The sequence below is a fragment of the Eulemur rufifrons genome, chromosome 29 (genome assembly GCF_041146395.1).
Source record: "Eulemur rufifrons isolate Redbay chromosome 29, OSU_ERuf_1, whole genome shotgun sequence".
In the NCBI taxonomy this organism is placed as follows: Eukaryota; Metazoa; Chordata; class Mammalia; order Primates; family Lemuridae; genus Eulemur; species Eulemur rufifrons.
This window is the reverse complement of record NC_091011.1, coordinates 79,368,107-79,438,433: the sequence shown is the minus strand read 5'-3', so window position 1 is coordinate 79,438,433 and position 70,327 is coordinate 79,368,107. Positions and strand designations below refer to the sequence as shown.

Below are 70,327 nucleotides of genomic sequence, written 5' to 3'. Positions count from 1 at the left end.
TGCGTCCAGATGGGGGCACTCCATATGAGAGGGGCTGAGGGGAGACAGGGCTGCCATGGGCAGAGGGCCTCGCTTACTTCCAGGGGTTCCCCAGGTCACTCTGACCCCATTCCCACCTGACTTCTTGTGCCCTTCCCCTGGTGATTTATCTCTTAAAAAGACAAGAGCCCATCTTCCCCTGCCTGACCTGTCATCTGGTGACTGTTACCTCCACGTCTTCAGGCTCAGCAGGCTCGTCCCCAGTGCTGCTACTGACATAACTCTTGTGACTAATGTCAGAGTCACTGGTGTTGCCATAACTCTTCTTATAGGTAATGCTGCTGCAGCTGCTGCGGTAACTCTTTTCATAGGCCTCGCTGGCACTGGTGCTGCTGTCATAGCTCTTGAGAAAGCTCTCGTTGCTGGCCTGCGTGCTGGCGTAACTCTTGTGATAGCTCTCGTCGTTGCTGCTGGGGGTAATGCTACCATAGCTCTTCTTGTAGGACTCAAGGCTCATTTTTATAGGTGGGGACTGGAGCTGGAGTAGTTGCATTTCTTCCAGGCAGAGCTGCAAGTCTGCCTGCAGCCTCTTCCGCTCCTCTAGGAGCCTCCCCTGCTCCTTCTGCAATAGCTCCTGCTCTGCCTGACTGCTGTCGTATAGTGCCTGCAGCGCCTGCATCTGCTCCATGAGCAACTTGGACTGCGGAGGGTAGGGGCGGGGAGACATTATCATTATTCTAAGACATTTCAGTCCTTCTAGCAGCACCTCTCCTGGTGCAGATGTCTGAGAGCACATCTTAGAGAACCACACACCTACACTTCAGCCTCACCACAGCCTGTGTCTTTGACTTAGCCTACAGGTAAGTGGAATGTGTCAGTTTCTTGCTCATTTGGGAAAATCTCCCCAGGGCATATGATTTCCATGCTCCCATTTCATCTGATTTCTGCACTCTGGTATATCCCTCTCCTTGGAGCAGTGCTGAGTGGGTTTTAAGAACACCCTAGCTCCCTATCCCACCTCCTTCTCAGTCAGGTGTACCCATTATCCTGACCATTAGGCTCGATCCCCTTCCCCACTCCCAGTTCTAAAATCAGCCCCACCCCTGAATGTGGGCATATGAAGAATTCTTTCCTTGGAAGACGAGGACTTGGAATTAAGGTCTTACTACCAGTCCCTGAATCTCCTGTCCCAATTCTGAATCTGGCTTCTGGGCCTGGCTTCTTGGCTGCTGATGCCCAGGATGAGATCTGATCAGTTGAGGAAATATTTTATACCTGGTTCCCAGTCTCTGTCACCCAGGCTTTCAGCCTGGATATCTGATGCCCCTGCAATATGATCAAGTCTCACAGTTTGGACTTCTGCTATTCTCTGGTTCTCCTTGTTCAGGCTATGATCTGAACGAATAGGTTCAGCATAAACTGAAACTGTCCATCTGCTCTTCCTTTCCCACACTAAGACCTCAGACCAAATTTATCCCCCAGCCATAAACAGACTGGAAATCTCTACCTCTGACACCTCATCTGCATAAGCTCTTGCTGGTGTTTAAGAGGCTGTCGATTTTCTGATCTAACCGCCCCCGACCTGCCCCTGTTATTGCTGCCGAAGTTCCAATGGAAACAGTGTGGTCAGTACCAAGAACCCCATATGCTAGGAATTTTTCCCTTAGACATGGACAGGCTCATTTGCCTCGTATAAAAAACCGAAAGATTACAGATTTTGATAATTGAGAAGTATACTTTTCCACTCATAAGAAAAGGATGACATGTTTAGAGTCAGTCTAAAGGAATCCAAACAAACACTAAATTATACATCCTGAAAATGGTATGTTCAAGAGAGCGAGTCCAATGATGAGGTTATAGACTTCTGGGTCATCCCAGCTCTAAGTGTTCACTGTGCTTCACTTGGGCATGCATTTGGGTGAGGTCCTCAAGCTGTATCTGAAGCACATCTTAATGAAGCCTGTGTGTGGTCATGGCTAGTTAAGGACAGGGTTTTAGCCTTATCCTTACTCCTGGCCAAACAGGCCTTCCTTACTCTGACCCTCCTATGAGCCCCCTTTCCCGGTGATGCTGCTGTGCTCAGGAGAACTGTCTCCCTACTTCTTGCTATGGTTACCTTGTTCTGATCAGATTTTGAGGGCTTAGATCCTTTGGAATTCTTGGGATTCTCCAACACTTCCTGGAAATGAGACTCTTTAAAACGTCGCAGCTCTTCGTGTGCCTCTGATTGTTCTTTTAATACACATTCTTGGTTCTGTACCAGTTTCTTCTGCTCATCCTGCATGCCTTGGTAGAGCAGCTGCAGTTCACACAGGTCTTGTAACTTTGTAAGGAGCTCCTGACTCTGTGAGGTGGCGGAGGAAGGAGGCAAAGGATTGTGGTGGTTAAACGGAAGACCCTGCCTCCTGCCGTGCCTCACCCCTGCTGGGAACAAGTCCCTAAAGAACCTCTGTGTTGGCTTCACACAGTCCATCTGGGGATGAGAGGGAGGGGAGAAGAGGGGAGGGGGAGAGGTCTTTCTCTGGTGACCTACTACTTAAGTAGTAACGATCTCTTATATTTGGAGGTATTTTCTAGTTTAAAAGTGCTAACAGGTGCATTTTCTCTAGATGGACTAAATATCTAAATATAAAATGCTGCACAGATTCCAGAGTATAAAATGTATTTGAAGATTTTTTAAAGCCCTTATAAGAAAAACCCTAACTGGCTCTATAGAGCTTTTAGGTTTGGGGAGTTGGTGAGAAAGTAAGGAGTGGTTGGCTAGGAAAAGACAAAGGTCAATCCCCACCCTTTTATTTGTCCCCAGTATAGTCACAGTGGGATGCTCCTCAGAGCAGCTTCCCCACAGTTAGAAGCCACTCCTGGCTGGGGTTACCTTATGGAAGACACCACATTTGGGCATCGGGAACGTGAGCTTGTGCAGCTCTTCTTGCAGCTGGCCCTGCTCCTCCTGCAACCTTCTCTGATCCTCCAGGAGCTCGCACTGCTCCATCTGCAGCTGCCCCATCTCCTTCTGGCTGGCCTGGTACTTCTCCTGCAATTCTGTCAGTCTGGACAGCAGTGTATCACACTGTGGGTGGGGGCGGGGTGTGGAGGGGGTGGTTACTCTGTAAGGGAAGCTTCCTGGGTGGCTAGCAGAGCACTTCGGCGCTCTCCCGCCTCTGATTCACCAAGGTCTCTCTCGCTGTAAATTCGCCTTGGACTGATCACCCCGAGCCAAACTGCCCAGGCAGACCAGCGCTAGGTGCTGAAAGGCGAAGCCTGGCGGGCTGCTCTTTCAGAGCAGTTGCTCTGGACTATTGTTGGCCATGCTCTAAATTTCCACTCCCATTCCCTTCTGAGGGCAGTTCGAGAGGGAATGCTGTCAATGCCCCTCCCTTCGCACTTCCCACCTTCCTTTCCTCTGGGCCTTTCCTTTGGCACACCATTTTCCTATCCTCCTGGGAACTCTAGCTCCTGTTACTTTCATTAACCTTGGTTGTTTTTGGACCTAATTGTGCTCCTTACCAATAACAACTTAATTTCACCCTAATTTTTCCCATTTTTGTTACCCTCTTAAAATCTTTAGAAAAGTATGAGCTATTGCTGAATTTGGGTTGAGAAGACTAAATCATCCCATGATCCCCAAAACCCAAATCTTCCAATATCAGATGAATCTGAACGCTGCTTTATGACTAGAGAGAAAGCTGGCTCTGTACACCAGCTTGCTTCTCCTTTCCCAGAGCTGCTTCCACTGGGAGAAGGGGTGACGAGCAAGTCATGGACACCCAAGACCCCCAAATTTAGTGGGAGTGGAGGAAGGGGGAAATGTGAGCCTGGGTATAGAAAGGCAAGTAGACTGTTGAGGTGACCCAAATAAGCTTCCCAATCCTCTATCTCCTGAAGGCCTTTCCCTAGAGACACAAGGCTGCTGGCCATGGCAGGAACTACTGAGTATTCCAGCAGAAGGTGACCAGCTCCACCATCTTTTCAGACTCTTATGCCTTTTCTCCAACATGCTTCAACACCTTTCCACTTCCTATCAGTAATCAGGAGCTGAAAGTGCTCAACAGGGTATATGGCAATAGCTTGTGTTTTACATACTATGTAAAAAGAAAAATGAATAAGGCCTTATTTATCACTACCAGGATTTATTACTAAAAGGAAATGAGATAAGAGTAGTATCTGTTCAATTTAAAGATGGCACAATTCAGGCTTTGAGGATTTAACTACTCCAAAGTCACAGAATCCTGGAAAAGCTGATGTCCTTCTACTACCCAATCAGCACGCTGGGCAATGAGACCCTATCCCCTTATAAGAGCATTTGCTATCTGCCACAGAAAACTGGCCCCTCTCTCCCAGCCAAGTACTAACCAGACCCGACCCTGCTAAGCTTCCAAGATCAGATGAGATCAGGTGCATTCAGGGTGGTATGGCCGTAGACCCCTCTCTCAAGTTCTAACAATAATAGTTGTGTATATGGGCCTATGTGTATGTTCTTCTCCATGAATGACTAGTTCTAATACCAACATATAAACGTCCACACATACCGAATCATGTGTAAAACCTTCAGGCGTTCAGACTGGGATCCAGATGTACTGATCCTACTAAGCTGTGGCTCTGGCTCAAACTCAAGGTCAGGGCAAACTGTTTTAAAGTTAACAGCATGTGGCCTGCCTCTACTTCCTGCCTAGGAAGCCCATCAAGCCCCTCGGTTAGGTGACTTCATCTTTTGCCTCCGTACCTCCTCCCTGTGGATCAAGTGCCCAGGAGCTCTCACCTCTCTGAGTTACAATTACCTTATCAGCACATTTCCCCTTGTCCTCTGGAAGGGACTGGGTGGTCTTGAGCTGTTTCAGCTCCATCTGGCTCAGCAGGAAGTCCTGCTCGAGCTGGTCATACATGTGCTTCTGCCGCTCCAGCTCCTCCTTGCTGGTCTGGCACTGCCGCTTCATCTCCTGAAGCTGGGCATGCATCTCTGCATTCTGGGCAGGGGAGGCAGGTCCGGCTGTCACCCCAGGCACCCCTGCTGCTGCATTCTCTCCTCTCAGGCAGGGACTAAGGGGATCCATTTTCCCCTGTCCTTCCCAGCCCCAATTTCATCCCAGACAGATTTACTCAACATAGACCCATCCCCAACAGGCTCGGAACACAGATCTTCTGGGGCTTCCTTTATTGGGAGGTGGGTAGGGGAAAGAGCTTCCCTTTTATAGGCTGCTTTTCTGATTTAAAATAAAAGGAAGCTGAGAGCATCGTGTCTCCCTGAGATCACCTTTCTCCTAAGCACCTCTTTGGCCCCTTACCCCAAGCCCTTCCACAGAACTCCTACCACTCCCACTCCTCCTCTATGCACTCAGCCCCACAGAATATTCTGCCTGGCTACATTCTCCCTCATCTGGGGCTCCTTTTACCTTTTGTCTGCTCTCTTGGAAGCAGGCCACCATGTCCCTAAGGTGCTGCAGCTCTGCCTCATGGCACCGCAGCTTGTCCTGCAGCTGCCGCTGCACTTCCAGCAGCTTTTCCTTCTCGCACATGATGTTCTGGTACTGAAGCTGCATCTTCTGCAGCCGGCACAGTAATTCCTGTGGTGGAGGGGGCTTTGGGCAGTGCCTCTGGGTTCCTTAACCCACTCACTCTTCTGCCTGAGTCACTGTCAGACACCAACAGTCTAAGAATTTACTTCTCCCTGCCCTTCACTTACTGATTGTCCTCCCATCTAATGTAGTACTTGAGGGGAGCTGGAGTTCTCAATCTGTGGTGCTGCCTATGTGGTAGCTGGAGTTACCTAACTTGCTACTCTTATTCATCTTCCCCAAAACCTCAGACAGATGCTCTTAGCGCCTAAGTTGTCCCCTCACCTCTGGTTGCTGTTACCTTCTCACTTTGACTTTCTATGACTGTGGGTTTCATGACTTTGAGCTGCCGGAGCTCAGTCTGAAGTTGTAGCTGCACCTTCAAGAGCTCATTCTGCTCATCCTGGCTAGCATCATACTTTTTCTGCAGGGTACAGAGTTTGGTCTTCAGCTCCTCGTTCTGTGGTGGGGAGGACGTGAGTAGAACAGTTACTTTCAAGAAACAGCATATCCCTCCACAGATCACCTTGGTTCCTTTTCAGAAGCAGACATCTTGAGCTTTACGGTCTATGGTTTGGTTTCTTCTGTGAGACGCACACTCAGTAATGGCTACTGTTTCTAGAATGCAATGCTATGTGACTTCTAAATTGGTTTCCAGTAGACTGTGGCCCTGGTTGCAGGGTAAGAGTCAGCAGAGCATCCCCCAGGGAGCAGCGCCTCCAAGAGGCCTTCTGCCCTCCCCACGTGCCTCCCCCAGCAGGATTTACCTGGATGACACTGTGTGAGGTCTGAAAGCGAAGCACCTCATTCTGGGCGCACTTGAGCTCCCTCTGCAGCCGCCTCTGCTCCTCCTCACTGACCTGGCGATGGTGCTGTAGCTCTTGCAACTCACAGCACAGTTTCTTACACTGTGTGGGAAATGGAACAGGAAGGCCGACTTACTACAGGTATCACATGCATGCCAAGAGCAGGCTTGGGGAAAGTATGGCATTCCTTTGTTCGGAATATTACATCAGGTAAACAAGCACGGCCCACGAGTACTATCTCCTGTCACAGGGCAGGCCTCCTCTGTCAGCCCTGTGCCTAAGGAGATGTTTCTACCACAGGCCAGGAGAAGGTGAGGAGAAACAGTGAAAGGTGCCCACCTCCCTTCCCCTCCATACCCCACCTTGCTCTGCATGTCATGCATCTGCTCTTCGGCTCCCAGGAGCTGCTGTCGCAACAACTGCATTTCAGGATCAGGCTCCAGGAAATCCATTTCTGAAGTCTGAGACTCTGCTGACATCATACTCCTTTGTATTTGGGACTCCAGCCACTTCTCTGTTGCTCTTCGTGTCCTGTAATCCAGAACACCAGAGCCACGCTGAGAAGGAGCTCTGCCTGGTATTACCAACCAAGTGTGCTCAGTCCTAATGCCTTCATTTTGGGCCAAAGATCGTAAGGGGCCTTTTATTGTGATTCACTTCTCAAATAAACATGTTTAGAAGATCACAGAAAGAGTCTCCAGCACCTCAGTCTGCAAAGGCGTGTTTGGCTCTGAGAGACCCTAAGAGTGCCAGTCCAGTTGGTTTTCAGTCTGGGCCTGGCATCAAACCATCTCCAGTCTGGAAGCACTGTGCCATTAGACTGAATCAAATCTGTGCAGACAACAAAGGAATCTCTTCTGAACTACTCTAAGGCAGAGCAAACCAAATCCCAATGCCTAGGACGGGAGAAAATTAAACTTTAGAACTCACTCACTGTAGTTCTAAGACAACTAAATCAGATCCCCATGTCTGCTTCTAGGCGGTATCTGTATCCTCTGGATACCATGAAAAGGACTGGGTCTCCAGGAGCAGAGGAACACGCTTCGCCCTGGCATCTGCCTTCAGGAGAAAGCCCAAGGCAAGGAAGAGTCCTACAGAGCCCCACTAGCATCCTGGCTGTACCTGTCGCTCTCCAGATCTGCAAGCTGCCCTGTGAGGCTACTGTTGCTCTCCTGCAGGGCCCGGTACTCCTCATTCAGGAATTGGTAGCGTTCTCGCAGTTCCTGCAATTCTTCTGCGGAAGACAACCAGAGAGAGATGAGACCCTCAGAAAGAAAGCAATGATGACAAGCCCCCAGTTTTTGTCTAGAAACCTGAGAACAGAAGGCTGAATAGCTTCTCTTTTTCTGAAGACAGAAAAGAGATACCACATGCAGAGGCTTAGAAGACAGGGCCCAGAAAATTCCACAGTGCAATGAATCTTTGTCCTCTTTCAGATTGCAGTCCTTCTTCTCATCGCCCAGATTTGCCCTGTGTGCTCATCTTCAAAGCCTCAACCAAAGCAGGGTCTTGAGCTTTTGGGGGCTTAATTAACTTTTTGGTTTATTGCATTTAAAGTTTTTATTTAACTGTTTATGATTACCTTCCTATTATGCTTTTAGTACAAAAAGCTGAGAGGTGTGAACTTTCTGATGTCATACTGCCAGTTCCTACCTTTTAGGAACAACCCAGGCATTTTGAGTTTCCTTTTACTTCCTTTATCACCACATCGAAAACATTGGCCTGGATGTGGTCAAGAATTCTAATGGTATTTTATCTGCTGATAGAAAAGTCTGTTCTAACCAGATCCACATATTATCCTCAAGCATTAGAGGAGATCTGGCTGAAATGCCCCAGCACGTGTCCCTAAGCACTAGTCACCAATACTTTTTGATGCTCTGATGATACAAACACCCATATCTGTTTTGTTTCTTTATGAGTAAGAATTATATCTCTTAGAATACTAGTTCTGCTGATATTTGAGGAACATTAACTTGCTCTAATTAGAACACAAGACCTATCTTACCTGCTGGAAGATTCAACACCCTGAAAGTGACTTCTAATGTTTCCTCTTAATTCTAATCAGAACTCCTTAGAATACTGCAGATTACCATAGAAGGAAGGAAGGAAACTAAACTAATCTTTAATGAAAACTAACCATGCGCTACATTAGACTTCATAGTTTCAGCCTCAGATTTGGTTAGTGTGCAAGTATGCTTCACATTTCATTTAATCCCCAAAATAGCCCTGTAAGTTTTTTTTCTTTAAATAAACTCTTAATTTTAGAATAGTTTTAGATTTAATAAAAGTTACAAAGATAGTAGAGAGTTCCCTGGGAGAGTTCTCACTCAGTTTCCCCAATTGGTTTTTTTTTTTTTTTGAGACAGAGTCTCACTCTGTTCCCTGGGCTAAAATGCCGTGGAGTCAACCTAGCTCACAGCATCCTCAAACTCCTGGGCTCAAGCGATCCTCCTGCCTCAGCCTCCCGGGTAGCTGGGACTACAGGCATGTGCCACCATGCCCGGATAATTTTTTCTATTTTTAGTTGTTTGGCTAATTTCTTTCTATTTTTAGTAGAGACGGGGTCTCACTCTTGCTCAGGCTGGTCTTGAACTCCTGAGCTCAAGCAATCCTCCCGCCTCGGCCTCCCAGAGTGCGAGGGTTACAGGCGTGAGCTACCACGCTAGGCCCAGTTTCCCCAGTTGTTAACATCTTATATTACAATGGTGCACTTATCACCACCAAGAAATCAACATTGATACATTATTATTAAATAAACTCCACAGTGTATTTGGATTTCTCTACATTTTGCCAAAGATCCTTTTCCTGTACTAGGATCCCATTTATCTGTAAGATTTTATTGACTAATTTTGATTCAATACTCCAGATATGGAAAGTGAGACTAAGTTTATCCTGCCAATTAGTAGAGCTGAGATCCTGAACTCAGGTCTGTTTTGCTCCAGGCAAGCCTTCCCACTGTGCTAGCCTCCTCCTTCTAGCACCACCAGTTCAAAGGCTCTTCTGCGAGGCATGACACAGCTGGCAACACTTGCAGTTCTTTGATTCCTTGTTGATTGCCTCTGCTTGACCTGGCCAAATATAGGGCTTCCATTATGCTCAGATCATAAATCTAGCCTCAGAATAAAGGCAAATTCTCTGATGTCATGAATCCTAGCAACTAGCTGGGAGACTCACTGTCTGAAAGCAGGGCTCTAAGCTTTTGAGTACCTCATGTATTACCAGGAATAACCTCTCTTCTTCTCCAGCTGTCTTGTGTTCTGATTTGTTGTCCCCTAAAGCTTCTACTTTGGGGAGGGCTAAAGGACACTAAGAATTAGCATCTGGGACCTGGGAAGCAGGACCAGAGGCTCCCCATAAAGTGGTCCAGGCAAAGAGCCATGATACCAGAGAAGCAGGAAGAGTTTCCCAAGGTGACAGGTCCCTCTACACCGATCCCAGCACTGGAAACTTTCCCAGGAAGGGTTTTCTCATAGTCAAATCGACAAAGACCCAGTGGCTTTCTGAAGAATTCCCAGGGTACATCTCCATGGTGCTATTTCTTATGCTACCATGAACTGGTTATATAACATCTGGGTAAGTTTTTCTCCCTTACAGTCTAGAATTCAACATGCAGGTTTTTTCTAGAGGTTCCCAATTCATGGTCTAATATCACCTTTTACCATTTTCCTATATATTTACTCCTCTCCTCTGCTTGCCTTAGCACTGACAGACAAGGAGGAGGGCTTGTTCTCATACCTTGCAACCCAGAGAAATCTGAGAGACTTAAACTATTGGATTGTTCAGACATCTTCATTTCCATTTCTGCACGGAGGGAGGTGATCTCCATCTCGTAATCTCCCCGAATGCGATCCATGTCATCGAGCTCCTTCTGCATCCGGCAGAGATCCTCCTGCAGGGATGCTATGTCACTCTCATGTTCAGTTGCGGAATCCTCTGCTGCTTGTCGCAGAGTCAGGATCTCAGTCTGGGCCAAATGCAATTCCCGTTCTATTTCCTTAAGTTCACTTTCTTTCTCTCGCTCTAACAGGGAAATTTCCTCCCGTAGAGACCGCAGCTCACCTGCAAAGCCCAAAGGTTCAGATGGTCAAGAGAAGTGAAATAATCTACTGTGTTCTGGAGTAGGCTTATTGTCTGGAAACTCCTGACAACCTAGTCTCTACTTCATCAGAGAAGTAGAGCATGATGTAGTATGAAATAAATGGAGGACCTAAGAAGGGAACAGAGAGTGACCACATGTAGTAAGGTGCAGTAGAAAAGTAGATTTTGAGGCAAAAACTTAGTCTATTACAAACGAAAAGTATTAAGTGCTTCTAAGGAATCTAAAGACCAAACCTAATTTACTGTATTGATGTCCCGAATCTTTCTAAAAATTCCCTGAATAAAAAAATGTATACAGACTATTTTCACCTATTCAGTCTGGGAACTCAGAAATTACAGAGCTCATAGTTCTCATGAAATCCTGTGGTACTTGACCCAAAACAATGTGCATTTAGAGTTCACAGCTGAAATGCAAATGTAAGTTCACTGCATGATAACCAAACGTGGGATAATAACCTAACTAGTGATCACTAAGGGATTGATTAAATTGACAATAGTTAAATAGAATATCATGTAGCCATTTAAAAGAAAGTAGGGGACCTACAGTGAAAACATAAAAAAAGTTGCCCTATTAACTAGAAGAAAAAATAAGCTGTAAAATATACAGTATTATCTAACTTCTGCAAAAAATATTTTTATGTATAGTATATCATACACAAATGTACAAAGACAGGAAAAGGCCTGGAAAGACCTATGCCCCAAACCATAAAGAGTAGTTGCTTCTGAGGAGTGGGATAGCATGTGATAAGGTCTTTTAATTTCCACAGTATATATATCTGTGCTGTTTGAATCCTAACAAGCCTATATTTTATAATATACATATGTATATTTTTAATTTACAAAACAATGTATCTGAACTTTCTGTATCTGTGGAGCATCTCAGGATTTCTGGACACAGGTACCCATCTGGGATGAGAACCTAAAAGTGGAGAGAGAACAAAAGGCACAGACACTAACAGTGAATGCAGGATTTGGGGGCCAGGATTAGGGAACTAAGCATTGGGTTGCTAGGGTCAGGACTTCCCATAAACCCTTTGCAAGACACATTCTCCCATCCCTTGCCCCCAACCTCTGCTCATTCTACTCACCATTCAGATTTCAACTCTTCCTAGCCTCTCCTCCCACCTCCTCAAAAAAACAAGAGAAGGCCTGTATTAAATGCTCCCATAGCACCCTGTACTTTGCAGCGTATGTGTGTATTTGGCATCTCCTTCCTTTGGTTATAAGCTTCACGAAGGCAGGGAGCATGTCTGTTTTGCTCCCCATTACAGCTCTAGGATCTGGTAGTGTGCCTGCACAAGGCAGCTCAATAAATATTTTCTGTAATCATGCATAAATGAGGCAGGGGTTCATCCATTCAACAAACTTTTACTTAGTATCTCCTATGTATACAGAATTGCATGTTTGGTATTTTTTAAAAAATTAGAAGAGAACCTAGACGTTTAAAGAAAAATCTGGACATGTTTCAGATACAAATGCTGAATGGTCAGGGCATCTCAGGGGAAGGTCTCCTGCTCTACTCTCCTGAGGTCACATGTGCAGCTCCAGGCACATCTTTTGCCAATCCTTCCTGCTCTAGAATGATCCCAGCTGCCCCCTCTCCTTGGTCTATTTAACTAATATTAACTGATCAAAGCTGTGCCAAACCCAAGTCTCTCCACTTACATTCTCTGACTTCCTATTTGAAAGGAAGAAACTCCTTGCTCTGTCCCCACTGCTGAACAGCACAGGAGGCCCTGTCTTGGAGCTCACAGTCTAGTGAGGGAGACACACTAGGAAACTGGCCATTAGGATAAAGGCCCAAGTGTCTGTGGCAGGATTTCTGGAAGTCCAGACCAACCTCCACTTCCCTAATATGCCCTGGACGTTAGGGTTCAAATCTCCCTTAGGCGCGCCTCTAGGGTCTGGCCCTAAAAAACAGCATTCTGAGACTCTGGGTAATGGAAGAAGGTGCAGGAGCTCCGGAGGCAGGGTGCCCGGCCTGCGGGGAGTTGAATAGGCCCAACCCGGGTTTCGAAGAGCGGGCGCCCGTTGACTGTGGGGCTGGGACCATCGGGGCCAGGCCAAAGGGCCCGGCCAAGGGCCCTGGAGTCGGGCTGCTGGGCAGAGATGGCGATTCTCACTCACTGGTTATGGCCTCCATCTCGCCGGTCCCCCGCTAGCGGTCTGTCTCCCTGGGGGGCCTCCCCGCCGCCCGGCCGCTCCCGGCCCCCGAGGGGCTGTGGCGGCCGGAACGGCCTCAGAACACGAGCTACCTCCGAGGCCGCGCGCGCCCCCTCTTGGCGGAAACGGGCAACGGGCGTGCGCAGGAGGCCCCAGTCGCCTACCACGGGCCGGGCCGCTGAAGAGGGAAGCGCTCCAGGTCTCACCTGCATCTCACTTGGAATCTGACTTCCCGCCCATTTGAAAGGAAGAATGTCCCTTCTCCAAGCAGAGGCCATTGCCTTTTTCTGCCCTGCTGGATCTTTCCCTTCACCGAACAAACGTGATCTAGCATTTTCTACATTAAACAAACTCTCCCTTGACCCCATATCCTTTCCCCTTCTTACCCTGCTTCTCTTCAAAACAACTACTGGAGTTATCTGCACTCACCTTTTCCATTCCACTTCCCATTTCCCCTTCAATCCCAATCCATTCAGGGATCTATCTACACTGAAATGGTTCAGGGTCCTCCATCCTGCCAAATCCAACTGCCATCTCACGTGACTCAGCAACTTTTGACAGGGTTGATCGTTACCTCCTTGAAGCACTGTCTGTTCTTGGCTTCCAGGGCCCAACATGCCTCAGGAGTTCCTCCTACTTCAGCCCCTCTTGTTCATTTCTCCTTCTGGACTGGAACTCTAAATACGGGAGTGTCTCTAGACTGGACCCTTTTCTCCTCTCTTCCAGTATCTCCCATGTGACTGCACAATGATCCCATGGATTCTCATGCCTATGTCAATGACTCCCAGATTTGTATCTCCAGCCCTGACTTCTCCCCTCGTTCTGGATGCATATGTCCAGCTGCCTTAACATATTCATGTGGACGGCCACAGCCACTTCAAACTCAACGTGTAGAAAACATGTTTTAACTGGCTTCCTTAGTCCCCAAACTTGTTCCTTGCCAAGTCTTCCTCATCCCAATAAGTGACACCATCATCTACCCATTTTCTCAGGGTAAAGTCGTATTTCATGTCCGGGTTTTCTCCCCATCTAATTCATCAGCAAGTCCTGCGGGCTCCACCTTCCAAATATATTCTGAACCATCTCCATTTCTACTGCCCTAATCCGAGTGACCATTAGCTCTTGACTGGACTGTTGCAATAACTTGGTGACAGTGGCCAAAGTAATCTTTTAAAATGTGAGGCAGATCAGATCCCTCCCACCACCCCCCGGCCCTGGTTAAGACTTTCCCGTGGCACTCTACTACATTGAAAATGAAAGCTCAACCTCGAAGCTGGCCTACAAGACCCATGGTAATCTGGCCTCTGCCTGCCTGGCCACATTCTCTTACTAGGGTCCTACATATGCTCTTTGCTCCAGCCACAATGGCCTTTGTTCTGTCCCACAAACACATGCTCATTTTCACCTCTGGGCCTTTGCAGCTGTTGTTCCTTCTGCCTGGTGTGTTCTTCCCTCAGCTCTTGAATGTCTGGATCCTTCTCATTATTCCAGTCTTAGCTCAAATGCCATCTTCTAAAAGAGGACTTCTCTAACTGCCCTATCTAAAATAAACTCCCATCCCATTCCCTCTCTATAGATCACATTATTATATTCATAGCATTTACTGCCACCTGAACATATGTTGTTTGTTTATTTTCTGCCTCTCCCCATTAGAATGTATTCTTCATTAGGGCAAGGATCTAGTCTGTCTCGTTCATAATTGGTCCTCCATGTTTAAAGGCACTCAATAAATACGTGCTAAACAAAAGAATTAGTCCTATTTTATAGACAATAAAGATATCAGAGAGATAGAAGTGACTTGCCCAAGATAACAAAGTTTGATCTGAGACCAAGTGGTAGAGCTGGGTCCAAGAATCTAGGTGATTTGAGACAAACACCCACACTCTTCCCTGTGCAACCCATTTCCTGTCATCTTCCTCCTCTGTGTGCCCCCTTCACTGTCCATGCTTCCCGCATTTACCTTTGATACATCTCTGTCCCTTTCTCTTCTCTCACTTACACCTCTGCTTGCTCCTCTCCAGGCCTGTTTCCCGGCCATCCTTTTTTCTCCATTTATACTTTTCTTTTGGCTTGATCTCAGTTCTCCCTAGAGAGTCCCTGCTGTTTTCTAGGGCAGCTCCCCTAAACCTTCTGGAAGCCCACAGAAGTAACAAAAGCTGCCTCTTTATTTGGTGGTGCAGTGGAATGTGGGACACCTAAGACTTGCTTCCCAAGACAAAGGGACGTGGGTGTTGGAAGAAAGGGATTTGGGGGCCACAAGCTCAGGTCCTAGGGAGCAAGAAAAGTGCTCTCATTTGCCTCCTTTAAAAGATACAGAGGCGGGGCAGGCGTGGTGGCTCATGCCTGTAATTCTAGCACTCTGGGAGGCCAAAGTGGGAGGATTGCTTGAGGCCAGGAGTTGGAGACCAGCCTGAGCAAGAGCAAGACCCCGTCTCTATAAAAAATAGAAAAATTAGCAGGGCCTAGTGGCATGCGCCTGTAGTCCCAGCTACTCGGAAGGCTGAGGCAGGAGGATTGCTTAAGCCCAGGAGTCCGAGGTTGCAGTGAGCTATGATGATGCCACTGCTCTCTAGCCTAGGGACACAGCGGGATTGTCTCAAAAAAAAAAAAAAAAGATGCAGAGGCCCCTCAGTCACTTCTCATTGGCTCTCTGCTCTTTCCACGGTGTCCTTGGGGGGACAGGAAAAAGAAATCTGGCTTGGACTTCAACTCTGTTCACCCACCCCTGGCATTGACCAGGAGAACAAAGGAAAAGGGGTGCCGTGTGAGAGAGGAGGCTGAAGGAGAGCAAGAGGAAAGAGCCAACTAGAGAGAGGAGGTGAGATGGTAGGGAAAGCGGGGGAGGGGAGAGCAGAGAGCCAGGTGGAGATGCAAGGACAGGAAACTGGGCAAAGAGGAGGGTGAGGGACAAGAAGAAGAGAGAAGAGTGAGAATAGTAGAGAAAAATGAGATAAAAGTACTGAATTCGGTTATTTTTGTCTGCCATGCTTCAGTTAAACTCTCAGGACAAAAGTATTTGGGTGACAACTTGGATGGCCACCTTGCTCCAGGCTGAGTCCTGGGAATTACCTTGGAGCTGCTGGATCTGCTTGGTGAACACCTCTGCCTGCTGCGCGCTGGCCAGCCGTTCATCCTCCAGAAGTCCTGCAGGGAGTGGGGGCCAGCGTCAGGCCTGGATCCAAGGGAGCACAGAGCCCTTGGGCCCAGGCCCCCTGGCCCCGTCCCAAGCACTCACCCTGCAGCTCCAAGGAGTCGTCCTCATGCTGCCCTGCCAGTTCCCGAGTCTCCTCCAGCTCTGCCACCAGCTGGAGCACCTGAGCCCTTAGCTCCTCTAGCTCTGTCTCGGTGAGGCTCAGGCCCCGGTGCTTGCCGACTGACAGGGAGCCCACACTGCCACCTTTCTGCACTTGTTCTTCTTCTTCTTCCACCTCTTCTTCCTCCTCTTCCTCTTCCTCTTCCTCCTCATAGAGAGCTGGGAGTAATACCTCTCCTAGGAGAGACCCCATCCCACCTGGGAGTCAGCACCAACTTCCTTTCCGGAGCCCTCAAACGCACCATCCCCAGGCAGAGATGGTATTGTAGTGCCACCTGGTGTCCCCCAAGGTGCCCCTGGGCAGGACCTGTACTCAGATGACTTCTCAGGTGTGAGGGTCACCTTTGGAGGCAGCCCCTCCCCCCCCAGGCCCTTCCTAGACCAGTGTTGCATGGGGTAGCCTCCTCCTGCTACTGCCCGGGGGCAAGCGGGGCAGTGGGTGCCGGCTCAGCCATGTGTGGGACAAGCAGTCAAGAAAGGGTTCAGACACTGGGCGGGTCTTTAGGCCAAATGGGGCAAGAGTTACAGTGTAGGGGTTTGTAGAAAGTCAAAAAATTATCCAGGTGGCTTGCGAGAAATTAGCCTTTCCATAATAAGAAAGCATCGCTTGTGAGTAGGTAAAAAAAAAAAAAAATCTGAAGGAAATGATTCTAGAGGTTTTACTGGACAAACACTGAGGCCCTTTCAAATGTATATTAATTATCAAACACCTTTCTGAAATTTTCCAGGAGGTCCACCTTGCTTTTCCCAGCTGGGTGTCATGAGGTCTCTTCCCCCACCTGAGCACTGTGAGGCCCCTCCTCCCTGCTGATCACAAGGCTTTCAGGGGAAGTCTTAGGTTGTACTTGTGTGTAAAAAGGAAGCCTGCCATTTTAATGCGTTAAAAAACTGGGGTTTGGTGCTGGTCCCCAGCCTCTGCTTGGTGAGCACCCCCTCCTTTACTGCAATGCAGTTCCTGTAAACAGCAAAATCTTGTCTGGATGGTGATTGTTTTACTTTGTTTTTTAAAATTCTGAATCTCTGGTCTTACTTTGTCTAATATCAGCAGCCTAAGGTTCATCCGGGACCGCTTTCTGACCCCCTGAGGGGGAGCAGGGTTGCGCACACTGAATGTGCAATGTGCAACACTTCGCAGGAAGTCCTAGAAACTGGACCAGCATCTTCCAGGGGCCTGGTGCTGGCAGCAACTGCTAAGTCACATGGGTGTGGTGGGGATACATGTGTGTTGAGAGGCTGGCCTTCTTACCAGCCCCCCCCCAGGCTCTTTCTTTCAGGCAGTAAGATATCCTAGAGAACCAAAGCTGTAAGGCTTCCATTGGAAGTTAATAGTGGTGGCCCCAGAAAGACAATCTGTATGTCCCCTTCCTTGCTTTTTAAAACAAGAGACAGCTTGGGATCTGGGTCGGCAGGCAGTGAGAACAAACCCCCTGCTGAAAGGCGGCTTCAAAGCTCTGTCCAATGAGGCCTCTTTCTCCGTCTGGCAGCTCCCCCGGGACACGCAACCTGGTTAGCTGGGTGATCAGGGCCCCAAAGGGATACACCCTGAACTTCTGTCAAAGCCTGAGCCCTGGGGAGGGCTGGAGCCCTGACTTGAAGGAGGAGGGGCTGAGGTGACCTGAGGGAAGGGCCATGTCCTGGCTCCGAGCTCTGGGGGTCAGAGGGGGGAGGGAAGGGAATTGAGGGAGGAGGGAGAGGGGAAGAAAGCCTTTTGGGAGAACTCACCCTCCATAGCTTGCATGCCCCGCCGTTCCAGGGACCCCCAGCGTTGGCCCTTCTTCCTCTCACAACCCTCAGATGCCTCATAGGAGCCTAGAGTGGTCACTGTGGGTCCTGTAAGCAGAGAGAGAGAGGAGGGGCTGTGGGATGCCAGGGGTGGCTGGGGTGCCGGGGAAGAGAAGAGGACATGCCTTCTAGCCCCGTGGAGCCCTGGGGTTTGTAATCCCAGTGCAAGTGCCTGACTCACTCTGCTCGGCTCTGTGACTCCCCTCCCTCGGCCACCTCTTGCCTCGCCTGCCTGCGGGGACCCCGGCCCTGTGGCCCAGCCTCCTCAGCACCCCCTGTTCCAGGCTCCTCTCCCTTACACAGAAAGAGAGTGTGTGTATATTTAGCCCAGGGGGGCAGGAGGAGAGGGGCAAGAATGGAAGGAAGAGGGCAGGAGCCAGTGAGAGGCTGGAAGCGTGAGGTGGCCTGTGGAGGGGAGAGGAGGAATGAGGGGCGTGCGGGAAAGGGTTCTGGCTGCGGCTGCCCACCCCCCTTCTCTCGCTGGACCTGCCCACCCCACCCTCGCCCGGGGCTCAGGGGCCTTCACAGCTGGAGGGGTTGCAAGGTCTGGAGCCCTAAGGGCTGGAGAGACGAGATGGGAGGGACCGCCAGGGAGGATGCGGCCGGTGTGGACAAGTCCCAGGCCGGAAAGATGGAGACCGCGCGGGGCGGAGGCCGGGGTGGAGGGAGGAAGACTTCGAACGGAGAAGGGGGCGCAGCGGAGGCAGGGAGCACCTGGGGGTCCGGAGGAGGAGAGATGGAGAAGAGGAAGGAGTGGCGGTGGAAAGGTGAGGGAGGGGCGGCTCTGACCTGGGCCGGGGCAGCTCCAGCCCGCGGCTCCCGCGCCGGCCCCGGCGCCCGCCTCCATGGCCGCTCCCGCCGCCGCCGCCGCCTCCCGGAGCAGAAGCCGCAGCCGCGAGCCCGGGGACCCGGAGCCGGGTGCGCAGGGAGGAGGGAGGGCGGGCCAAGGGGGCGGGGCCTAGCCGCCACCTGACACCTCCCCCCGCCGCCGCCGCCCGGAAGCCCTCCCTGCTCGCGGCTCCGGTACGCCCCTGGCTCGCCCCGGGGGCGCGCAGCCGCCCGGCCCACGTGAGCGACTCGGGGCTTAAGGCTGCCCCGGGAGGGGCGACAAGACCCACTGGTTCTGGCGGTGGGCCCCGCCCGGGGTGGGCTGTGCGCGGGGACCCCGCGGCACCAGGTGTCGGAGCCCGGTCCTCTCAGCGGTGGGGGCGGCAAAGGTCGAGAATGGGCTGTTTCCCCAGACGCGCAGGCACGCGCCCCCGCCCGCTCCGCTGTCTGCCCGCCCGGCCCCACGCGGCCCGGATGTGCGAACTGTGGGGCTCTGGTCTCTGCTTTCCCCTCGCCCCCAGCAAGCCAGAGCCAGGGGCCTCTTAGGAGCGGCCCTGCTGTGGCCTCACCCGGCCTCCAGTGCCCGAAGACCTCCCCTACCGCCCTGCCTTCCTTCCGGGTCCCACACCCGGTGGGCTGCCAGCCATCCCCACCGTAGGCTCAGGCTGGGCATTGCTGACTGTCACTCACACAGAGGGAGATCTGGAAGCCCAAAGAGCCTATTTCACTTCTTCGACTTCATTCATTCAAGGACTGTCTCCTGGTGCCTGCTGTTGTCCAGGCAATGATCACATCTCTGCAGGTCTCAGCTGGGAGGGGAGGGGGTACAATTGCGAACGGGCTTCCCTGCACATCCAGACAGTTGTTGGGAGATTCCGAAGCCAGGGACACACACCAGTCCCTTCTCTTGCATATCCACGCACAGGTCGAGGCTCGCACTGTGTTCACCCCGCAAGCTCCCAGATTCATAAGTCCTCCGTGTTCCGCAGGAAAGAAGCCTTTCTGGGCCTGGACTTCCCCTATTTTCCTTCAACTCTCAGTTGGGGCTCACGTCTAGGCAGCTTCCCTGACGCCCCATCCCCTCCCCATTAGAGGCCCCTGCTGTGCTCCACCCTGCCTGCCTCTCTGTGGCAGCACCAGCTACTCTGGGTTGTCAAGTTTTGTCTGCCCAGTTTCTTGAAGGTTGGGAAGTATTTTAGTCTTCTTTGTGGCTCCAGCATCTGACAAAGTGCCTGACACATAGAATAAATGGGTGAAGGTAAATCTTCCAGCTACACAGTTAATGCTCTATCTTATCATTTAACATATGATTTCATATTTGTGGAGTTAAATGTTGCCCATGAACGGTAATATTACCTATAAGCCTCTGTCTCTCCCCCACTCTCCTTCCCACCCCCCTCATTCCCTGCAGCCTAGTGCTCCAGAGACGATAGGCAGAGATCAAGGATGTTGCACTTGCTCCCCAGGATTCCACTCCGGATCCTGTGGCCCAGATCACCCAGTCATGGGGAAAGGCTGTTGAATAAGCCAACCCCTTCTGCAGAGGGTTTGCTGCAGATGCCAAGTCTGTCCAGACTTGGGGAGCAGGGCACTTGCCAAAGATGGTGGAAAGTTGCTGGCATCGGGGGTCTGGGGGATGTAGAGCTCCAGGGACTGGCAGAGACTAATTCTGGAAGCCCAGTGACTATTCATTCCACCCCAGCTCCTTCTGGTTCTGCCTCAGCCAGCACGGTCAGGTTCAGCAGTTGGCCTTGACTGCTGACCTCTTGGTGAGTAGAGGTAGGCACAGGGGGTCGGGGGGAGTTGTCCACTGTGACATGAAAAGGTCCAAGCTCTCCTCATGGAGCTCTGATCCAGAGTATTAGGACTAATCTCTTCCTGGCTGCTAAGGTACAAGTCACCATTCACTCTTGATTTGGGGAACATTCAAGGAAAACCTGAACCAGTCTATTCTCGGAAGCCAAACTTGGGCAAACCCTGGCCAGACCAGTATCAGGTTGAGGGTTGGGGGAAAGTGCTTAGGAGGTATAAGGGAGGTGGGCTGTGGTCCAGGGATGTGTCTGTGAAGGGCTAGGGGTGATGGGCATGCCAGCCAGGTGATCAGCCTAGGGGGATGATCTGAATTAATCCCCTGTAATCCCTGGACTGAGGACTCAGCCTCCCTCCTAATCCCATCCCAGGAGATCATCCTTTCTGAGGATTGATGCCGCCATTTATCCCCCTTTACCCTTATTACTAAATGCCTAGATCCTTTCATTAAAAATAAAAAAAAATGAGTATTTGAAGCATGCAAAAAAGTACAGCACAGAGAACAACATAATACATATATCCATGTACACAGGACTGAAATCCAACAACCATTCTCATCTTGCCACATTTGATTCGGAGCTAGCCGTCTCTGTATGGTTTTACAGTCCTACTTTATATGTATGTATCCACAAACAATACATAATTTTGATTTGCATGTTTTAGAAATCTATCTAAATGGTGTTGTATTGTGCATTCTTCTGCAAACTTTCTCTTTTCCCTCAATTTGTTTTTATTTATCCATGTTGTTCCAGTTCATAGATTTTAACTGCTGAATACTATTTCATTGCTGAATATACCATAATTTATTTATCCATTGTTCTGCTAATAGGCATTTAGGTTGTTTCAAGTTTAAAAACAGTGCTGCATTGGGCAGCTCTGTGCATGCCTTCTCGGGCAGATACCTAGACGTGGAATTTCTGGGGCATACAGTAGGTGCATCTTAAACTTTACTAGTTGTTGCCAAATTGCTCTAACGCAGTTGGACCCATTTATAACACCACTAACAGTGGCTTTATTTATTTTATTTATCCTGTTTATCCCTTGGTCCCCACTGATTTGGAAGTTATATATTTCTATTTCTATTCTTTTAATGATTACTTCTTTATATATTTTCTAAACATTGTTACTTAAGTCTACAGTGAATCAATATCACCATACTTTTCCTGAATATAGAAAGTCCTTAGAACATGTTAACTCTGATCTTCTTTCCCCACAATCTCCCATATTTCTATCTACTATTTTAGTTTCACCTTATTTCTAACCACCACCGCTGTCGTCAGCAGCATCCCAATGCTTGTTTACATTGACTAACATATTTATAAATTCCTCTGCTTACCATTCCTTCTTGCATTCCACTCCTTTCTTTTTATTTCTGTTTCTTTCTTATGATGTATATCCTTTTGTGGCATTGCAGTGAAAGTCTTTGAGGGGTTAGCATTCTTGGTCTTTGTCTTAAATGTCTTTATTTCATGCTCTTTAAATGGAAATTTAGTGGGCATAGAATTCTAGGTGACAGTTATTTTCTCTTAGCCTTTTGAAGATATTTTTGCCCCATAATCTTTTGCTGCTAATAAGCAGCAAAAAGATTTTTTTCTATAATCTTTTTTTAAACACATCTTTTGTATAATTGTTTGTTGTCTATCTGCTTTTTCTATAATCTCTTACTGCTAAGAAGTCAGCTGCCAATGTAACTTTTATCTTAGTAGGCAAACAGGCATTTTTCTTTCGCGTTGCTTTAAAACTTTTTCTCTTTCTCTTTAGTATTTTGCAATTTTACCACAGTGCATTTATGAGCTCAAGACTTTTCAACCTGAAGACTTGTGTCTTTCTTCCATTTGGGAAAATTCTCGACCAGTATCTATTGGAATATTACATTTCCCCCATTCTTCCAGTTACTTTCAGGAACTGCTATTAGATATGTATTAGTCTGTTTCATTTTTTCCCTGATGTCTTTTAAATATTCTTTCATATTTTCTATCTCATCACTTTTCCACTTTTTCACTGTGAATGATCTTATCAGCTCTATCTTCCAGTTCTCTAAGTCTCTCTTCACCTGAGTTCAGTCTACTATTTAGTACTTCACTGAATCTGTAATTTCAATAGTTATGTCTTTCATTTCTTTGGGGTATTTTTGTTTGATTTGGGGCTTTTCCCCCTCAATAATCTGCTTTTTTCCCCATTGTGCCCTGTTTTCATGACAGTTTATTTTCTTATCTTTTACACTTTAAAGTATACTTATAATGTTTTTCATGTTCTTCCATTATGTGCAGTTCTTGGAGTGCCGTCTTGTTTGTTGTATCTGCTAATTCTTCCTTATGACGGATCGCTTCTTTGTCTAGTTTTGTTTCTTCCCAGCCAAACCTGTGGCTGGATTCACCCCAAGAGCAGCGGCAGGGGAGTTCCCACAAGGAGTGCCCCAAATTGTCCCAAGATGGAGCTGGTTTGGATCCCAAGAAAAAAGCACTAAATGTCAGGGCGATTAGCCCAAAGCATTTATTAGGGGAATATACATACAAAGTGGGCTGTTGTATGTCCTCAAGGTGGACCAGGAGACCAGGGATGTTCTACCTACGTATGTCCACAATGAGGGGTCAGGTTACGGACTTTATATGAGGGTTTAAGGAATTTGGCTGGGGATAGGGCTAGTTTCTATGTGCTTAGCAACATGGTTGGTCATTCAGTATTTTGAGCAACAACCTAAACACCTTTATCCATGCCTGCAACTATTCAAGGCCCTAGCTTGGGTTCAGGGCTACAGGGGAAAACGTGGCTAGCCAGGTCACAGAGCATTTAAGGCACTGTATGTTTCTCAGCCAGGACAGAGGAAAAAGTGGGGGAAATTTATAATGTTTTATTGTGAGCTCTTCTTCAGCAGATTTTGGTGGTGTTTGTTTGGTTTTGCTTTTTTTTTTTTTTTGTAGTTTTCTTCTTTGTTTTGTTTATGAAGAATCTCATATGCCCTGGGTTATGAAAATGTTCTTACAGAACTGTCTCTTGCTTCTGGGTGGCTATGTGGTATTCCTAAGGATTTCAAGTGTCCTAAACCAGGTTTATATTTAATTCTCTGCTTGGATCCAGCACCAAGATCACCATGTGATCTTCATGATCACATAAATCCAGATACAAGCAGTTGGTCAGGTTTGGGACTTCATTTTCTCAGGGTTGACTTGCATTTCCACCCTTTTTCTCTGCTTCCTTGGACTGGTGGATGTAATTTTTATCCTCTTTTCATGGATAAGGTAGATCTTTGATGTTCTCATTTTATGTGGGGGGTTCAGTTCCAGTCTGTGGTGGGCTGAGGCTGGAAGGATTGAAACACGGTTCCAGGTTCCTGGGCGTTTGTCTGTGTCTGACACCTGCCATGGGCCATGTGATCACCTCCTCATTTTGCTTTGGCTTTACATTTCTTCTTCAATTCTAATATCTGGGAATTTCCTTTTTTAAAAAAATCTTGTGATTTCCATATTTTAATTTTTAAATTTGACTTTATCCAACACCCTTGTGTGTGTTTTGGGGGGCACTGGATGAGGGGATAGCGACATTAGTCCAGTCTGTCATGTTGCCACAAGTTCCCCTTTAGATTCTCTTTATCTTTAATATTATTCCTGACAATCCCTACATCTGTAAGGTTGTAAAATCAGTTTCTGATTTAATCTTCCCCACAACTCTGAGAAGTATTATTGTTCCCATGTTACTGAGGGGAAAACTGACTCGGAATTGTAGCTGTAATCCTAGCTTTTGGACTCGAGTCCAGTGCGTTTCACAGCTTAGGTTCTATATCAAGGGCTGCCTGTTCTTGACCTCCAGCTCAGGCCCAGCCCCCAACTTGTCCAGGCCCTTGCTCTTCATCTGGGGCCCTCTGATAGGTTGTCTTTCTGCCAAATGAAATGCAGCTCTCTTTAGCTCCAACCTTCTCAAGCTCAGCCAGATGCTATGCCAGTCCCCTCCTGCTCAGTTTGATCTCAGTGGAAATAATGGGGTACAGGGGATGGCTAATGGGGAGACTGACTGGCAGTTTGTCCTTAGGGTCCTTTAAGCACACAGCCTGAAGCCATCACTTTGCTGCCACTTTGGAAAGGGCAGGCAGTGTATGTATGCGGAGAAGGGACAAGAAAAAGCAGGGCTCGTCCGGGATTTGAACCCGGGACCTCTCGCACCCTAAGCGAGAATCATACCCCTAGACCAACGAGCCACCAGCAATTACCCCTGGCCAGATGTGTCTTCCCTGCCACATCAGCAGCAGCTGCAGCAGTTTGTGGTTCCTGGAAGCTGCCTCTCTCCTCCCCATTCCAGTCTGGCTCCTGGCCCAGGCCGCCAGCCCTCCGGCAGACCTTGCTCCTGGACTCTCTCCTGCTCCTCCCCAGCACGCTGCGGAGCCACAAGGACCCTCTGCCTGCATGCTCCAGGCAGGACCCATTCTTCCCCAGGACCTGCCAGTCCTCCCGCAGGACTCCCAAGTGGGGTTTGCAGAGGTGCTGTTGGGCACCCCCAGGGCTGAGCCTGGCTGGGGTCTCTTCGTCCAATTACCAACCACCCTTCTTTCTCACCTCATGATCAGATCACCAGAAAAATTCTCCAAACTCATTAGATTCCTAGGTGAGGACACAGAAGACTGTCCCAGGTCACTTTCAACTAGGTGACATTGGCTAAATCACTGGGTTTCTTCATCTGCCGGTTGGGGAAGGTAACACCTGCCCTATCTACCTCACAAGGTCATTGTGAGGATGGGGTGACGGCTATCTGAGAGCACTCTGCAAACTGTGAGGTGAGGCACAAAGGAAATGGGTTATGATGGCAACACGAGGCGGGGGAAATACACAACAGGAGAGCTGCTAGTCAGGGCCCACCGTGGCCCAGGCAGTGTGCTCTGTGCTTCACAGATCTCACCTAACCTCAGAACAACCCCGGGAGATCAGCGTCACCGCCGTTAAGACGAAGAAACTTGCCTCAATTCAGCTTATGCTTCATATTTATCTGAATGCTTAAACTCGCCTAAATTCAGCTTATTCACATTTATCTGAATCCGAAGCCTGTTTTAAATGCAGTGCACGCTGCTCCTTAGACTTTCTAGAAGATGAGGAATACATCCTGCAAATACCCACACGTGCGCCCCTACCCCAGCCCGCCCTGCTCATCCTACCCAGGAGCTGCCTGGGAAGAAGCCGCTAACAGCCTGAGTGGGGGATAGGTGGGAGCCTTCAGGTTGGGGGGTTCCCAAAAGAGAGGGAAGGGGGAGATGCGGGGGCCTTGTAGGAGACCCCAGTGGGCTTGGCCAGGCTCTCTGTTTTGTGTTTCCGCTGTACCCATTCCATATCATCACACCCGGGGACACCTGCTCCTTTCCAGAGGGGTGGTCGTCTGTGAGCTGGGAGCTCCAGCGGGGCAGAGGCCTGTTTTATTGATCTTTGGGTCTAACCCTGTGTCTGGCCTTGGCAACCCTGCTGACAATGCAAATGATTCCCAAGCATTTCTGAGTGCCCTGCCTCCTGTAAGCACTCTACCAGGTTCATCTCACTTAATCCTCATAGCACAGCTGCTGTTGTAGTCATCACTCAGCAAATGTCTATGGAATGAATGCATGAGCGAAAGAAAGAAAATCTCAGGCGTGCGCACAAAAATCACTAGTGGCAGCATATATTCAGGTGAATCTCACCACTTGGCCTGAAGGAGAAACCGTAAGCCTGGGGAAACCGTCCTATGCTCCATCCTTTTAAGCAGGCGCCCTACTGAGCCAGTGCCTCCCTCGGACAGGCGGGAAGAATGGCCTTCACGTTAGATGGATTGGCCAGCACTCCTCTGTGCCCAGGGGAAGAAGTTTTATTATTTCCATCCAGGAGCGTCTGGACCAGACAACTGGCTCTGCTAACTAATCATGGCAACAGCTCGTGTATTCTCACACCAAAGAGACTTTTTTGGGTAGCTGTTCCCCAGCTTTAAATGGGCTTATAAATAACAGCACACTGGACATGTCCTTCCATTCCCTCAGCACATAGTCCCTAAATTGTTCCTCTTGGTGGGTGTGCCAGGGAGTGACGTTGCTCAAAGCTAGTGCTCCTAGGGGGACTTTGCTGAAAATGTTTCAGAGCTGAGACCAGGGTTGGGTCCCCGCCAGTGCTTCTCTCTGGGGGTGCTGTTGGAATCTGGGGCAGAATCATTCTTATTTGTGTGGCCTGCCTGGAGCAGCATCCTGTCCACTAAATACCAGTCATCTCTTCTCTGCTGTTGCAACGGCCATAGCACACCCTGCATGCTTCCAAATGCCTCCCAGATGGTGGGGCCAGGGGAGGGGGCGCCACCCTGGTGGAAATCCACTGGCACCCATCACAAAGTGACTTCCAGGCCAAAACTACTGTGGTCTTGATCCTGCAGTAGGATTGTAGGCCTCAATTGCTTGTTTGTGCCTGCATTTAAGAAGCCACAGATGGAATTTTCTAGCAAGAATCATGGCTCTCCCTCCATTGCTTCCTCACTCTCTTCCCAGGCATGAGGTTGGCTTTCAGTCAGGCAGACCCTCGGGTGAGTCCTCCTGTTCACAAGAGCACGTCGGCTCTTCCCGCAGCTCATCCTCGTCTGGGGAGCCTGCTGAGTCAGTGTTTACTGGGCAACACTGTCACACACATCATCTCACGCTCACTGTCACCTCCTACATGTCAAAAACACAGCAAAAAGCTACCACTAGTTGCTTCTGAGAAGAGGAACGGAGTACTGGGAGGCTGTGTGGGAAAGAAACTTACTTTTCATTGTATATTCTTTTGTACTCTTTGAATTTTGAGCTCTGGGCATACATACGTATATTCCATTCAAAACAAAAAATAAATTATACAAAACTAAGCAGAGAGAGGCAATAATTAGGATGGGAGAGATGCACATCAAGCTTCCAGATGGCTGAAGTTCCCTGTGGACCAGAGCAGCTCACAGCATTTGGGCCTCATCCTAATGGTCCTGGTGCACGCGCAGTTCCCGACTGTGCTTCACGCTGTGCCGAGTCTCTGCTGAGCCTCCTCTGAGTCTCTGCTCAATCCCGTGAAGCTGGTTTGTGTCCACTCAGGGATGTTGTTGAGGACATCGTTTATTACATAACACCAATGTCTCCTTTGTGAAGTCCCCAGGGAGGCCTTCTTGTCTGTCAGTAAAATCCATTTACTCTGTGGACACTTTGATGTAAATGAGTAGCTGCTAAAAAGCATGAGGCTGAATGTAGCAAGTTCACAAGGTGGTCGTGTTTTCACTTTCATGCCTGACTGTTTAACTCCCTACTGTTGTTTCTTTTGTTCCTACATTTGATTCATGGTTTCTTATTGTGTCCCATATATTCTTGCAAGCCTCTCTTAAAACTATTTTTGGAGGCTGGGCGCGGTGGCTCACGCCTGTAATCCTAGCACTCTGGGAGGCCGAGGTGGGAGGATCGCTAGGAGTCAGGAGTTCTATACCAGCCTGAGCAAGAGTGAGACCCCATCTCTACTAAAAATAGAAAAAATTAGCTGGGTGTCATGGTGTGCACCTATAGTCCCAGCTACTAGGGAAGCTGAGGCAGAAAGATCACTTGAGCCCAGGAGTTTGAGGATGCAGTGAGCTATGATGATATGATGCCACTGCACTATAGGCTGGGCAATAGAGCGAGACTCTATCTCCAAAAAAAAAAAAAAAAAAAAAAAAAAAAATTCTGGAAAAACCTTGAAACTATTCATTCAGAAAATATCTACTTTTTCTGGACAATTAGAACTACTGGAAAAATAAACTTTCTCTTGACTGGTTTCTATTTGGCTCTGGGTATTTATAAATGCAAATCTAAATCAGGGGTCCCCCACCTGGAGGGGAGGGGAGGGGAGTGAGGACAGGGGGATCTTGTCTCTCAGGGGACATTTGGCAATGTCTTGGGTGGTGGTGGTGATTTGGGCATCTGGAGGACAGGGATGATGTTGAACACACTACAATACACAGGACAGCCCCCCACGACCAAGGATTCCCTGCAATATGTCAATAATGCTGAGGTTGAGAAACCCTGGTCTAAATATACCTCCTGTGGTCTCTGTGAAGCCTTAATGTGTTATAATGTTATAAATTAGCAAAGTGACTTTAAACCTGGAAAGAGCACTGTATCCTAAATGCACTTAAAATGTTTCCAGTTTTTATGTTTTTACCCTCTTCCTTCACCCCATGCCACCTCTTCAGAATCTTCCCTCCTCCTACTACATGGCTCCAATGACTCTGGAAATTTCTTGTCCCTGACTTGGGTGCCATAAGACTCTATGCTTGGGTGACACTCCTTTTAGCCTGAGCCCTTCATGGGGCATCCGCTCCAGCTTACTTGGGGCTGGATGGTGCAGCCTGGGCCCACTGCCCCTCCCGCTGATGTGGGGTGGAATTGGGTGGGAGGGCACTGTCTGGGGAGGTGTCAGGACAGGACTGGGTGAGGCCAAAGTCATGGCCACCTGGCCTGCACGCTGGGGGCAAGAGGGCCTGGGGTGGCTTGCACCCACCCCAGTTAGACTCCCGTCAGGACCTCTTGCAGAGGTGGCGGCACAGCAGAGTCCTGCAAACAGCTGAGACTGACTTGTTCCACTCAGGCCAGGCTAGCGCATGGGCCACGGGCCTTGCTCAGGATGGTGGGATCTTACAGTGGCCTCTGGCCCTGTTCCAGAGGTCCTGCCCAGGGCAAGGGATGAGCTGACTCAGTCAATCTGGTGGAGACCAAGTGGCCTTGCAATTTCTGGACCCTTAGCTGGATCTCGCCAGTGACCTCCACAAAGCGCTATTGTGGGTGAGCATTTGTGTGGGGCGTGCACGTGTGTGCACGCACGTGGGAACATCACTCTTTCAGAAATGGCTGCCAAGTCTCCACCCAGCCCTCCACCCAGCTCAGCCCCGCATATGGCTTTGCTTTTATGAACCCAAATAAGTATGAGGAGACCGTGAGGCCTGGAGAAACGCCAGGGCTGGGTGACGAGCGTAGCCAAGGCCCTGAGAGCACCAGCTCACAACAGGGGACTGGCTGGCCTACTGGATTGGCCTCTACACTCACACTGCTGGGAGTGTACAAAAAAGAAATGGAGGGAAAGGGAAGGCCCCATCATGAGTTCACTAAGAAAAAGTCACACTAAAAAGTCCACTCGTTTCCTTTAAAAATGTTTTGATAGGGCCAATAGGATGGCTTATCAAAGCAGCACCCTAAGGCAGAGGGTATCTGTTTTTCAGGGAGGTATCTGACGTGTTTGTTGAACAAATGAAAAATGGCAACCGGATAATAGGGAGATGAAGGAGTGGCTGGAGAACGGTGCCCAAAAATGTGAACCAGAAATGAGGTCCCCAGTGGAGTGCCACAGAGCTCTGTCTCTGGCTTCATCGGATGCTCTCACCCTAGCAAAGAAGGTTGGCACCAGCAGGGAAGAGGCGTGTCCCTATGCAGATGGCTTTCTTCTGTACTAATACGGTCTTAGAGGAATAAGGTCATTTCTGTCGCTCAGCGGTCGAGTGGATAACCCTGCTAGTCAGCCAGGCTTGGAGCTTTACCTGTTCCCTTGCCTGGAGGGGAGTGAGGCCAAAAGGGTAGGAAAGGGGTGTAGGGAAGGTATGATCAGTGGCCCAGTTTCCTTGCTTTCTAGCAAAGCACCTCTCGGTAAATGCTTGCACTGAGAGCGAGCAAGGCCGGGTAAGGGTTTCAATCTTGTCTCCACTTGGACTGGAGAGAAATAGGAGCAGCAGAGCCGTTCCTCTGTTTGCTGCGGGACCATGGCAGAGACCTGGGTGGGAGAACAGCTGGGTGGGGGCAGCAGCCGGCTGGACATGCCTCGGGGACATGCAGGACCACAGGGACGCAGAGGCCCTAAGCACACACACACACACACACACACACACACAGGGCTTTCCTTCCAGCAGGCACTTCCCTCCCGCCTTGGAGGATTGGTGTCCTGTGTATTTAGGTGGCCAGAGTCGGGAGCAAAGCCAACACACTGGTGAGACTTTGCAAGGGTCTGGCCAAGCGGGAGTGACAGGACACATCCAACCAGATGAAATTCAGAGTGAACATAAGGCCTGAACTTGGACCCAATCCACAGGAGCACTTATGTGGCCTGATGTGTGACAAGGATTTCTTTTTAGTGACTGACTGCAAGTTTGCTGGGAGTCCACACTGTGCATGTCTGCCAAAAAGTCCAGTGCAGACTCAGAGCTGTGACAGTGGCCACAACACAGGGGAAGGCGTGCTCACTCCTTGCTCTGCCCAGCCCCTCTGCAGGAGAGCTCCTACTCCAGGCCCTGCAGTGTCAGGCAGCAAAGGGCCTCCAAGCGTCGTGCTTAGGCTGAAGACAAGGAAGTCCACGGGGAGGGGGGTCTCTGGAGAGTGGCTGTGATGAGGAGGGGAACGAGGTCAACTAGGGAGGCTCCAAGGGAGAAAGGGGGTCAGTAAGAGAGGTCTAGCAAGAGAGGTCTGGTCTTGAGATGGAGCAAAAACCCCTCTTAGGGCTGCCGGGCCCCCCAAAGCATAGAAATAAAGGAAAATCTTGAGTCCTTCAAGGGAAGTTCTGGGCACCTGGCTCACCTTGAAAAGTGACAGGGCAATCTGATGAGAACAATGGCCCTCTGATGCAGCCAGAGTCAGGAAGTATTTTGGCTCCTTATGGAAACCAAGAGATGTAAAAGATGACATCTTAACATATGGCGAGTTTTTGTTTGTTTGTTTGTTGTTTAGATGGGGTCTCACTCTTTCTCCCAGGCTGGAGTGCACTGGCACGATCATAGCTCACTGTAACCTCGACCTCCTGGGCTAAAGCGATCCTCCCACCTCAGCCTCCTGAGTAGCTGGGACTACAGGCACGTGCCACCATGCCTGACTAGTTTTTTAAATTTTTTGTAGAGACAGGGGTCTTGCTACATTGCCCAGGCTTATCTTGAACTCCTAACCTCAAGTGATCCTTCTGCCTAATCTTCCTGCCTCCACCTTGCAAAGTGCTGGGATTACAGGTGTGAGTCGCTGTGCCCGGCCAGCATCTTAACAAATGTTCCTGAGTTGTGTTTCAGAAACCCCCAAAGATGGAAAATGCAGATAAGGGGGAATTGAGGAACTGATCTGTGGCTGCATTCTGTGTTCTAAATTCCCCCAGAGGGCCTGTCACACCCATCTTAACATTCCTTTGTGCTAATCTGAGACTCTTTGAATTCACCTATTCCAGCCCCGCCCCCGCTTCTTTCTGGATCAGGCCAGTGTATAAACTCCATGCACTGATTTGTAATTTTGTCTGCCTGAAATGCACCCCTGCCTTTAAAAGCTCTGGATTGTAAACCTAAGTGTTAGCTACCTGTTCTTGGGTGGTGCCATGCAATTAAAATGCCTTTCTCCCGCTGCAACTCTTGGCTTCAGTGTCTGGCTTTGCTGCGGCAGGTGAGCAGACCCCAGTTTGGTTCTGTAACAGTATCACTGCAAAAGAGAATTTTCTATCTGTTGGAGCTGTCCAGAGATGGACCTGGTAGCCTCAGGAGGGAGTGAGAGCCCTGATTATAACAGCAAGTGTATGTTTCAGGGGTACTATGTGCTGGGCCCCGGGCTGACAACTTCGTGAGGTATTTCTCATCTAATCCTTCCAACAAACTTGTGTTGTAAGGCTATTGTCAACCCCATTTTGCAGATGAGGGAATAGGCCTAGAAAGACCAGGTGCTAAGGTCCCATGGCCAGGAAGTGATGGGGCGCAGCTTCCAACCTGGGCAGTCTGACTTTGGAGCCCCCGTTATTACTCACTGTGATATTCTGCCTCCTTGGTCCTGAAGGACTAGAGCCCGGGTTGGAGGATGATTGTCAGAGATTCATTCACATATTCAAGCAACAGAAACATCAGGGACCAGCAATACACTTCAGGCGCCAGGCCCGGATCTTGAATAGAACGAATAAGGCACAGATCCTGGTCTCAAGGATCTTATAGCCCAGCACAGTGTTGTACTCACAGAACACTGTGTCTAGCTTCCCTTTTTTGCAGCTAGGTCTCCTTTGGGCCTGTCCCAGACCCCAAACACTGAGGGACATTGCCATTCTAAACCATATTGGTCTTTTGGAAGCTTGAGGGAGCATTGGAAGACCTAGGGTGAATACCAGTCAATGTGACAGACACTTGGCATAACCTTGACATTTTGAGGGCGGTGGGTTGGGAATCAGGAGACCTGTGTTCCATATAAATTTATCAGGCAACAATAAGCACCTCTATGAACCTCAGTTTCCTTGTTGGCAAATTTCTGAGGTTCCTTCCAAAGTCCAAAATTCAGTTTACCTTTGGAATGTGCTTGTGTGATATTGTAAAATATGTATTTGGTCTTCCACCCCAGTTCCTGACATACAACTCCTAAATCCTTAGATTCTCCAAAGTGATGTATTTTTTATGCTAATGATTGACTGGTGGCTGGCATCCCCTAGTAGGTATCTTCAGGATGGGCCCTGGTCACCTGGAAGACCAAGGCATGAGTACAGGGTTGGGACTTTCAGCTCCAGCCCTCAACCTCTGGAGAAGGGAGAGGGGATGAAGGTTAAGTTGATCATGAATGACCAATGGTTTAATCAATCATGCCTATGTAATGAAGCCTCTGTAAAAACCCAAAAGGACAGGGTTTTCAGGGCTTCCAGATGGCTGGACACATGGAAGTTCCTGGAAGGTGGCGTGCCCCTTCCCACATGGATTATTTTAAGCATCTTTTCATCTGTGTCCTTTGTAATATCCTTTATAATAAACTGGTAGACGTGTTTCCCTGAGTTCTGTGAGCCACTTCTTTTCTAATATAAATATGTAAAGCTGTAAATTTCTAAGTATTGCTTTAGTTGCCTCCCTAAATTTCTGGTACATTGTTTTTATTGTTACTCGGCTCAAATTCTTTCAAATTTCTCTTTTGACCAATGCGTATTTATTAATATATGTACATTGCTTATTTCTAAGTGGTTTGGGATTTTTCAAATATCTTTTTGTTATTCATCTATTAATGGATCAATAACAAGTTCAAGCTCACTGATCCTTTCTTCTGCTGTCCAGTCTGCTGTTAAGGCATTCAGTGGATTTTTCATTGCACATACTGTACTTGTCAGTTCTGGAATTTCCATTTGGTTCTTTTTTATTCTTCCCATTCCTCTGTTGAGATCTGTGAACTCATGATGACCATTATCTCCTTTCAGTTGTTGAACATATTTATAATAGCTATTTAAAGTCTGTTCTGCTGATGCCTACTTCTGGTCATCTCAGGTTTCTATTGACTGCTTTTTCTTTTGGCTATGGGTCACATTTCTCTGTGGGGTTTTTTTTCTTTCACATACCTTTTAATTTTTCATTGTATATTAGACATTGTAGATAGTTATACTTTAAAGACTAGATTCTGTTATCTTCCATTGAGGAGTATTGATTTTTGTTCTAACGGGCAGTTAAATTACTAGTTGGTTACCTTGGACTTGTTGAGGCTTGGTTTTATCCTTTGCTAGTATGAGTCAGCTTTGGTTTTGACCTTAGTCTCAGAACAAATCTCTAGTCCTGGTTTATAGATTTTAGCTGTACCATGTGTCCTTTGGGAGTTTTAAATGGAAAACTTTAAGCGTTTATCCAGCCTTTCTAACATGGTGGCATTCAAACTCAAACTCTTTCTCTGTTGCAGTGGCTAACAGTTGAAATCTCTGTTCAGCTTTCAGACCTCCACTTGTTGCCTTTTGCTGGGCTCCTTGAAGATTCCTCCATCCATAGTTCAACAGTCAGCCTACAACTTAAGGGGGGTTTATGTACATATTGAAAGGCTTCACCTTCTGTGGCTTCTTTCATTCCAAGAAATTACCTTCAATTTTCAGCTGCTCTGAAGTCTCAAACTCTGTCCTCTGACTCTTAAAGCCAAGAAAGGCTGAGGCTTTCTGCTTGAGTTTTAGCTGTCCCATGCCACTTATACTGGGGAGTGCTCTCAGGAAAAAATCCATTTAGATGTAGAGGTTCCTTTCATTCAAGAGTTGAGTCTCTTTCAGTTTCTGCCTCCTTTTGGATAACTTAGGTGCTTTCAAATAGTTTTTAAAAAATATTTTGTCCAGAGTTTATAATTTATTACCCATAAGAGGATTCATCTGATAAACTATTTTGCCATTACTGGCTATCCTTTCACTTTTAATTTATCTATACTTCAAGCGCATCACTTTTAACTCATCTGTAAATCTACCGAGGTGGAGAAGAAGATACATTCATAAAGCCTGAAGTGTAGTGTTGAGTGCAAGCACAGGTGGAGGTTAGAGCAGAGTTGGCATCACTGGGTTGGGCTTCATAGAAGAGGTCTTTGCGAGGTGGGCTGTGAGGGCCGGGCAGGACATGGATGAACAGACAGGAGGAAGACTGTGGCAACCTGTTGAGCTAAGGGTAGGGGAAGGTAGACATGAATATGGTGTGAAGACAGCAAGTAGACCAACGTTGACCTGGGTAGAGGTCTGAGTAAGAAAGATACACTCTCTTCCAGAGAGGTTCAACATGAAGAAATGGAGGCAGCCTGGCTCAGGGATGCCCTAGACCTCCAGGCATGGTCAGTTGCCTCTGTCCTATTTGATCAAGGCTATTTACTGAGGGGCTTCCAGGACACACCCCACTCTCCACCCCTTCCTGCAGCCTGAGGCTGATTCCCAGCCACTCTGGACAGGGAGACTTCTCTGGGCATTTTCTACAAAGGGGCAGATGAGATGCAGATTAGGGTTGTAGTTGTGCCAGAAGCCAAAAGGAGAGAGGTGCCCTCTGTAGCTCCATTCAAAGAACAACAATAACAAAAAGGTGGAAGGATCTTCATTAAGTATGGGTCACACTTCCCAGGCCTCAGGGAGCGCTCTTCTATTTATCCCAGCACCCAGCATTGCATATCCCAATTCTTTCATCCTCTGAAGGACACAATCGGCTTTGAGACCACAAAAGGAGGTTTAGGTAGGGGTTTAGGGATCCCTAATCCCAAACTTCTTTGTCCTTGAGAGACTTAGGATAAGTACTATCATTCACAGAGTCCAAGTGTCTTTAGAGGAGGGGGTGGTGGTGGAAGGATAATCTATAAGAGGAATCCAAGGGGGTGTGGGGCATCCCATGTGTAAGATGTCAGGGGAAGAGGAGTTTTATCTGTTCAAGAACCTCTCCCCGGTGGGGCCGTGGGATGGGCCTCAGTACCACATTGCCCCTGTCTGGGCCTTCTACCTCCAGGCAGCTTTCATGGGCCTTGTCTTCTTTGCAGGGGCACCACTCAATGTCATGGTGCTGGTGGCCACACTGCGCTACAAAAAGTTGCGGCAGCCACTCAACTACATTCTGGTCAATCTGTCCTTTGGAGGCTTCCTCTGCTGCATCTTCTCTGTCCTCCCGGTCTTCATTGCCAGCTGTCGAGGATACTTCCTCTTTGGCCGCCATGTTTGTGCTCTGGAGGGCTTTCTGGGCTCTGCAGCAGGTACTGCAGGGGAAGGGGCTGGGGGAGGCAAAGGACACTACTCCAAAGGGGCAGGCTTTTGGGTGGGAGGGGGTCCCTAAAGGAGTCTGGGGGAAAGGAGTTTGGTGCCCTTTTGAATACTGGCGTACAAGGCAGCCCAAACTAAAAGTTGGATCAAAATGGGATGTTTGAGTCTTCACTGCACTCCAGATATCAGTGCAACCCTCCCTGTCTCTGTGCCTGCTCCACCCCATCTGAACTCCACTCTACCAGCCAGGCTGGCTGGGCTCTGTCTACCCCACTCTCCTCACGTTTCAACACAGGTCTGGTGATAGGCTGGTCACTGGCCTTCCTGGCCTTTGAGCGCTACGTTATCATCTGTAAGCCCTTCGGCAACTTCCGCTTCAGCTCCAAGCACGCGCTGATGGTGGTCCTGGCTACCTGGACCATCGGTGTTGGCGTCTCCATCCCACCATTCTTTGGCTGGAGTCGGTGAGTGCAGGGCGGTGGTGCTGACTTAGCAAGGAGCTCACGCTGGTGTGGGTGGGTGGAACGAGAGCTCAGGTATGTCAGTTTTTGACCTCTACTTTTTAAAGAGTTAGAGTTATAGGTGAGGTGAAAGGGCTGTGGGAGATGAGTGCTAATGTTTGCTCTGCAGTTAGAATTGCTGTAGCCTCTGCTGGTCAGGACAAAATCCCCCTGCCCGAAGCCTGTTTACACTCTCTGGGTTCTAAGTGAAGAACATGATCCAGGAATCTCGGCTCCCACTCTACTAATGCTTGTAGAGAGCCCACAGCGAGCAAGTGCTTGTCCCATGGCTGAGTGCCTGGTCCTTTGCAGGTTCATCCCCGAGGGCCTGCAGTGTTCCTGTGGCCCTGACTGGTACACCGTGGGCACCAAATACCGCAGCGAGTACTATACCTGGTTCCTCTTCATCTTCTGCTTCATCGTGCCTCTCTCTCTCATCTGCTTCTCCTACTCTCAGCTGCTGCGGGCCCTGAGAGCTGTGAGTGGCTTTTGAGAGAGTCAGGGAGAAGTGGGTCAGGGGGCTGCAGGTGAGGGAAGAGTGGGTGAGTACTCCAGCACAGAAGACATCTAGGCATCTAAAAGGGTGAGGGAAGTGGGAGAAAGAAGATTAAGGAGGGCCGGAGGATTTAGACCCAAACTGGGATGGAAGATGGGCAATTACAGTGGATCCCCTCTGCCAATAGACAAGCATTGGAACAACTGGGAGTTGAGGGCCAGGAAGAGGGACATACTACTCTCTGTGCTCTGCCCCAGGTTGCAGCTCAGCAGCAGGAGTCAGCTACGACCCAGAAGGCCGAGCGCGAGGTGAGCCGCATGGTGGTGGTGATGGTGGGATCCTTCTGTCTCTGCTATGTGCCCTATGCTGCCCTGGCCATGTACATAGTCAACAACCGTAACCATGGGCTGGACTTACGGCTTGTCACCATTCCTGCCTTCTTCTCCAAGAGTGCTTGTGTCTACAATCCCATCATCTACTGCTTTATGAATAAGCAGGTAAAGCTCTCTACTCATATTCCCATGAGACCCTGGTCCAGAAGACCCTGTTTCTTTTCTCACCAATGACTTTTAACTCGGAATACCTTGGACTCTACTCAGAGGGTTTCTAAGGGTGGACCAGGGAAGCCCTTGGTAAGTACGGGAGGAAGATGAGACCATCAAGATAATGGAACCTAGGGAGGATAGAACTAGAGCCAGAAAAATGGAGCTGCTCCAAAGAGCAGGATGAGAAAAGGTATTGTTTTACTGAAAAACTCATAGAGCAATAATTCTTGTACATTTCTAGTCCTTACATTTCACAAATTCTTAATGCTTTCCCTTCCAACTTCCAGCCTACAGGCACATGTGTGAATCACAGATACAACACATGCATAAATCTCTCAGTCTTTTAAGGCAAAAAACCCTACTTTCAGAATTGTTATTTGTTTCCTCAACCCCAGAGATAGATTCAGAACTAATCTGAGATCTACTGGATGGAAAAGAATTGGCAGTCCTTCCCAGCTGGGAGCACCTTCTAGTAATGGTGTGGAGGGTGGGCCTACTGTGGCACTGCTGGTTTGTGAGGCCTCACTCTGGCAGAATGTTTGGGGATTATTATCGTAGACCGAGGAGTAGTGAGTAGTTCTAGACTGAAATCTGTCTAGTTTGCAGGATGGGAAAAATACATTCAAAATCACCTGGGAAATCCTGGGTATGTGTGAGCTTTGGGGATACAAAGAATGAGATCTTTTCCCCCACACTTCTCGCCTGCCAAGGTTATCTCCAACTCTGCCTTTCCCTCCAGTTTCAAGCTTGCATCATGGAGATGGTATGTGGGAAGGCCATGACAGATGAATCCAACACATCCAGCTCCCAGAAGACGGAAGTTTCTACTTTCTCTTCTAGCCAAGTTGGCCCCAACTGAGGACCCCATGTTGACCTGTTTGCAGCAACTAGAATTTTACATTTAAGTAAGTTTCTACTGTCTTTTTGTTCGAAACCAAACTACTAATAACACAGAAAAAAGATAGGAAGGGAGTGACTGGCAGTTTGGAGAGTCAATTTTTCATTTTCCTACAATTCCCTTCCTGCCTAGAAGCTACTCTTCCCAGCTGGGTCTATTTCAGACCACCCAAAGATCATTTCAGTAATCCTCAGTTTCTACCCCTAAGAGGAACCATTCACAGCACTTGGAGAACCAATTTCTACATACAAGGCAATTATAAAGGAGTATGGCTGATTTTTCAGTGTATGAATAACAATTACTTTCTTCTTTAGTAACATTTTTTTTATTCTGAGATGATGTACTCTGAATTAGAACTTAAGAAAACCCTCATAAGGAGGAGAGATAAAAAGAAAAAAGAAACAAACAAAAAACCTTTAATAGGCCCCAAATATGAGTTTGAGAGAACTTCATGCTATCTCTGCCAATAATTGCTGCAGCTTTGGCAGGAACAGCCACGTCCACAAGCCCCTGGGCCAGCATGAATTATTCCAGGTGCTTCCCTTTCCCTCTCCTCCTACTTGGCTAAACCTGTATTTCTCAAGCTGTGTATTTACTGAAGTTAATAGTTTAATTCCCTTGATGTTCTCAAAATGAATTTGTATATCTTAATGCCATTTATAAACTATACCAAAATGTTCAAAAAAATTGTTTCATCTTATACTCTGTATTCTTCCTCCACCCCTCAAAGGAGGCTTTTTGAAGTAAAAATCAAGATAAAATAATGTGTGTACATTCAGGAGTGGCTTGTGTCTGGTATGAGATAATTACATAATGAGCAGCTGGGGTCCTATCCAGTTATACGGCCTAAGGGAAACACAGAAGGGCTAGAGCTGTGGTGAGAAGGATGCTAGAAGATACTAGAAAATAGGAGGAAAGAGTAACCATTTGGAAGACGGTAGTACTTTTTCTGGGGTTGGGAGAGGGAACTTCTGGGAGAGTTCCTTTTCTGTGTAATTTTATAGCACCCACAATTTTAAGCTAGAGTTCCATTTCTAGCTTAGAAAGGTCTAGAAGGAAGGTCACACATGCCCCATAACGAATGTAAACAGTTTTATTTAGAAACAGATAGGTACCTGTTTGCATTTCAGAATATAAAACTTGGTTTACACTCTATAAAAAATAACCAATATCCAAATTCAAGAGAGCTAGCATTCACAGAACACACAATATGGGTGTGTAGCTACTATTCACCAGCCTCAGGCTTGATTTAAACAAACAAAAAAAACAACCCAAAGGGATCACTAGAGATTAAATTACAATGCTTGCTGCTGAGTCCTCAGCATCCGGAAGTTGCCATCTTGGCAGATTAAGTTTTGCTAAGTGCGTGATTTTAACACAAAGCCTGGGCTCTCTGCACTGAGTGAGCTTGGAAGCTCTCTCACCACACAGTTCATGATGCGCCCTAACTAAGCCAGGGTTGGTGGCGTTATTAATTATCTCTGGTTTTCTTAACAATAAAAAATGGGGAATCCGGAGGACAAAGAATTTCCATCACTTTATATTGGGGTTAAACTTCAAAAGAGTCTATCTACTATCAAGAGCTCAATACAAAGGCTGGGGAGAAGTTACATGATACCTGGCTTTTTACTATACCAAGGAGCCCACCTCAACATGATTGTGGAAGACCAAAGGAGACACCTAAATTCAGATTATAATAATCACCCAGCACCACCTGAATGTATTACCCAGAAAGATACAGGAAATAATAAAGGTTATATATACATGTGTTTATCTTGGTAACCTGAGGGCTATAAACTTGGAATACCATAATTCCTCTCAAAAGAGAGCCATCTGTAAGAAAGGGACCAAAAAGAACAGTGTTTGTGTTGCATAAAACATGGGTAAAGTGGAGGTGGGAACAGAAGGTGGTTTCTTCAGCTCTTTCTACAACATCCCTCTCTTTGACAAGGACTTGGCAACCTGTAGATCTATGGTAAACCACCCCTTTTTTTTTTTTTTTTGGCAGCAGGGAGATGGGGCATGAGGGGATGGGATCAAAGGCAGGAAGGGAGAACAATGGTCCTCAAACCAAAGAGCCCCTCTGCAGGTCCTCTCATCTCTGAGTGTGAGCTCAAGCTCTCCAGCGGACACAAAAAGAGGCCTGGTAGTAAGTGGTTTACATTCTGAGGTATGAGGATCCCTGGTAAATTCAGCAGCATGTGGTTTTGGGAAATCAGCCCACAAGATAAGAATACTGCAACCAAGCTTGTAACTAACACTGCTATTTACTGTCCAAAAGAGAAAGGGAAGAAAAAAATCCCCACTATATTGGGAGGTTCTAAGCTTTAATAAAAGGTGTCCAAATAATCTATTTTACCTTAGGGCTTCTTAAGAGAATTCCCATTCAGTGACCATTTCTCTCATTAAAGGCACTTTCAATGATGTGATGGGAAAGGAGTGAATTTTAATTGTAGTGAAACCAAGATTAAGTCCTTGGCACACCTGGGGAAGAGGAGCCGGATGGGGCACTTACAGTGATTTCAACAGGCAAATAATTATGTCGTGAGCATTTCAACAGATGCACACCCAGAAAAAAATATATGCCCTGAAAACACTTGTATTTTTCCTTTAGTTTTCCAGCTGTTTCTATCTATAGCTCTGTAAAGAGATCACATTCACTACTTGATTGATTTTCAAAACACTGGCCCTAACTCTTCTCACCACAGCTGTGCTTGATAAAATTAGCAAATGGCTAGTGGGGGGGAGGGAATGAAATCAATTTGGGCCAAGCTTTCTTACAGCACAGGAATCAGTTGCCCAGATAACAGCAGGATCAGTTTGCTGGACCCGTGAGCAACTGAATGTAATATGTGGCCTCTCCCACTTGTGAAATATCAGACTTTTGATAGGCAAGATTAAGTGTCATCTTTCTAAATATAAACTGTGGAATTGTGGAGTATATATTTTTTTCCTTTTCTCTCTCCTGAACAATTGTTATTGATCTCAGGCTTAAAAAATTAGTTAAGTAAGAATTATAAAAATTATATGATAAGGGTTGAGAAAGAGTAAAGGGCTAATGTTTGCCTACAGGTGTGAGTTGAGGACCTTGATCCTTCATATCATACTCCCAACCAGAGAACAAATACAAAAATAAACACACCATGTTATACATAATACAAAGTGTAAATCTTTAAACACAAGTGTACTAATTAGAGTTGTTCCTCAGAAGCACGGTTTCCCTCCAGTCCCTCGGAGAGGAGGAGGAATGGGGACGGGATGGTTTTCATTACGCCTTTTCACGTTTTAAAAAGTCTGTAATAACAGTCTCAGTAGCGCAAACAATTTCATGTGAAACCAGAAGCTGTAAAAATAAATTACTTTTGAGGAAATTTGAGTTCCTCTGTCTGTAGCTCAGAACTCATCATGTCGCACTAGGGCCTCCCCAAAATCTGTGGCCTGGCTGCCAACAAATAAATCATACTTGTCAACAATTTCCTCCTTGGTAAGCTTGCCATCCTGAAATTAGAGAGATCAATGAATTGAAGCAGAATATATTTCTTATCACAAAATCAGAAACACTGCTAAAGAATAATAAGGGGTTAATCAGGATTTAAGATTCTAGTTCCTATTTAAATGTAAATTCGACCCTTATCTTCCCCCTCCCCCAATTTACAAAAAAGGAAGAAAATAGCAATTAATACATTTCTTTTATCAAGAAAGTTAAAAGCGGAAGGATGAGGCCAGGCACGGTGGCTCACGCCTGTAATCCTAGCACTCTGGAAGGCTGAGGCCGGTGGATCACTGGAGGTCAGGAGTTCGAGACCAGCCTGAGCAAGAGCAAGACCTCGTCTCTACTAAAAATAGAAAGAAATTATCTGGCAAACTAAAAATATATATAGAAAAATTAGCCGGGCATGGTGGCACATGCCTGTAGTCCCAGCTACTGGGGAGCCTGTGGCAGTAGGATCGCTTGAGCCCAGGAGTCTGAGGTTGCTGTGAGCTAGGCTGACGCCACGGCACTCTAGCCGGGGAAACAGAGTGAGACTCTGTCTCAACAACAACAAAAAAAAAAGTGGAAGGATGGAAATAATGTAACTCAACAACTCAATACTAGAGATACAGGTTTGTTTCCTGAGGAGAAAACTCTCCCTTTAGATCAAAATATGGGACATCTCTTAGCTATGGATGAGAGATGGTCAATAATAACAGGACAAATACTTCCGAACGGATCAAGCCATCCTCTAACAGGAACAACAAATGCTGCCGATATCAAGCCTAGTCCACACATCCACTCTGCCCTGCGCACCAGTGAGGTTACAGACACAACCCCAAATGAAGGCTCAGACACTCATCTCAAACACCATCTAGATTCCCCAAGGGATGACTATGTAAGTTTCCTTTTCTCACATATTTCAGGACGCAGCACCTGGCTATTGAAGTGACTCCAAGTAAGAACTCAAAACAAATCAATGCTAAAAAGGCTCTAAGAAAAGAAACTTTATGTGAAACTGAAGATTGGCCTAGATAAAAGAATGTTCAGAATACTAAAAATCTCCATCTTCAGATTGATTTTCAGCTTACTCTAAGCACAGCATTCAAATCTCTACAAAAGGTGACAAAGCTTAGCGATATCACTTTTTTTTTTTGAGACAGGGTCTCAGCCTGTTGCTACAGCTAGACTGCAGTGGCATCATCAGAGCTCACTGCAACCTCAAAACTTCTAGCTCAATCAATCCTTCCACCTCGACCTCCCAAAGTGCTAGGATTATGGGTATGAGACACCATGGCTGGCCAATAATACCACTCTTAATGAACAAAATGTCTCAGATAATTGATAAAGGACTATGTTAACAGACTCCAGAGAAGAGCTGATTTATAACCTACTGCAAAGGACCTAATTTTAAAGTGTATATTTGATTTTAGAAGGAAATAACCGGCTTTGAGAAGGCAGAATGAGCCTGTAATAGGTAAAAGAACATAAGAAATAACAAATCAAAAAAATAGCAAAATTTCCCGAGGATTCAAAGATAACAGATTATGCATGCTGGGCACAGGCTACATAAAGAAGCTCTTTACTGAGGCCCAAGTGCCTCCCATGCTATAAGCACTAAGCAAAAGGATTTCTAAAATGAGATCAGGGCCAGGCACAGTGGCTCTCGCCTGTAATCCTAGCACTTTGAGAGGCAGAGGTGGGAGGATCACTTGAGGCCAGGAGTACAAGACCAGCCTGGGCAACATATGAAGACCCCATCTCTACAAAAAATAAAAAAATTAGCCAGGCATGGTGGCGTATGTCTGCACTCCTAGCTACTTGGGAGGATCACTTGAGCCCAGGAGTTCAAGGTTACAGTAAGCTGTAATCAAACCAATGCACCCCAGCCTAAGCGACACAGCGAAATCCTGTCTCTAATCAACTGCCAAATATCGACCCTTAGCTGATTTAGACTAATTAAGGCCTTAAATGTTCTATGTGCTTTAATTAACATTTTAAAGACAATCCTCTAGAAACAGACTTCTATCAAGGCTAGACTGTTCAGGCCTGGCCAGACTTACCTTGTTTTGGTCCGATTCATAGACCAAGTGCCTAGCTTCTGCCTCTGCATGATCATAGTCTGAGGGGAGGATCCAATCTTTGGTTTCTTCCTTATCCATCTTCCCATCACGGTTCTTGTCTCGAAACTCAACAAACTGCTCTCGCTCTGTCTTTACCCACTCTGGCTCATTGGCATTTCCATCATGGCTGTACATGTCACCTGGGTGCACAGACACACACACAAAAGAAGGGTTTGTCTTTTTCCAAAGATTGCCTCATGCTAATCTGGCCTAATCCTTCCTCATCCATTTGTTTGGAACCTAATAACAGTTAAACGGTTATTTTAGGCCAGAGAGATCTTAGAAAGCAAGGTATTTTCCCAAGGCTTAATTACTGAACTTGCAACAAGAATATTTCCAGATGTTGACTTTGAGTGACATGAGAACAAAGGAAGTCCATACACCTAAAAAAATGCATAAATAGGCTAGGTGCAGTGGCTCACACTTGTAATCCCAGTACTTTGGGAGGCCGAGGTAGGAGGATTGCTTGAAGCCAGGAGTTCAAGACCAGCCTGGGCAGCACAGCAAGACCCTGTCTCAAAAAAAAAAAAAAAAAAAAAAAAAATAATTTTTTTTTTAATTAGCCAGGTGTGGTGGTATGCGCCTGTAGTCCCAGCTGCTTGGGAGGCTGAGACAGGAGGATCGTTTGAGCCCAGGAGCTTAAGGCTGCAGAAAGCTATGATCATACCACTGCACTCAAGCCTGGTAACAGAGCAAAACCCTGTCTCAAAAACAAAACAAAACAAAAAAACCACCAGTGGGTTTTTTTATCCCACTGAAATATGAGGAGAAAGCTAGCATCAAGAAAGATAAGGACTAGTTGTTCCCTACATTTTATTTCACCTCAAGGTAGCTAATTAAACTGGACCACTGGTTTTTAGAAAGGTACGGTTTTAAATTCTCAAGGAAGCCCAAAAAGTATGTGTTATAAGGCAAAGCTGTCCACCAACCAATTACTACATCAAGTGCGTTACACCAGTGGCCTTCAGTAGTGGTAACTATGCCCCTTGGGAAACAAGAACACTGTCAAGGAGTACATTGGGAAAGGCTGGAATCAAATTCCAGACCCTAAATTCCACATACAGTTTTTCCTAAAAATTTATCGTTTAAGTATGTATCCCTGGCCATCAAGCCTTCTTTCCTGTCTCACCTTTCACAATTGCCCTTTCCCATTTTATAAAAGAAAGGCGTATTTTCACCCATCTTGGAACTTACTGGATCGTAAAAAGCCCCAAGATGACAAAAAAGGGACGATTACAAATATTAGTGTTGGTTTCAAGGAATAGATGTCTGAAAAAAATGAGTAACAAATTCTTTTGCATGTCAAGAGGTTTCCAATTCTTTGCTTTTTGAAAAACTGAAAGAGGACCCAATTGAATTTTAGCTAAGGGATCATTAAAAATAATTGATGACAGATCACATGATTTTTGGCATATAACTCAAAAGGTGTTCCAAGAACTAAGTGTAGTTATAACAAATCTTTCATTCTCATCAACATATTTATAAATTTATGTAAACAAGGTGTCCTAAGCCCTTCCTTTAAAAAAATGAAAACCAGGATTTGGGAAACCCTATTTTACTCTGGTGATAAGCAATTGTCATCCATGGATAAAAAATTACTTGGAAAAAAAGTATCAAAGAGATACATTTCTGTTTTGTAATATAAACAAAATGTTTGCAATAAATGTTTTGTTCAATTGTGTATTAATAATTGTAATAGTAACTTAACCCAGAAGACTCTTTAAAAACACTTAAGAGCCTTATCACAGAAAACAATTATTCTTGTATTTCAATTTACATACACAATGTTCTTGCAAATAAGAATGCCAAGGTGATTTAAGGCTTTCAAGATAAAATACTACTTATTGTCCATCTTGTGGCTGATAAGTAGTATAAATATCCCCAAATACCTATAAAATTAAACAAAAAAACAAATGCAATCAAGCAATGGTCACATGGTTGCAAACCAAACACTATGCTTTATTAAAATACAGTACTGAAGAACCACTTCTTTTTAAATTATTATGAAATGAAAAAATAATTAACATTTATTAAGTGCTTACTATATTTCAGGCATAATGGTAAGTATTCTAGTTATATTATCATTTTTGTTCTTATTACGAAAACTTTCAAACATATACCAAAGTAGAAATAGTCCAAAGAACTCTCATTTATCTATCATGAAACCTAACCATTATCAAGCTTTTGTCACACATGCTTCAGCTTTCCATTTGCTTCTTTTTATTTTCCCTGAATGATTTAAGGCAAATCTCAGACATCACTTTACCCTTATTATGTTTTAGAATGTATCTCTAAAAATTATGGGCATTTTCTTATACAGCTATAATGCCATTAACATATTTTACAAAATCAATTTCTTAGTATTATCTAATAGCCAGTCCAAATTTGAATTTCCTATCTTTTTTTTTTTTTTTTTTGAGACAGAGTCTCACTCTGTTGCCCAGGCTAGAGTGAGTGCCGTGGCGTCAGCCTAGCTCACAGCAACCTCAAACTCCTGAGCTCAAGCGATCCTCCTGTCTCAGCCTCCCGAGTAGCTGGGACTACAGGCATGCACCACCATGCCCGGCTAATTTTTTCTATATATATTTTTAGCTGTCCATATAATTTCTTTCTATTTTTAGTAGAGATGGGGTCTCGCTCTTGCTCAGGCTGGTCTCGAACTCCTGAGCTCAAACGATCCGCCCACCTCGGCCTCCCAGAGTGCTAGGATTACAGGCGTGAGCCACCGCGCCCGGCCGAATTTCCTATCTTTTTAAAGTTGGTTTATTCATATTATTCATATGAGTGATGGCAGATAAGTTGCTATGGCGTTTAAATTTTATAGATTTAGTTTAGGATTGAGGTATTTTTAAATGTCAGTATTATACTCTGGTTTCTCTTCATATGGTATAAATCTTTCGCCTTTTTAAAATGTCAGTATTTACAACCAACAGATTATTCTTTTTTTTTTTTTTTTTGTTGAGACAGAGTCTCACTTTGTTGCCCAGGCTAGAGTGAGTGCCGTGGCGTCAGCTTAGCTCACAGCAACCTCAAACTCCTGGGCTCAAGCGATCCTACTGCCTCAGCCTCCCGAGTAGCTGGGACTACAGGCATGCGCCACTATGCCCGGCTAATTTTTTCTATATAGATTTTTAGGTGTCCATATAATGTCTTTCTATTTTTTTAGTAGAGACAGGGTCTCGCTCAGGCTGGTCTCGAACTCCTGACCTTGAGCAATCCACCCGCCTCGGCCTCCCAGAGTGCTAGAATTACAGGCGTGAGCCACCGCGCCCGGCCACCAACAGATTATTCTTTACAATTGTTTAAACTTCTAACTAGATATTTTAGATGCCAACTTCAAAACACGTAAGGGAATACAGTTTGTCAAAATTTTTTTAGGAGTTCTGTGAGTGAACAAGTCTGAAGACTTCTGAGTTGTACTATATATAATAAGTGTACCTGCATTGCATGGAAGGTGTAGGAACACACCTACTAGAAGTCGAAATAGTTTCTAGCAGTTCTAAGCAAAGGTAATTATTTAGTTGGTGCTGTCATTTTCCTGAACTTGAGGGTTAAGGATAGAAGTACTCCCTCTGTCTTAAACTCAAGGCAGAAGTTCCTCAGTGTAGGCTTTGCCCATTTTTTTCCCATGCTACACACAGCACTTTCAGAAAATGTAGTATTTGTATGGTCCACTGGGCCAGGGCCCTGCCCTCACTGTCCTGAGGGTCAAGGAGACCTGTTCACAGCACATAGATTGGAAAGTTCTAAATTAGAAAGGAAATTGACGTATGCTTAAAAGACATAGTTTTTAAAGAAGCTAGACCATACAATATAATGTATTTTAAAGACAGATGAGTAAAGATTAAAAAATCAATACAATTTGAATTTCCATTTAAAAAGGATTCAGTCTATTTGATGATATTAAGGAATTATTAATTTTTTTGGTTGAGATTATCTTTTTAGAAATACATGTCTATCGTAGAGATATATAGCCAAATGTTTACAGATTAAATAAGATGATAATTGAGATTTACCTCAAAATAAGAAAGGAGACAAAGGCGTGTGGCTGAGAAAGGACTGACTGTGGGTTGATGGTTATTGAGGCTGAGCAAAAGTACGTGGGGATTCATTAGGTGTAGATTTACAATGCTCTCTAATAAATTTAAAAAATAAAAAGAATTAAATAGCATAACTCTGGGTGCTTCTTATTAATGCTACATTTAACAGCAAACAACTTTTGTTGCTTTATGATTTCTTTCAACAGGGCAGAAACTGGCACATCCCTAGAAACGAAAGTACTGTTTGGGAGAATTTGAGGTTTACAAAGCCCAGCACCCCAGCTGTAAAAGTGTGTGCTTGTGTGTGTGTGTGTGTGTGTCTCTCTCTCTCTCGATAGTTTTGGTAGTTTCAAAACATAATTCCTCTGTCCTTGAATCTACATGATGTGGAGGGAGACAGAAATATCTCCTTATTTGGCCTCAATGCTTAATAAGTGGTAGTACTTAACAGTTATAAAACTTTAATTCCTCTCCTCAGGAGGTTCAAATGAGTTCCTCGGTTTTAGAAATGGTGATAAAATGGCAAAAGCCAAGAACTGAAAAGATCAAATATTTCAAAGTAGAAAACCCCATTAATGTCAACCTGGGCTCAGTAAATGCACCCAGGCATTTATTCACTGTCCTGATGAACTTCATTTAAAAAAAAAAAAAATCCTATCTTCCATTGCTTCTCTTTCTCTAAAAAGCTCAAAGTATATCATTGAGCCTTAGAAGAAAAGAGTGGTAAATATTCAAGAGTAATTCAACTGGAATAACTCTAGAATATAAATAACAGGCTATGATTAAACTATGTAAAGGAGTGACTTGTTCGATGCAGTTTAATGACAGGTGATAGAGGTAGGGCTTAACTCTCTCTTTATGATTAACTTTCTCTTTCAGGCTTTAAATAAATACTTCAAGTAACTATCAGGTCTAAAAACAAACTGGCTTTCTGAAACGCAAAACCAGTGGTGTACTAGAGTAAGTTACTATGAGTAAAAATAAGAAGGTGAAATATTAAATTACCTAATATCTTTCAAAATGGAATATTTGTAACAACAGTCCTAACACTGCCATCTCTTCTCCTTTACTCATTTGAATTTCCATCATGGTGAAACAATTTGCTCAACTATTTGGCAAGAGAGGCAGCTCTTTTTTAAAGCAATGAGAAAATCTTAAAATTATTCTGAGCATAATAAAACAGAGCTTTACTTGGGAGATATTTGCTATGAAGGTGTAGCATCCAAAAAAGTTAGAAAAAAAAATTTAAACAGACAACTTAAAAAGGAGAATGGCAAAAAGCAGCAATTTATTAAAACAAACAAAAAACCAACCGAGTCAAAGAACCAGACAGAAAACAAGAACAGAACACAGATGGAACAGAACACCATCAATTCCAGAGGGATTCTGGGATGTACTCTATGTTGTCCAGTATGTTCCAGTATTGTCCACTTGCCATATATATTTATTGAGCACTTGAAATGTGGCTGGTTTCAACTGGCATGTGCCATAAGTATTTTAAAAACTCAATAATTTATATTGGTAAGTGGAAAGTACAGTATTTTACAATATTAGGTTAAGTAACATATTATTGAAATTAATTTGTTTCTTTTCACTTAATGTGGCTATTAGAATTAAAATTACATATGTGGCTCACATTTATATTTTGATTGGACAGTGCTGCTACGGATACTTTATCAAGACCCACTATTCATCACACTAGTCTGGCTTAATGATCTGGTGAAAGTTTACCATGGGGCAAATTGTTTCTATGAGTAAGTACATCTTCCAAAGCTTCTCAGCTCCTTTTAAGGAAAACACCAGAAACAGAGACTTACCAATATACTCTTCTAGATCAATGAAACCATCAGAATTCTTATCTATATCCTCCATTGTTTCCTAAACAGGAAAGAATAAGAAGAGACTATTAGTCTCTGAGTGAATTTGCCAGAAGGGTGTATGGTATTTGGTTTAGGGAAACATTTATCATTCATTTAAAAAAGTACACACACACATATATGCATGTATATATGGTGAAAACCATAGGAAACTGATGTTTTTCTAGCTGGAAAAACGGTAAAACATTAGCAATTTCTTATGCTTCAACCTAAAATAACTATGAGCACGAACACTGACATTGCTTAATGTTGAACTACCTGGTAGCCTTAGTCATGCTTAAGTCATACTGATAGGAGATGCGATCAGTGATTATGTCTATAGCTATAGATGGTCTATGTTTTCAGTAACTGCCTTCCGTGGAATTTTTCAGTCTCACTGTTATTACTACTCAGTGTCTGACCACTGGTCATTGGGATATTTAAAAAAAAATTAGATTTCCCCCTATTCTAATACTATGAAGCTACTAATCAAATGGCAAAATACACTACCTGATGGAAGGTATTATTATACTAAAAAGAAAGCCTAAGACACCTGAGAAAAATGACTTAATCAAGTTCACAGAAAAATGGTGACAGACCTGGACTCCGAATCTGACCAGTACTTGTATATCAAGTCATCTTCCAAAATATAGAGGTATGGCTACAGAGCAAAGATGGTATAGGCCACAAAAAGAGAAACTGTGTTCCTTTTGGAATCCTGGATCCTACCCACCTGCACTACTATATCTTTCATGTAGTCATACTCTTCAGGGTGCAGGAAAGCTGTGAACTCCTCCTTTGTGGCAATGAGGTCTCCATCCTTGTCTGCCATTTTAAACCTCCGCTCATCTCTAACCATCATCTGTTTATAGTTAAATCCATCATCAGGGTCTGGGTCATCTAGAAAACAAAAATTTAGGTCAAATCTTAAAAGGCTTCCAGAAAACAGGAAAATGTGTGGGGTGGGGAATCAATTTCCAATAAAAATAAACCAAGAAATGAAGAAATAATAATTATTATTTTTTCCCCCCAGAAAAAAGCTGTATGAAAGAAATAATTCTTGATTTACACAGGTAAAACTGAAGCAGTATGAAGACATTTAGTTTTGGGCTAAAGCTCCAGTAATCAGCCCTTAGAATCAGGTCCAAGTTCAGCGTAAATGTTTGCCATTCAACATGGAACTCTGGCTTCTGCACTATGTAACTCAGTATTTAATGCTTCATTATTATTGGTGTTAAGGCTACTACAAGTCTTGAATTTCCTAGTTATATCTGGGAGGCAGTGGTGACTCTAAAGCCTGTATTTGAACTCTACCATTTCCTAGCAGTGTAGCCTTGGACAAGTAACTTAACTGTGCCTCAGTCTCTTCATCTGTAAAATGGAGATAATAATGGTACCTGCCTCATAGGATTGTGCTGAGGTTTAAATGAGAAGATAAACCTAAAGTTCTTAGAACAATGCCTGGCACATAATTGGCTTGAAATGTCAGTTATTGCTATTTTTAATAAACATTAGGATCCTACAAAAAAGAAAGATACCAAACTATCCCATATTAAGGACATGTGGATCCAAGCAATAGAGTATCACCACCTTGAAAGGTCACACTTTGGTTTTTCTCAGTCAACCGAGAAATATACCAGGAGTTACAGGTATTGTTCATCCTCCATTTAGGTAAAATTCTAGAAAATGCAAACTAATCTAGAATTACAGAAAGTAAATCAGTAGTTGCCTACAGACAGGGGCTTGGGGAGGGTGAGAAGGAACATGAGGAAATTTTGGGGGGTGATGGATAATGGTGTTTATTATCTTGATTGTAGTGGCGGTTTCACTGGTGTATACATGTCAAAACTCATCAATCCTACACTTAATTATGTACAGTTCATTTTATGTCAATAACACCTTGAAAAAGCTGTTACAAAAAACAAACAAACAAACAAAAAAACAACAACTCTAATCCATTATATTACAACCAAATTGAATTTAGAGCTACCCATCTGTTACAATGGTGAACTGCACAAGTAGCAGTTATCTAGTCTCTAAGAATCTAGAAAAAAGAAATTTAGGTTGTTTGTTTTTTGAGATAGGTCTTAATCTGTTGCCTGGGCTAGAGTGAAGTGGCATCATCATGGCTCACTGCAATCTCAAACCCCTGGGCAAGCAATCCTCCTTCCTCAGCCTTCCAAGTAGCTGGGACTAGAGGCGTGCACCACCATGCCCGGCTAATTTTTCCATTTTTTGTAGAGATGGGGTTTTGCTATTGCTCAGGCTGGTCTCCAACTTCTGGCCTCAAGCCATCTTCCTGCTTCAAGCTCCCAAAGTGCTAGGACCACAGGTTTGAGCCACTGTACCTGGCTAAATTTTAGTTTCTTTAAGCTGAAAAAATGTGCAGGAGTTAACGGCAGATAAGGAATAAAAAAATCTTTTCAATCTGAGTTGCTGTGTAAACCAATAAGATAATAGATGTGAGGCATTTTAAAAAGTAAAAGACATCACATTAAAGGTAAGAAATCATTGTTCCTGCAACATACTGATAAAATAAAAAAGATATGACACTAGCTTTACGAAAAGACCCACAGGCCCCTTTTAACAATAACGTTGTACTGCTGACCTTTGACACTGCAAGTCAGTCTTTCCATACTTTTTAAGTTAAGCTTAAACAAAACCAAAAACTATTGCTCTATTTGGAGATTTGAGAAGCTTGAAGTTTCATTCTTTGTTGAGTGTCAAAAATTTAGTAAGACAGCTTATTTAGTCATAAGAATTTGGGACCCTATATATGTATACTCAAAGCCAAAATAGGTTAGAGATGGAGAATTTAAGGAAAATATCACCTTTCTCAGATATAAGTCTGTCTCTTCTAAACAAAGTTTCACAACTATGCATTGTAACAGCTATGTAACATAAATAGGAAAGATAACAGAAGACAACTTATATTTTAAGACTAGATTCTTAGCTAAGAGCTCTCCTCTTCTCCTTGGGGGTAAAACAGTGACTAGAATCAAGTAACCTAAAAGCAACATGCACATATATAAGGATGGAAAAAGGAAGATACAAAAACTTTATTTTTAATGACAAAACCTAAATGTCCTGCTTAGAGTACCATATCTTCCCTAAGCACCAGTTTTGGCCCTATGTGGCTGGTACACAGCTTAGGGTAGGCTATGGATCTAGTTTGGCTATAGGCAGGGTGGATCTTAATATTTTGTATTTTACTTGTGGCAGAGACAGTGTTAACATTCTTCTTGTGGATAGTGGATTCATTAAGATAGATTTTAACTAAGAGCTACGAAGATTTATACCTGAACTCAAAACTGAACCTAGAACACACTCTCATAAAAACTCCTCTGCACTTCTCTAAGCCAACTCACTACCCCCTGAGCTCTCTTCACCCGCATGCCTCCAGGGAAAGATGCCTTATAAAGACATTGCTTCTCCAGCCAGTGCTTCAGCTTATGTGTAGTCTCAGGCAATAGAAATACCCATTATACTGAATCATCTGCCCTGTGAGGCAACAGAGCTCTCAACAGATTTTTATGCACATAATCACACACAGAGTTGAAGAATCATTCTGGGCAGCAAGTGAGTGCATAGGTCTGAGCTCAGATTTATTAACACACTATTTTATTTAGATTATCAATAGCCTACCCTTTGCTTTATAATTAATTCCAAATAAATCAGGAAGGTGTTGGGTCTCAGCCAGAAAGCAGGATGCCTCTCCATCTGTGCTGACTTTTTAATACATGTGTTCTTAATTGGGTGAAGGATATGTTTGGTTCCTGGCTAAGTGTCAAGCATTGAGAGAGATAGCCACTTTAGTCTTAGGAATGAGAACAGGCCTGACACAAAAATAAAAGTCTCTTCACCAGAAATGCATTCAGTCCCGTAATTAACACAGACAGCTGGCTATCAGTGGGGAAACAGACCATTATACACTCACTATTAGTCAGTGGTGGTGAATGCCTGTTTTAACCCAGAAATTTGCCCAATTTCCAGACTGAAAATGCCATTTATACATTCTTGACTCAAATCGTAACCATGTACAATAGAGGAATCTTACTAACACCCTAGGTCATCAACTCAGTAAGATCACCACCTAATATTCAGAAGCAGGCAAGTGTAGTAAGTAAAAGAAAATTACAAACAGGTGGCCCAAGCATACAAGCTACCAAATCAACAGAAAGCAGTCAAAGTAACATTTATTTGCCTTGAAGCAATTGCAAAGCGGGCTGATAAACTCATGGGCCATAGAAAACAAATGGGAATTTTCATTTTTAAACTTCGGTGAGCAGACATACTGAAATAGTTAAATTTTATCAAGGAAAGGTATTTTATTTGGATTTTTTTTTTTATTAAGGAAAGACAGTAATTTTCCTCCTATTCTCACCAGTTATAAAGAAATCTAAAATGGTTTGTATTTTAGGTCCAACACTTTAATGGGACCATGTCAAGAGGCATCTCAAAGCCTCTTACTTTGCATTGTTGAAAAAATGCAGCCTTTTAAATGAATCTATTCCAAAAATTATCTCTATAAGAGATGACAGAAAGAAAAAATGGCAAAATACATTTGAAATGCTAAAGATATAGATGCCAGACTTCAGAAAACCAAAATTAAACAAATTAAAAAATACATAATATACAAATTTAAAATTAACAAAACAAGGGAAATCAGCTCAGCATTGACTATTTAAGATAAGCACAATGTCTTCCTTTCCCTTACTTCGTGACCCATTTGTTTCTTTGACTCAAGACCACGGTCCTGTCGGGCTGACATCTTGCCCCTTACCCAGGTAAGTGCCATAAGTCACGTTTCTGTACTCATCCCAGGAGATTAAGCCGTCTTGATTCATATCAAACTCCTGCCACTGGTTTTCAACATTGTCATATATGTGTTTCTTCTGGGCGTGCTTAATCCAGGATTTCAGCTCCCCCTCCGTCACAAACCCATCTTTATCCGTGTCTATTTTATCTACAATCATTCTACAAGACAAAACAGTTACGTTTCAAGGTGCCAGCTCCATAAGGCTTTTTCCCCCAGGTAGTAGGGACCTACCTAAAACGTAGCCGTAGGTGGCATTTTTATACTCCTCCCAGGAAACGAGGCCGTCCTCATTGAGGTCATGCCCCTTCCACTGTCGCTCTACATCCTCGTAAATCCAGCGCTTTTGTGCAAATTTAATCCAGTCTTTGAGCTCATCCACAGTGACAAACCCGTCCTTGTCGCCATCTATTTTACTTACAATCTTTCTGTAGAAAATGCAGAGAAATCCAGCAAGAGGTTAAAAGGACACAAAGCTCTGGACTTAGCCAGGTGTGTGCTGTGACCACAGGTGTTGCCTAGGGCTAATGCACAGAAATAAAAAATTACCTCTAAAATACTGCTAGAGTGGCAACTAAAAATTTTTCTCCTAAGTGGTCCATTACTGGTCTATAGTGAGCCAGCTGAATAAGGTAAACACAGTCCATGGCTGGTGCCCTTGGATCTAAAAGCAAACCCAGTCTATCTCTTCAGAGGTAATTATCAGCCTATGGTCAGAATTCGAGTGAGTATCCATTCCTAGCTGGGTTCTCCACTCTTTGCATAAAAAACATATAAATTTTTATATGTTTATTACTTTTAGAAGAGAATCACCATTTCTTGGTAAATAATCACAACTACTGACATGGTTTTCTAAAAATTCAAAATATTTAAATTACATTTTAAAAAATTTAGCTGCTTTTAAAAAAGTAACACTTGTTAGAATATAAAGATATCAGTGATAGTTCTGAGGCCACTTATATCTCAAGGCAAGATTACTTAAAATAGTATGCTTATCTAGAAAATGGCTAGCAGATTTTATATACTATGTTGAATTGGATTTTTACACATAATCATGAAAACAGAGAACTCTGAGGAAATGATGTAAGAATGTATATATCAGATTATGAGAATGTTAATAAGCTGAGAGGGTTAGTGTATAGATTATAAAGCAAAACAACACAGATAAAGAATCAATACACTTCTCCCTTTATGAATATCTTTCTTCCAGATCTGTCATCTTAATTTAAGGATTTAAAAATATGATATGAAGGCCAGGCGCGGTGGCTCACGCCTGTAATCCTAGCACTCTGGGAGGCCAAGGCGGGTGGATCGCTCAAGATCAGGAGTTCGAGACCAGCCTGAGCAAGAGCGAGACCCGCGCCCCCCCCCCCCCCCCCCGGTCTCTACTAAAAATAGAAAGAAATTATCTGGCCAACTAAAATATATATAGAAAAAATTAGCTGGACATGGTGGCTCATGCCTGTAGTCCCAGCTACTCGGGAGGCTGAGGCGGTAGGATCGCTTAAGCCCAGGAGTTTGAGGTTGCTGTGAGCTACGCTGACGCCACGGCACACACTCTAGCCTGGGCAACAAAGTGAGACTCTGTCTCAAAAAAAAAAAAAAAAAAAAAAAAAAAAAAAAAAAGACATGAAAACTCCTGTTTAAAGATGCAATCACCTACACAGGGGCTAAGTCAACCTATACAAAATCACACAAGCAAGCAGCCCAGTTTGGAATAGGAACTTTTAATAAACTTTCAACAGAAGTGAAATCTTCAAATAGTCCTGTTCTATTATTTGCAGGATTGAAAATAATGGTAGCAAATAATGTCTTTTCCCAGTTTGTGTTTACTTCATGAATACAACATGGGAAAGTAATTAGAATCAAAGAGTACTAGTGACACCATGAAAAGAGACCCATCTTGATATTGAGATAGTGTTAGCTATAACTATTACTTAAATCCTGTAATTAACATTTTCTTTCAGAGAATGTGTAATCTCGTAGCTTTTGCTCTAAAATGTTAACAGAAAATGTAAAGTAGTAATATGTTCTCTTAAATATCCTCCTCTACCTACGTGGACATAAGGACAATTTTTTTTTTTTTTTTTTTTTGAGACAGAGTCTCACTCTGTTGCCCAGGTGAATGTGCCAGTGGCATCAGTCTAGCTCACAGCAACCTCAAACTCCTGGGCTCAAGCGATCCTCCTGCCTCAGCCTCCCGAGTAGCTGGGACTACAGGTGTGGACTACCATGTCCGGCTAATTTTTTCTATTTTTAGTAGAGACAGGGTCTTGCTCTTGCTCAGGCTGGTCTCGAACTAGTGAGCTCAAGTGATCCTCACGCCTCGGCCTCCCAGAGTGCTAGGATTACAGGCGTGAGCCATCTCTCCTGGCCAAGGACAAATTTTTTGCTGCAGCTTTAACTCTGTAGAATTTTGACAACATTAATAGATTAAGTTATTCCAGTATTAAAAACTTATGCATTATTTATAATGGGATCTAGTTTGTGCCCAGATGGTATTGGCTACCAATAGTGCCACTGTATGGTTAAGAAAAAAAGGGCAAGGTATCAGAACCCTTCCCATCCCCAAGATATTTTTAAACTATTATAAATAGCCTGAAGAGAAGGATTGCCCAGATTAAAAAAAAAAAAGGCATATGACTGTTCAAGACAGGCTTTTCTTAACAAAGTTAGCTGAACAGCGTTCTATTCGACAGAAATATCCAAAATGGTTTAATCTTGGGGTTGGCAAACTTTTTTTGAAAAGGGACAGATAGTAAATATTTTTGACTTTGTGAGACACATATGGTCTGTCGCACATATATATATACATACATAGATATACATAAGCAGATGTATGTGTGCGCATGTGTGTGCGCATATATATATAGCCCTCTAAAAATGTAAAAGCCATACTCCTGGGCTTAAGTGATCCTCCTGCCTCAGTCTCTTGAGTAGCTGGCACTACAGGTGCATGCCACCAAGCCCAGCTAATTTTTTTTTTTTTATTCTTTTATAGAAACAGGGTCTCACTGTATTGCTCAGGCTGGTCTCAACCTCCTGGCCTCAAGCGATCCTCCTGCCTCGGTCTCCCAAAGTGCTAGGATTACAGGTGTGAGTCACCAGGACTGGACAAAAGCCATTCTTATCTCACTGACTCTCCAGCCTGCAGGCAGCTGTAGTTGTGAAAGTACACTGGAAGTGGGCACATTCTACTTTGGCATGAAGCTCTAAACTATGATGTTTAAAAGAATGTGTAAGTTTATGAAGCTAATGGTGTAGTATTCTCATAACACTGGAGAGCCCTATGGATATAGTTATTACGCCACTAAATAAGTATTTATTTAGGACAGACACAATGCACTTAGCAGACCTTGTATTGTTTCTCCAGAGAGGTAACACACGCCCCTACATTTCAAGGGGCACAAAGCAAACCCCTTGGTTTTTTAAGAATGTAGGTCAATAATTGGACTCCAGAAGGGTACATAATATTTCTGAAATTTATAGCATGGAAAATTTTATATATGTTCGTATGTGTGCACTTTCTGAGGAAAAGTCCTTAGCTTTCATTAGACTCCTACAGGGTCTGGGCCTGTGATCCCCAAAATGGATAATAAGCTGCTCTGTTCATTTCTATAGCAAATAAATCAAGGATGAGAACTTTTTAACACTAAGAACCACCACTTCAAAACAAACAAACCTTCAGTTGAAGGACACAAATGAAAACTAAGTATATTTTTATGGGGGAGGGGATAAGACACACATAAAAATGTCCTATTTGTCAACATTCTTAATAAGAAAAAGAAACTGAAAATTGTATATTAAAATTGTTTTAAAATGCTTCCTGTGTTCTTTGAGATATTATTACTAAGGATTTCAAAAACAGTGGTGAATTTTTGCAATTGCAGGTATAAACAATGACTTATCCGTTAACAAGTACTTGCCTTATAAATAGATGGAAAAAAGAGGGAATCTGTTGTTCCCAACCTCTGGTGTACAGTCACCTACCAAAACAGTGTTGAGAAACGCCACAGTAAATAAACTAAAAAAGAAAAAAGTTCACCTGGAATTCTTGCTTTCAACAGATGGTACTGTATAAATTAGATATTTGTCACTATCTTCAACATTTAGGAGAAGAAAACAGTACTTAGTTCATTCATACGTTACATAAAACATAATTTTATCACCTTATTCTAATCAAATACAAATCTGCTCATGTGCTGTACTTTTGATAATATTTACTGATGACAAAAAGGAATACTTTCTACTGAAACCTGCCAGCAGAGCTATTTCACTACTTGCAAGAGCAAGAACACCCTCATTAAGTACCATGTACCCTAAATTATACCAGCCCTGAGGGCCCTTCGTTATTTAAGAGTAATTCTGGGCCGGGCGCGGTGGCTCACGCCTGTAATCCTAGCACTCTGGGAGGCCGAGGCGGGTGGATCGCTCGAGGTCAGGAGTTCGAGACCAGCCTGAGCAAGAGCGAGACCCCGTCTCTACTAAAAATAGAAAGAAATTATATGGACAACTAAAAATCTATATAGAAAAAATTAGCCGGGCATAGTGGCGCATGCCTGTAGTCCCAGCTACTCGGGAGGCTGAGGCAGTAGGATCGCTTAAGCCGAGGAGTCTGAGGTTGCTGTGAGCTAAGCTGACGCCACGGCACTCACTCTAGCCTGGGCAACAAAGTGAGACTCTGTCTCAACAAAAAAAAAAAAAAAAAGAGTAATTCTGCACAGAAATACGTGCAGACCAAAATGTGGGTTGGACACCCACAGTATTAACAGGCGTGACATGAAGACTGAGAACACTCTTATGCATCTCTATTTTCAGCCTGGAATGTTAGTACAGTTATAAGATTAAAATGGAAAATAAGGATAGTCTCTCAAAGTTAGAAAAACAACCTAATAGAAGATGGACTTTTTGATGTGTGTTTTCTATGTCTACTTTCAAACATTTGGGCACAGTGCTCATTCTATATAGCAAAATCTTTTTATTACTTCTGTCAATGTTGAAGAACAAAATATTGTACTCTTCAGTCAGCAGATAACCCAATGAAAGAATAAATTAATTCTGAAGTACCTCCCAAAGCAAATCCTATAATAATATTTTATTTTTTTTTATTTATTTTTTTTTTGTGTGAGACAGAGTCTCACTCTGTTACCCAGGCTAGAGTGAGTGCCGTGGCGTCAGCCTAGCTCACAGCAACCTCAAACTCCTGGGCTCAAGCGATCCTACTGCCTCAGCCTCCCAAGTAGCTGGGACTACAGGCATGCACCACCATGCCCGGCTAATTTTTTCTATATATATTTTTAGCTGTCCATATAATTTCTTTCTATTTTTTAGTAGAGATGGGGTCTCGCTCTTGCTCAGGCTGGTCTCGAACTCCTGAGCTCAAACGATCCGCCCACCTCGGCCTCCCAGAGAGCTAGGATTACAGGCGTGAGCCACCGCGCCCGGCCTATAATAATATTTTATAATCAAAGCTCTATCGATGATGGCAAAATATTTTTGGAAACTGCTATGTGTGGTGTGACTTTCTACACAAATCTCTTGAAAACAATTCAGAAAACTGCACCAATGGTGCTCCTTGAGAAAATTTTCATAAAACTGACCTGCATTTTCTTATAAAGTGAGGCTTTGGAAGAGCCAAAAAAGACATTCTCAGACCCCCAGTTAGAAATAATCAACTGGGATGCTACAAAATCAATTCTTTAGGTAAAAAGCTGCCTGATGAGAGAGCCATAGAACCTATGGCCCCGCTGTTACTGAAACTCGCACTCTGACATTAAGACCATCACTTGTGACAATCTATTTTAGATAAGGTTAGTTTGTTTGCTTTTTGGTTTTTAATTAAGCAAATACCTAAGAATGAAAACAAAGAGGGTGAATGACACCTTTGGAAATCATAAACTTTATAGAAAATAACCCAGGGGGCCAATTTGCAGTTTATTAGCCACTCAAACACTTGGCTTGGGCAACAATGAATAAACAGGTCATGAATAGTTTTTAAAAATTAAAAGCAGCAAAGATGAGATGCGCCACATGTAATGTTCTTCTAGGATTAAGATGATGCAGTTCAAGCTGGGTCCCATAGTACTTGGTCCTTTTATGCAAAAATGATTTTGCTGTGTAGAATGAGGTACAAACTATTATTCAATGGAGAAATGTAGGAAAGAAGGTGCTTAATTAAATTTTAGTGGTAGCAATTCCATGGTTAGCTTTCAGAAGATGTAGTTGAACATAGCTTTGTCGGTGACTGAGCCAGAAAAGAAGAAAAGCATTCACTGATTTATAAAGAATGTCATTACCCTAACTAGACCCCTGAGAGCTGGCATCTTACCCAAGCCTTTCCTTGCTCTCTTCCGGTGTCAGCTGATCAAATGTCTTTGCTTCTTCAGCACCCAAGAAGGCATCATGGTCATAATCAAAACTCTGAGCATCATTGTGAACCTTGTCACTGAGCTGAGGCTCATGATGTACACGGTCCTTCTTTTCTGTGGGCTTGCTCAAGGCAAAGGCTGTGCACAGGGACAGGCACATAAGAAACTGTCGCAGGTCCATGATAATCAGATCTTAAAGAAAATGAAAAGCAATTAATTCAGGAGGCAGTACACTTAATAATTAAACAAGAAATCAAAAGCTCACATCCCAGTTAAATTATCAACTTGATATATTATCCCAAATATGATTACTTAATTCATAAAATAAATATGGTAGAATATCAGGCTCTCCAATTATGGTGAGAAATTTTAACCAGTTTCCTTCATCTTATTGTAGGCTGATAAGAAATTTATAGTTAAAATGTCCACTTTATAATTGTCTCCCTTCGAAAGACACCAAAGAACTTTAATCCTTTTGCCCACGATCAAAAGCATTAAAAGTAAAGGACCAAGATTGAAATCCTTTACTTTTTGTACTACATCAGTGGTCTGGTCTTCAAACCTGGCTGGTTATTAGAATCACCTGGGAAGCTTTAAGTTTGCCATATTTTTGTAGAATCTCTGAAGGTGAATCCAGACACCTGCAGCATTAAATGCTTCTCATGCAATTCTGATGATCATCAGATTAAGAACCAATGAAATATTCAGCAGTTTCCTTGGTTGACAGCACCAAGGTTCCCATGTCCTGGATCTACCCTAAATCACCTTCAAAGACCAAACCATTCAAATGGTCATAGACACCAATTTCTTCATTCTTATGTAAAATTGTGTTTCCCAAACTTGTCTGGGCACAAAGAACCACCTGGAGTACTTTTCAAAGTACAGATTCCCAGGCCCTATTCCAGATCTTTAGAAGAGCTGCAGTCACAAGTGATTTTAATCAACAAGCACAAGGCTGATACACTTTATTGAAAAATATGACCAAAACCAAGAAACCTGCAGAGAAGCTGCAGGATAGAAATCTGTTTAGTATACTTTACAGGTATCCCACAGTACTATCCACAGAGGTTAAAGTCTTAGAGAAAACTGTAAAATTAAAAATCAAGAGGAATGGTTTTCCCAAGCTTTCATATTTTAATTAATCTTTCCTTGGTAGAACAGAGGATTCTAAATGCTTTTCCTTCTTCAGGGAGAATAAGCATTCGCAATTTCACATTATCTCTTATTCATCTCCCTTTATGCCTAATCCCTGGCACCTGTGAATGTGACCTTATTTGGAAATAGGATCTCCGCAGATGCAATCCAGTTAAAGTGAGTTTGAAATGGATTAGGGGGGGTCCTGAAAAATCCAATGATTGGTGTCCTTATAAAAAGAAGGAAATTTGGGGCCAGGCGCAGTGGCTCACCCCTGTAATCCTAGCACTCTGGGAGGCCGAGGAGGGAGGATCGCTCGAGGTCAGAAGTTTGAGACCAGCCTGAGCAAGAGTGAGACCCGGTCTCTACTTAAAAAACAGAAAGAAATTATATGGACAGCTAAAAATATATGTAGAAAAATTAGCCGGGCATGGTGGCGCATGCCTGTAGTCCCAGCTACTCAGGAGGCTGAGGCAGGAGGACTGCTTGAGCCCAGGAGTTTGAAGTTGCTGTAAGCTAGGCTGATGCCATGGCACTCTAGCCCGGGCAACGAAGTGAGACTCTGTCTCAAAAAAAAAAAAAAAAAAAGAGGGAAATTTGGACACAGACACACAGAAGAAAATGCCATTTTATGAAAGAGGTAGATTGAAGAGATGAATCTACACATCAGGGAATGCCAAGGATCGCTGACACCACCAGAAGTTAGGAAGAGTCAAGGAAGAGTCCTTCCCTAGAACCTTCAGAGAGCGTGGCCATGCTGACACATGTATTTTAACTTTTAGCCTCCAGAACTGTGAGAGAACACATTTCTGTACTTTCAAACTACCCAGTTTATAGCAATTTGTTACAGCAGCCCTGGAAAACTAATACAAGGCTACAGAACAGAGGGACACTGTGTCACATGAAAGTTAAATGCATTACCTTGCCCTAATGTGCAGATTAAACCAGCCAGACTTCACCTTCTGCAAGATGTCACTAATAGAACTAGCTAAAGACTTACATTTTATATGTAAACCTTACAAATAAGAAAATTCTTTCAGTATAGCTTCTAACTCACTGGTTCTCCATCCAGACTGTACCCTAAAATCACCTAGGGAGTTTTTAGAAAATACAAGTACTAAGCCTTACCCTTAACCAATTAAACAGGAATATATAGGGATGAGGCCTATTTTTTAAAAGGCTCCCTAAGTACAGCCAGGTTAAGAACCACTATTCTAACCAAACTCTGAACAGGCATAGTAATATCTTAAGAAATCTGACCTGAAAAGGTACTTAGTATGAATAAACTGCATATACCTGATCCTGCCTCAATAGTTTTGGGAACTAGAATGGAGTAAATTGTGCCAGAGGGCAAGAAAATTAAATATGCCAATACATTACACATATTTCAATGCATCCATTTTTCTTATAACCCGCAAATAGTAGCTAAATGAACTTACATTGTATTAGCGTGGATTTGTAGCATCCTTTGGATTCAATAAACTAAAAAAATACTTAGCAGAAGTTGATGGTGAGCATGTTACATAAAGATCCTTAAAAGTAAAAGGAAAGTAAATAGAGGAATCCCAACACAACCTAGAAAGCTGATTACACAAAGGCGCAAGCTGAGGTCTCCTGAACAACTTTCAGATTTTGAAAGGGCACAAAAGGGTACTGTGTGCAACCACTGGGAAAGCAGCTCAGTGGGGGAGGGCACACGGATGAACAGTAGAAAGTGTTCTAGAACAGTGGTCCCCAACCTTTTTGGCACCAGGGACCAGTTTCATGGGATTGGGTGGGGAGGTGGACCTCAGATGGTGATGCCAGTGATGGGAAGCGGCTGTAAATACAGATGAAGCTTCACCAGCACCCGACTCCCCAAGTTTCCTGGAAGACAATCTTTCCATGGTGGGGGGGGGGTGGGGGGGGGTGAGCTCTGCAGCCCAAGGAGATAATGGGAGGTGTTCACTCCCCAAGTGCTCATTCTCAAAAAAGTTACTGTTACTGATGATGAGACAGTTATTAAGACTTATGAAAACCCATGAGAGGAAGCAAAACCACAAGAACAACAGAGAAAAGTGTAGACAGTGGTACTTTTCTTAAGCTGCTCTGACCAATGTTAGAGCTTAGCTATGTTTCTGATAGTTCCTCAACATTCTGTTTCATTCGATCCCACTCAAATACCCAAATTTGTATACAAAGATACTTGTATTAAGATATTCAATGATAGTTTATGATTAAAAAATTAAAAAACTAAACCAGAGAATTAGTAAATTATATTAAGTCTATATTATGGAAAAGTACACAGGTTAAAAAGAATGAGGTGGATCTATCTGCAGTGAAACAGAACTCACCAAGACATATTAAATGAACAAAAAAAGCAAGCTGCAAAACAATGGCAAGATCTCATTTATGCAAAAACAAAGCAAAATTAAACGATCTCATCAGATTGTTTATATGTGTGTAAAATATAACACATGCACGAAAATAGTATGGAAGGATAAACACTCATATGTAAACAGTGGTAACCTTTAGGTTCAAGGGAGAAGAGATAGGGGTAGGGTGGGGTGGTGAGGCTGCTGTGGAAGTGAACTTCAGTACCGTACCCTGCTGTGTTGTCTAATTTTTGTAAATGGCTTATTCTCAGGCGTATTAGCTTTTTGGGTATCTTACTTGTAAAACATTGCTCTAGGCAAATAACACTTTAGCTGACCCTCCAATAATTGAATGGATTGATCAAATCAGTTAAAGAGTAAAGAGAAAATTAGAGATTTAGTAGCTCTCTTAAATACAACATCAAAGTGAACATACCTTTATTTTAGGGCAAAATGACCTTCTATCTCAAACTACAAACAATTCTTTAGATAAGTAAAAATGTAGAAACAAGGAACAGGATTATATGTTGTTGATGTTTTGTGGTGCATCCAAACAATATTTATGTTAGAGGCTTACAGAATCAAGCAAAATCAAGAGTTACTGTGACAAAAGACACTCCTTGTGACTACGAGAACTTTACATTTAGAAAAATTTTATAAATGATTACATTCTCAGATAAAATACAGCATAATACCCCAACAACTCTTGTAAATCCCAAATATTACAATATGAACAAATGCTTAAGCCCTATAACACTATCAGGGCCTGGAAAGGATATTGTGCAAAGCTTTGAGACACGTAGCAAAAAAACGTATTCACTTTGCGATTTAGAGGGAAAACTACATTTATGTTTGAGGCTTATTATCTTGATACAAGGAAACAAGAATTCCAAAGAGTAAAAACCAGGTGATTTGGCTTTATCATTATCCATTCTCTTTCCTTCCCCCTCCCAATTAAACTCAAACCCCACCCCTCGATGGGCATTTCCATTCTGTCAGTCAGTACTTCTCAGGTGTCCACAACCCCCAATCAGTCTTCCCAGACTCTGCTGTTCCTTCAAGCTTGCTTTTCCCTTTCCTTCACCCACACAGTTGTCTACCCTGCTGCCTCACCATCTGCTGTTCCCCTGAAATCTGGCTTTCTATCTTACCACTGATGAAACTGCCTAAAAGAGTCATCAAGGACCACCAGCTGGACAAAGCCTAAGGTCGTACCTAGTCATCTTTACCTCTTTGCAGGGGATAATGAAAAATCTGCACTCTAAAAATAATTTCTACTTAAAAAAAAATACTTTGTACCCACACACCAACTCCTGGCTATTAGAAACTTTAACAAAAGGCTGCTTCTTTTATGAATATAGAAACTAAAAACAAAAAACCACACCAAAAACTGTACTAGATTTATTTAAATTCATATATTACACAACAAAGTTCAAGTAGAAATAAAGGCTATCCCCCTAAGACAAAGGATATTTTAGGGGAGAGGATGTGAAAAGAAACAGTACAAAATAACTTTTCATACAAGATTTTTGAAGAATTACATTAGGGCAGTTCATTTCTGAAGCATCTTTCTCTTTTCAATCACAGGACAGAAAGCTAATGACGCTTCTCATTTCCCTACCCCCTTTACCGAGCTACACATCAATGGATAACATATTTTTAAAAATACGATATAAATTAAGGACTTAGCTATGAGCTTTTACCACGTGATCTAGAAGGTAAACCAATGGTTGCGAAAAACGCATTTCCCATTTCTCATATGACCTATAATTTTCCCTCTCTCAAATTCTCTCTCCCCCATCAAGAGTAACATCTAATATTTTTCCTTAAAAAAAAAAAAGGTCTAGGCTGGACACGATGGCTCACGCCTGTAATCCTAGTACTCTGGGAGGCCAACATGGGAGGATCACTTGAGGTCAGGAATTCGAGATCAGCCCGAGCAAGAGGGAGACCCTCACCTCTACTAAAAATAGGAAAAGATTAGCCGGGGTCAGTGGTCCTCGCCTGTAGTCCCAGCTACTCGGGAGGCTGAGGCAGGAGGATTGCTTGAGCCCAGGAGTTTGAGGTAGCCATGAGCTATGATGATGTCACTGCACTCCAGCTGGGGCGACAGACTGAGAGACTCTGTCTCCAGGAAAAAAAAAAAAAAAGTCTAGACCTGCACTACAAAGCAGCCACTAGCCACATGTGACTGCTAAGCACTTCAAATGTGACTAGTGTGAATTAAGATTGGTATAACTGTTACATTTTATATTGAAAAATAGTATTTTGTATGTACTAAATACAATATATTAAAATTAATTTCACCTGTTCTAGATTTTCACCTGAAAATTTAAAATTCCGTATGTGGCTTGTATTATATTTTATTGGACAGCACCACGTTAGATACAGAAACCAAGGACTACAAAAACAAAAAAAACAAGTAGCTATCATCCTTCTGTAGTATGTGACCAATAATGGTCTTCTGCAAAGTTATTTCCATGAATTGTTCCAGTAATTTATAAGGAGAAAAGATTAACGGTGTAAGCTTGATTTTAATAACAATGGTGAGTCTTAGGAGTCAGTTTATTTCATCTATGTAAAAATTTCCTTGAAAGCTCTAAATTCTTACCACCACTACCCCCCTACTCCCAATCCCCACTTTTGGTAAAAATTCACTAGTCACGGGATAAACTGTTTTAGGGAAATTCAGATGTCTGGATTAAATCCAACTTTTCAAGAATGTTAACATTGAGTGATCCCACAGTTATTCTGGTTGACCAAAAAGACCCATTGCTCAATGTTAATAAGTGGGAGAAATGGGTGTGGTGGTAAAATTCCAGTTCTCTGAGTTGGATGGATATTCAGCAGAAAAGGCATTTCTCCATAATGCAGTAAAAGCAGGATCTCACAGCTTAAGTGTCTATTTCAGTTGGGGAATGGGGTGAAAAACCTGACAGCAATTTAAATACTAAGGCCCAGGCTATGAAATCTAGAAGTTAAAGTTATCTGCTTATCTATCCAATATTCTTCACTCATAGACTTTAGTACAAATACCATCAATGGACTATTACATAAAAGTAATGGCATCCTTCATGCTTTGAGAAAAGTTATGATACCAACAAACCATTTATTTAATGTTTCTCTACTGATGGAGTAAATTTACATTAGTTCATTAATACATTCTAAATAAATTATCTGTGTGATGGAGGGAATACATTTACAAGACAGCTGAGTATATCCCAAATGCAAAATCTGGCTATACAAGAAAAGCTCTGAGAAAAAGCTGAAACTATTACTTCATTAATTCTACAACCAAAGAAACCCAGTACAAACTTTACATTTTTTGGCCATAGAATCAAAAACTTTTTTGGAAAAAAAAAAAAAAAAAAGGTTCTAGAAATTCCGGGAGAAAAAAAGCTTCTTTTTGGTTGATGAAACTGTAATATACAATTGTCAGAGGAATGCTATGTAAAATGTAGGGATAAGGGCTTTGGTTTCTAGCTGTAATTTTGCCATGCATGTGTAACACTCATGAAGTCCTTGAGAATTTGGTAGTTATTTTAGCTCAATCTTCCTTCAGTGCCAAATGTCTATATATAATTTTAAGATCCTACGTGAAAAGACCTATCTACTAGGATCACTCTAGCTGGAAGTGATCTGTACCTACTCCTCTAAACTTTTATAAAACTTGTACCACTCAATAATGATCATAGGTTACTTTAAGTTGTTATTCTTAGCTCCCCTACAGATTCTATATTTCTGGAAGAATGCCTACATCTTAGCCAATATAAATTATTATCTTTCTATAGTCCCTAATACACTATCTCACACTTTTTAGATACCAATACATTTTACTGGATTAATTGGTTGGTACGTGGCAGCAATTTTGTGGTTCTTGTCTGGCTGTGCCCGTCAATCCCCAATTCCCCTTACTGGATCTGGCTATCAGCTAGCAACAGGCAAAAGTGTTATTTCAGCTGTCTTAACTCTAATACATAAATTACAGCATCGACAACACCCATATTTAAGAGTTCATAGGGAGAGGATCTAGGCCCTTATGGCCTTGCAAGCATTTCCAATGGCTATCCCTGGCTACCTCTGTCCTTCCAACATCCCTGGCACATCCATGTTACAGAAAGTCTGTGTTAACACCAATGTACTGATCTCCTATGTTGGAGCAATGTATACTGGTGTTACCAATAAGTATCTCTTGACACATTACTGGATGAACAGAAGTGAACAATGATTATATTGAGAGTGCTGGTGACTTGGTTTCAAAGCTATATTGAGTACCATCCACTCAGGCATACTCAGGATATTTTTGTGAGCTCATGGTTCTCTTAGTTGTGATTCTCAAAAGAACCCCAATGGAAACCCTTGAATCACTGTAAAACCCCAGATTAGGCCTTTGCAAACTCATCCTCTTGACACAGAAAGACAATATATAAAGGTTATCTCTGGTCCCTCATTTGGGCTATACTACATAAATTCTTCAGTAATGACTACTGTTTGGTATTTGGTTAACTAAATCTACTCAATGAGATCAAATATGCATTTGTCTTGTGTCAAGTTCCATTCTATGGCAAAGAATAATTTATCAGAGATTCTAAGGTTCTCTATCTCCAAGCTGAATAAGCTACTAGAATTACTAGAAGTGACCTTATTCTCAATTCATTAATGTTGACTTTATGGCCCATGCCAGGAAATGAATGCAATGCAATTTTCAAAGACACTATTCTTGGACTTTATACAGTCATGAATTTAGGTCAAAGGTCCAAAAGTTTTAGCAGGAGACCCAGGGAGCTTTTGCCTTGGTGCAAAAGCAGCTTTCAAAACTGCAAGCCACTCTACTAGACTCTTAATCACGGCAGCTGTAGGGATTTAAGTTTACTTCTGAACGCTGCATGCCAAAAATCAGAACTAGGATCTGGGGCTAGAAGCCACAAAACAAAGTAAAAAACCAATCCCCTAATAAAGCTTTTAAAACTGCTTTCCGTCGCTGACTCAAATATGCAGCCAAGTATGGAAGCTCGAAACGTGAGGCTTTTAAAATTATAGATATCACGTAGTGTCTTCATTCTTTCTTTCCCCCCTTGTTTCTACATCCTTTAAGTTAGCGAACACGACTTTCTAGGCAGATGTACCCTACTGTCTGGATCTGGCCTTGGGGTGGGGCTGGCAGATTCAAGCAGGCTGGTGAGTGGGAGGTGGCAAGGGCTGTTACAATAACACTACCTAACTGCCCTCTGACCTTCAGGAGGCAAAAAGTGACCGTTCGGTCCAACGGACTCTGAGTGGCGAGGCCCAGGGACGAAGCGCAAAACAGAACCCAACAGGACGCAAAGCCGGCAGCCAAAGGTTGACGGGACCCAGCCCCCTTCCCAGAGCGCACAGGAAGGCAAGCGGCGGGCTCCATCCCTGGCTGCGCTCTGAGGGCCCTGGGATCTCGAGCAGGCTCAGGCCCGAGACCCCGGTGCCAGGAGAGACACGGGCCTCGAGTGAGGGAGGCTCATGCCGCACCGAAAGCAACGCCCGGGGACAGAAAGAAAGCAAATAAAAATGAAGCGGCAGCAGGCGGGGACGGACGCTACCGTACTTACCTTAACCTCGCAGCCGCCACTTCCCAGCCTGCCGTGGCCACCGTTCACCCACCGGCTCTGCTCACGCGCGCAAGCGCCGCCCAACCGGAAGCGAACCCTAGCCCCGCCCTCATCCGCCTTGCGGGCGACCTCTAGACCAATTATGAGCAAACCCGCCGCTGCGGCTGAGCTTCCCCGGGCAGCCATTGGTCCCACAGTCGCGTAGCCGGGATTGGCTGGAAATCGCCACGTCCCCGCGAGCGCGCCGAGTTGCGTGGACCGGATTCCCGCCTAACTCTGGTCCCGGGGCCTGTGGGGATGGCGGGCCCTAGGCTCCTACTTTGGGCTGGCGTGTGGGCGCGGCCGTTTGGCCGCTACGTCCCCATTCACAGCGCATGACTGCCTCCACAGGGCTTCT

At 44.3% G+C, this 70,327-nt stretch overlaps 3 protein-coding genes and 1 non-coding gene across 10 annotated transcripts in view; 1 reads left to right on the top strand and 3 right to left on the bottom strand.

Annotated features, from left to right (window-relative positions):
• The window catches only part of CCDC136 (coiled-coil domain containing 136), a 27,778-nt gene extending 9,183 nt beyond the window's left edge, over positions 1–18,595 (bottom strand). The window contains exons 1-14 of one of the 5 annotated variants that reach the window (XM_069461946.1): positions 18,483–18,540; positions 17,634–17,741; positions 15,834–16,088; positions 15,668–15,742; positions 10,073–10,396; positions 7,460–7,571; positions 6,700–6,868; positions 6,299–6,439; positions 5,833–5,991; positions 5,370–5,540; positions 4,758–4,943; positions 2,855–3,049; positions 2,096–2,323; positions 209–679 (exon numbers count right to left, since the gene is read on the bottom strand). In XM_069461946.1, coding sequence (XP_069318047.1) covers positions 209–679; positions 2,096–2,323; positions 2,855–3,049; positions 4,758–4,943; positions 5,370–5,540; positions 5,833–5,991; positions 6,299–6,439; positions 6,700–6,868; positions 7,460–7,571; positions 10,073–10,396; positions 15,668–15,742; positions 15,834–16,088; positions 17,634–17,741; positions 18,483–18,540 — 2,652 coding nt within the window. Of the gene's footprint in view, positions 1–208; positions 680–2,095; positions 2,324–2,854; positions 3,050–4,757; positions 4,944–5,369; positions 5,541–5,832; positions 5,992–6,298; positions 6,440–6,699; positions 6,869–7,459; positions 7,572–10,072; positions 10,397–15,667; positions 15,743–15,833; positions 16,089–17,633; positions 17,742–18,482 lie in introns of all 5 variants that reach the window. The other 4 variants (XM_069461947.1, XM_069461948.1, XM_069461949.1 and 1 more) reach the window with 4 other exon arrangements.
• A 5,855-nt stretch (positions 18,596–24,450) lies between these two features.
• TRNAP-AGG (transfer RNA proline (anticodon AGG)) lies at positions 24,451–24,522 on the bottom strand. Its single transcript has one exon. It is a non-coding gene; the product is annotated as a tRNA-Pro (tRNA).
• A 10,860-nt stretch (positions 24,523–35,382) lies between these two features.
• Positions 35,383–38,196, top strand: OPN1SW (opsin 1, short wave sensitive). The gene is made up of 5 exons (XM_069462111.1): positions 35,383–35,739; positions 36,042–36,210; positions 36,559–36,724; positions 37,000–37,239; positions 38,027–38,196. Exons 1-5 carry the CDS (start codon positions 35,385–35,387, stop codon positions 38,144–38,146), a joined length of 1,050 nt encoding a protein of 349 aa, XP_069318212.1. The 5' UTR covers positions 35,383–35,384; the 3' UTR covers positions 38,147–38,196.
• Positions 38,197–39,288: 1,092 nt separating this feature from the next.
• Positions 39,289–69,992, bottom strand: CALU (calumenin). 3 transcript variants are annotated; one of them, XM_069461579.1, is made up of 7 exons: positions 61,235–61,247; positions 60,821–61,052; positions 54,460–54,653; positions 50,410–50,576; positions 49,638–49,698; positions 43,721–43,920; positions 39,289–41,683 (listed from the first exon to the last, which is right to left on the bottom strand). In XM_069461579.1, exons 1-7 carry the CDS (start codon positions 61,245–61,247, stop codon positions 41,579–41,581), a joined length of 972 nt encoding a protein of 323 aa, XP_069317680.1. In that variant the 3' UTR covers positions 39,289–41,578. The 3 variants fall into 3 exon arrangements, with proteins under 3 accessions (XP_069317680.1, XP_069317681.1, XP_069317679.1); XM_069461580.1 differs by lacking the exons at positions 54,460–54,653; positions 61,235–61,247 and adding exons at positions 54,727–54,920; positions 69,931–69,992 and having other exon boundaries at positions 39,290–41,683; XM_069461578.1 differs by lacking the exon at positions 54,460–54,653 and adding an exon at positions 54,727–54,920 and having other exon boundaries at positions 39,290–41,683.
• Positions 69,993–70,327: the final 335 nt, after the last annotated feature.

Excerpts from the sequence above, each read along its gene's own strand:
- OPN1SW (XM_069462111.1), top strand. The coding sequence starts at position 35,385 with ATGTGTAAGATGTCAGGGGAAGAGGAGTTTTATCTGTTCAAGAACCTC. Across the intron at positions 36,211-36,558 it reads CCATTCTTTGGCTGGAGTCG|GTTCATCCCCGAGGGCCTGC; the intron begins GTGAGTGCAGGG and ends GGTCCTTTGCAG. Across the intron at positions 36,725-36,999 it reads TGCTGCGGGCCCTGAGAGCT|GTTGCAGCTCAGCAGCAGGA; the intron begins GTGAGTGGCTTT and ends GCTCTGCCCCAG.
- CALU (XM_069461579.1), bottom strand. Across the intron at positions 54,654-60,820 it reads GAGAGCAAGGAAAGGCTTGG|AATGATTGTAGATAAAATAG; the intron begins GTAAGATGCCAG and ends TTTGTCTTGTAG. Across the intron at positions 41,684-43,720 it reads ATGAATCGGACCAAAACAAG|GATGGCAAGCTTACCAAGGA; the intron begins GTAAGTCTGGCC and ends CTCTAATTTCAG.